Source organism: Lipophrys pholis, assembly GCF_963383615.2.
Source record: "Lipophrys pholis genome assembly, chromosome: 10".
In the NCBI taxonomy this organism is placed as follows: domain Eukaryota; kingdom Metazoa; phylum Chordata; class Actinopteri; order Blenniiformes; family Blenniidae; genus Lipophrys; species Lipophrys pholis.
Genome location: NC_137640.1, coordinates 5,099,751 through 5,171,839, shown reverse-complemented (window position 1 = coordinate 5,171,839; position 72,089 = coordinate 5,099,751). Strand labels below are relative to the sequence as shown.

General features: G+C 39.0%; 1 protein-coding gene across 1 annotated transcript; it reads left to right on the top strand.

The window, feature by feature from the left end:
- Positions 1-16,632: 16,632 nt before the first annotated feature.
- LOC308116073 (BMP/retinoic acid-inducible neural-specific protein 3-like) lies at positions 16,633-63,093 on the top strand (the record flags this gene model as incomplete). Its single annotated transcript, XM_080474049.1, has 8 exons — positions 16,633-16,853; positions 35,007-35,197; positions 38,840-39,030; positions 47,381-47,486; positions 47,742-47,978; positions 52,446-52,668; positions 61,156-61,498; positions 62,323-63,093. 8 exons carry the CDS (start codon positions 16,633-16,635, stop codon positions 63,091-63,093), a joined length of 2,283 nt encoding a protein of 760 aa, XP_080330175.1.
- Between the last annotated feature and the right edge of the window lie 8,996 nt (positions 63,094-72,089).

Below are 72,089 nucleotides of genomic sequence, written 5' to 3'. Positions count from 1 at the left end.
GATTTTTTTTTTTCTCCTTGTATCAGTCACCTGCACCATGAAACACAGAGACGTGAACAGCTCAACATACTTTTATCTTATTCTTTTAATTTACTACTGCTCTGATGTGTGTTTTCTATCTCAATGTTGACTTCTGTTTGAGCTTCTGTGAAAGTTGCCTGCTTGTCAAGGTGCAGCAATCGGGCATGTAGTTGAGGGGAGACAAATTGAGCTTGAAAAACGCCTCTTATAGGACGACTGTGGCTGAGCAGGTCACCGCTTTCAGGCTTCCACACCGATGCCAACAGCAGAAATGACATGCCTGAGAGGGCTCCTTGTTCTTACAGTTTAGTGTACGGTGGATGATACGACTCGATGCAGAGTTATTCGGCGCTGCGATGGCTGAGGAGAAAGGAGAGGAAGGATAAGGGAAACAAACAAACAAAAAAGAGAAATCTGCCATCCTCGTTCAACAGCTCCTGTGAGCACCAGAACTGAATGAAAAGACCCCTCGGAGTGAACGCAGCTATGCAAAATGATTAGTTATTTTTGAGTAGACGGGTGGATGTGTGGAGTGCTAACAAGTGTCTAACTTAATGATTAGGAAGCCACACTGAGTGAAAGACCACTGCAGCTTATTTGATCATAATTGGTTTTTGCTTGGTGGAGTCAGTGGGACAGGGGAGGTAATAAAAAAAAAAAAAGAATGAAATTGAAAGATAATGATGAGAAAGAAAGAAATGAGTTGGATGAAAGGACTAAAAAAAAGACTGACAGAGCAGGTTTTGTTGGTATTTCGAGGTCAAGTTTTGACTGAGCTCTACTTCATATCCTGAGCCCATTATTTTATGAAAATGAGCAAGCGTACAAGTTTTACTTGGAATCCGAAATGATTGCAAAAGTGCGGCTGTAAGGACAGAGCAGAGGAGTGACAGGAAAGTGGAGAAAACCACAAAAAAGAGGGGAAGAAAACAGTCTCATTGAGGGATTTGAGACCGACTTGGACGCTAATATAGAAAGCCTCAGATTAAGACTGACTGGGGTATTAAGGCAAAATCTCTCTGAAGGCAAGTGGTAATTGAATGTTCAGTTTGAGCATATTTTGTTGAAGCTCACAATAGATAGACCCGAGCCTACTGAAAATGCTCAAATTCTCTGTATTATTTAGAAAAAACGCATTTAGTTTGAAAGCACTGGAAACTGGAAACTGGAAAGATAATTAAAATAAACCTAGGTATGATATTATGTTTCTTTAATTGTACCATAATGAATAAATTTACATACCACATTACAGTATTGTGCACAATTCTCTGGCAGAAGTGTAAGTGTGTGTGTGTGTGTGGGGGGTGTGTGTGTGTGTGTGTGGGGGGGGGGGGGGGGGGGTGTTGCTGAAGAATGCATCCAATTATAAAAGTGTTTCTTTTCATCTACATACAAATTGAAATGAAATAAAATAAATCAGGGACTTGGTGTGACCACCATTTCCCTCCACAACAGCATCAATCCATCTCAGCACACTTAAACTCAGTGGTTCTTTTTAGAGAAAACCAACGCAGGAACTTCAGGGGCTTATTTCCACCACATTTCAACCAGAAATCGTATCTGTACAAGCGCCCGTTCATATTTTACCGTCTCTTTTTGTAATGCCAGACTGCCTTCCTGTGGTTGACATTAGAGCCTGTTGCTCTTCTTTATGTCTTGGGGTAGCTCTTAATGACTGTACGCAGAATTTAGAGCCAGTCAGACACCCAGCTGAGGTTATTTAATGGTCGATAAGACACTTTTTCTTTCCACACCTGCCTTAAACTTTTCCGGAGCATATATATCTCCGCTGGGTTTTCCCTAATATTACCCACATCTTATAGTCAGACTTCAAATGATCTTGGAGGCTGTATTTGTATTTTCATCCAGCCAAGCGATTCTAAAGTGGGAGCGAGGATCGTGGGGATTGTCGAAAATAATGCCTCATTTATTCTATTTGTGGATATTTGAGTAGCCAGCGTAGCAGTAAAAAAACAACAACAGACGGGCAGTGAAAATGACTGAAATATGAGAAAACTGAGAAAGGAGTGAGACAAGAATCTGTCTCTTTAATTTAAGAGCAACCTTTGTCCCGGTTTGCACAAGGCCACCAGAGGAAGAGGTCTATTTGTGTTTTACTGTGATTTATAGAAGCTTCTCTCGCTATATGTTCTCGGGCGCTCAGTGATATGCAGCCATATAAACTCATGAAAGTGAGAAGTTTACAGTCTGAGTAACAATCATTAAGTTGACGTTTCCCCTGTTTGCTTTCAACTAGAAGTTTATGTACACTGGATTCAAGTGATTTACAACACAACTCAGGGATTGAAATGAGCATGCTTGGCTTTAAAATGCTTAAATCTACACTCGCACAGACAGAGAGCGAGAGAGAGAGAGAGCGAGAGAGAGAGAGAGAGAGAGAGAGAGAGAGAGAGAGAGAGAGAGAGAGGGGAAGAAGAAAGTTTTAAACCACCCTAACAATTAATTTATGTTCCAAAGAGCAAAACAAATTCAGCTCAATGGAGACTGCATTAATTTTACTTTGGTAATTGCAGACATTTGATTTTATTTACCTGCATTGAAACGTTTGAGAAGATATTTCTTTGTTCAAAGATGAACTTATTTTCTGAAACAATACAGATGAAAAGGTTTAGACATTGATTTGAAATGTTTGTTTACTCATATTTCTTAGTAGAAAAGTGGATCTAAATTGTTTACTTGTGAAAGATATATATACTCTATATACCCCACATTACTCCAGTGATGTGAGTACTTGTTACTTGTATCCCTGATGCACATACACACACACACACACACACACAAATAGACATATCATTCAAAACCAGTTTGATATATCACAGCTATTTCATTTTAAACTATATAATAACAATTACTGAAAACATTTCTACTAACATTTGCTTTGTTGGAGCTAAAATTACCTCTTCAAGGACCTAAAACGGTTCCTGTGCTTATTCTGCTACTTTCGAAAGTCATGGGATTGTTATGTCCATCGGACTGAGGATGTAGAAAGAAGTAATTAATGCATTCTCGTTTAACTGACTGTGGACAGACATAAGGGTAAACTTGTGCTGTTTTTCATGGTCCCTTATTATTATGGTACACTTGTTCATGGAGATAACTTTAGAAAGGAGACCAGAATTCAAAACAATAGAAATGCTCAAATCCTTCATTTGCTCAAAGAACAGTGGTCAGCTCAGTTTGTAGTTTATGTCTTTAAATATGGTGGTTGTAGTACAATATGGCGAGTTGGCCTCCAATTATAATTTTTTTTTAAACTGTAGACAACACCCCCAAAGTTTATGAACATTTTTTAAAGTAATACTTCGTGACCATGGACTTTTAAGGTTTCAAAAATGACTCCAGAACAAAATCAAGACCGTTGCGCTTTATAACAGCGGGAACAAAGTTCCAGTGATGATTCGTAGTACTTGAGGAAAATCGCTATGGTTTAAAACACAGCTATACTGCTGTATTGGTGGGGCCCCCTCCTGCACAAAAATGCTCTTGAGTAACATTTTGTTCTATTTATTGCAACGCTTCAGTGATTACATAGATTTTTGTTTTTCTTTTACGTTTCTTTTCACATATGTACACACAGGCTATGATTTGCTGGAGTGACATTAGAAGATAAACCCTTACAGTGGTCGAAAGTCAAAATAAATAAGTATGCTATAACAGTGAAGCCGGTAGCTATCATGGACAGAAGATCAATGAACTTTGTCTTTTAAGTAGAACGTTTGGTCGAGGGTCAAACTTTGCATTAAAAGCAGAGATAGTCTTTATTTATTGTTGTGATCCTGGCACACTTGTTACACTGATGGTTTTTCACGTTATATTTTGCACTTTCAGTCTGTTCTCATTGTATTTACATAATGAATACCCTCCGACACAATCAAATCCATAGTCAGCCCTCTGAACTAAAGTAAGCTTTAACAGTAGTTTATTTCTATATATTAATTTGATGTAAAACGTGACTGTCATGGGCTGAAGTGACTGGGCACATTGCGCTCCCTCTTTCATTATGAATTATGACTGTAATAAATTAAGGGGCTTGTTTTTCTTCTCAGTTTATGCCTTTCTTGAGCCAAATCTTTCCCCCTGCTTTTGCGGCGAGGGAGGATTTGTCAGGCTGATCTGTTTCCAGAAGTCTGCTGTGGATTTTTTTCTTGCTTTAATAAGTTACTGCCTCATAGTCATCGACAGATTAAATTGGATTGTTTCTTTTTTTGGAGCAAATACAGATTTTCCATGCGGTTCATGCTTTCTTAAACAGAATATGCTGTGTCACCACTAAGCCCCACAGTGAATTTGTGCCAACGACACCGGCCGGTTTATTAGTTTATCTGCTGTCTGAGTCCAATGCTGATCAGACGACTTCATCTCGTACGAGGAACAAAAGAGTCTTTGTTGTGTTGTGACTGTCAGGACAGTAACGACCATGCTGAGCAAACAGATTGTCAGCCGATGACATGTCTTGCAGAAATGTGGCTGCAACTTTCATTTTACAAGCAATACTTAACACCAGGGAAATGATCACAAACGGTTACTTTTGACAATTTAACCTGGAATCTCTATATTTCCAAATTTCACAGACTCTTGACATAAATGCACAATTAAAGTTAAAGTTTTGGTTGCAGAGAACTGATGTTGCTGATCCCAACTAACTTTGAACAAAATTGTATTAGTCTAACTTAAATTGTTACTTTGGTTTTACTGTTGTTATGATGCAGAGAGAACATGCAACCACACTGTATAGTACGATCATAGGAACACGCTAACAACGTTCCAAGTGACAACGCTTTGTTTTTGCGCTTTTGTCTCAGAAATGTTTTGCATTTACACGGCAACATCGGAATAATGATGATCCGAGTCCATGAAAACAATGTATCTAGCATGGCAGGCCATGAGTGGGTTGACTGTGGACACAGAGCATTTTCAAAAAGTTCTACCCTGGCAGCCAGTTTCAAAAATGTGTTCTTTCAGTGACTCCAAGCAGTTGTTGCGTAAACGGACGCCCAAAACACAATCAAAGTTTTTCTTTTTCACTTGAAACCGTGTTTACGGTCGTGTAAACAGGGCCTCAATGTGGGGACATTATTGTGTTTGAAACTAGCTGATAATTGACTGAGCAGGATGGGCAATTTAGAGAACCGAGATTATTATCATAACTCGGCCGATGAAAAACTTTCAGAGCTCAAGGGTTTTGATAAAGTGGAAAAGATCAAGATTGTTATAAATAGGTGTACTTCTCTTTGTTTGCTTGTTTCTCATAATGTAATGGTAACCTTCGGCAAACAGGCACCTACTCAACCTTCATCAATGGCAAGAAGTATCTATCTATCTATCTATCTATCTATCTATCTATCTATCTATCTATCTATCTATCTATCTATCTATCTGTCTGTCTATCTGTCTGTCTGTCTGTCTGTCTGTCTGTCTGTCTGTCTAGCTATCTATCTATCACTGTTAAAATCATTTTCTATTCAGATAGAATCTTTTGTGACTGTCAATGTTAATTAGATCCACAAGCACAAACGTAAGTGCGGTGGTTTCCTGCATACTAGATTGACATTGCAGAATTAAAAAAGAAATGCACCTGAACACGTCGACTCTGCTCACACGTTCATTTGACCTTCCCCAGAGCCGCCAACTCTCTGGTGTTTATGTGTTATAGCTTTTGAGTTTTCGTGTCTAACGCTTCTAAATGCATGTTTGAAGATCTGTAGAAATGTGTGTGTTCATCACAGGGCATGTAAGAGCTTTCATAGTGACGTTTTTTGTTGTCTTTGATGTCTTCCTCCTAGGACACCATGGGAGCTCATCCTTTGTATTTGTTTGTAAGACAGCCGGATGAGTGCAACTGGCAGTCATATTATTATTTCACAAAGGCTGTGTTTTTACCCCCGGCAGTAGTATGAGAGGTATTGTTGACAGTTGTAGTAGAGAAGATAACTGGTTTAATTAAGGCCAAAAACCTCATTAGTCAGCACGGAGGGAAAGATGTAAAGTTTATCAGTTCCTGCTTCCCTACTTTGAGGATGGTTTTAGGGTTGGCTCGCAGACACGTTACAAAGTGGATCCCGTTGAAGAAATCTTAATGAAATGTTTTAATCTACACCCCTGACACACACACACACATGCACGCACACACATATACACAAAAGCCTTCCTTCAATTTTTTTTCCACCATTGTTTTCCTTCACACATGTTCAAAGTCTGAGAAATTACAAATAGAGACTCGCCATTTACATATTTTCTGTGCCAACAAAGAGGATCTGCTTTCGCCAGTGTTCCAGTCATACAAACATGGCACAATTTGAAGGAAAAAAAAAACCACACACACACACAACACACATCTACAGAGACGCACATACACATGCACACACAAGGCTCAGGTAGGTGACCATTATAGCTCTGGCATCCCGCAATGGGCAAGCAGATGTTTGGGGGCCGGATGCTCCGTTTTGTCCCCATCTCCAATGAAAACGGCTGCTGAAATTTGCAAAAAAGATTAGGCCTGAGAGTTCCCACATCTCATCAAGCTGACTGTGTCCTCCAAAAGACAGGGTGAGAGTCAAGATCCAACATTGCAGTCGGTAGCCAGGCCAAAAATCTCTGGGGGAAATGTGTAATCCTGGCTGTTACACAAAGTTACCAGAGGTGTTGCAGTGCAGCCTGAAAGATGTGCGTGAACGTTTTCAGGAGAAAGATGAATAGAATCATTACAGATGTAGCAGATGGGTAAAAGAGGCCTATGAATGAGCTGTTGAGGATGTTCTCATTGATCAAAATCAATGGAGTTATTAACTCAAAGTGGCAACACTGGCAATTTTGTTAATTTAGCTCAAGAAGTGTGTGAATCAATCAGACGCTTGCAAACCAAGTATCAAATATTTCCAAGAATGACAGCTTTCACGGTTTCTATTATACAGTTTGTTTTACCAAATGACTGTTTATTTATTTCCCTCAAGGCTGTTGATAACAAATTTCAAATGTGAGATGATTTGGAAAACTTCAGACAGTTTTAATCGAATCCTTTTTTTTTTTGATTATTGAAGAATGGGTGAAGAATGGGGGTAGGACTTGATTAGCCAAGGCTTCTTCCTATCCCCTTTTGAACGAGTCAAACTGTATTATATCAAAATGGGCTTTTTTATTTATTTTCGAATTATTTTTTCCTTTTCTTTCATTTCCATTTGTTTCATCTAATTTTAAATTGTTCATTCGTTCGAAATAAATAAATAAATTATTCAATTAAAAAAAAGACAGACAAAAGCTTTGTTTCTCCCACATATGTCGGGATAAAAAAGGAAACATGTTGGAATCAAACAGTACACATGACATTTAAAAGAAGGTGTGTATTTCTGTGTTGTTTAGTGGTTCGCTCTCTCGTCTCATAGCAAGAATATTCCCTGGGTTTGAGGTCGTGTTGGTTTGTCTGTGGTGGGTCCAAGTTCTACCCATGCGTGTAGGATTTTCTCCAGGTACTCTGGTTTCCTCACACATCATTAAGAATATTGTTGAAAGGTTATTATTGACTTTAGATTAATTTGAGATATATATATATATATATATATATATATTACATATATCCATTAGTTAATGAAAAATAATTAAATAATTAACTGCACAATTTTATTTTATTAATTGCGATTAATTGCATTGTTTTTCGACTGAAGCTTGTAATAGATATTTAATCTGGGAAAACCACGGGAAATTAATGTCGACTCAACACGCAGGGACTATATTTAAATTCAAAGACAATTTTTATAACGCTTTGCATGAATGCTGTTTCTCTCTAAAATTTGCAAAATAATAAAAACATAAATAAATTAATCAATAAACATCTAACATAAGTCTAGGTATTGTTAGAGTGCAGGTCCACCACTTTGAGAAATTTAGTATTTCTAGAAACGAAGTTGTGAACTTATTACATGAACAAAGTGTCAATAATATACAGTAATATCCACACAGGAGCGACGGAGAGAGAGAGAGAGAGAGAGGGAGAGAGAGAGAGAGAGAGAGAGAGAGAGAGAGAGAGAGAGTAACACTATGTTGGGAAAAGAAAGTTTTCTGAGTTTACTGTGCAAGTTTCACTCTCAATGCATGAGTGGTGACAGCTCAGCTCATCTCCAATTAAACCGTATCCATAACCGCAAATCACGAAATTCAGCAGAAAAAGCAATACATAGACGGAGGGGGGTGTGAGTATCTATGCTAAATCCCTACTGGCTTAATCACTCTGATAATAATAACATTTATTTATATCGCACTTATCAAGATTTGTTTTACAAAGTGCTGTGCCAGAAACATGTGAAACACAGCAAGAACCAATGGAGGGGTATTCAATGTAGTTTATTTGAAATTAATCACACAACTTTGTTCTTTCATTATCATGAATTGGCAGGATGCTGCCCCCCTCCTTTTGTTCAAAGGCTCAGGAGATCAATGACGCACCAAACTGAAAAACATGAACACAATGTGATGAAAAGGATTTAACTACTCTCAAAGCAACGTTGACATTTACCACTTCAGATCAACAACAAGGGACTGTACTCTCTGAATTAATGTGGGTATGGACGTAAAATTATATAAAAAATATTATTAAAAAATAAATACATATACATATATATTAGAGAGCATTTCCTTCAAATTATTAAAGATATATATCATGAATAAACATGCTATAAACAAGCATATTTTATTAAAACTCAATTAAGACAGATTCATATTACAAGATAAGCAAGTGGCAGCCATAGGCGGTCGGGTGGTGGATTTGCATCTTCTCCCATGTGTGCATGCGTTGGTTTCCTCACACAGCTCTGCAAACATGCATATGAGGTTCATTGGTGTTTTTAAAATTTCCCATTGGAGTGAATGTGTTTGACTTTGTGCCCTGTGATGGACGTGGGTTGGCTCTATAACGCTGAGTCGGAAAGAGCTGTATCGGAGCTATCGCTATAGCGCAAAACCATGAGTGAATATCCACAATCTGTGAACCTGTTACACAGTAGTGCCAGTCAATATATCGTTGTTTTTGTCTGTGGATCCCACAAGTCATTGGTATTAATGTGTTTTGATTGTAAATGTATTAAAATAAGCATTATTACTTGATGTGACACAAAAGCACTACCCATGGATATTCTGCAAGGCTATAAACCAACATTCTTTCTTCCCTCTTCGGATCTGCCATGACCCCCGTAATCATAATAATAATACACTTGTACATATTTAACTGACTTTATTACTGGTGGCATGCTGCATCTGGCTCAGTTATACTAATGATACCTGGTGGAATAAACACAAACCTGGTGTGGTCACGATCACTGTTCAACCTGTCAATATATTTGCCCTCTGGCAATGACAGGTCTTCATGAAATGTTGCTCGTTGTGCTTGGTGGTAAGAAAATAGGGGGTGAGAACTGAGAATGAAAGCAAACTCCAGTAAAATGTGATTGTTTTGTTGAAGCACAGGTTCATACTGTATAACTATTGGTCAGGTCCCCCAAGTTTGTATCCCTCCAGACTTGATGGGTGGACTCTCTCTTTTGACCTGACAAGACAAAGGGAAAAAAGAAACCCCCTCCACAATAGGACTTGTCTTCCCTGCAGAAATAAATTGGATGCTGTCGTATGTGTCATTTTCGGGATAAATTGCAATCTGCGTTATTGCTCTATGCTCAGAGAAACATTTTTCCTCCACGTGTGGGACATATTGTCTTTTAAGCATATGGGAGGGAGGGGGGGAAAAAAACGGCCTGTCATATGACAAGGCTAAGGTGATTGTGCACGTGTACACATGCTGACTGTCAATCCCACCAGAGAGATGTTTTGGACCTTGAGGGCCTCATAGCAGATGTTTCCAACACTGAAAAACAAGCCAATACTGTCTGATTCTTCTTCTTGTCTTCTGCTTCAATTATGATTACCTTGGTGCCCAGTGAGTAAGCCTGACAGCGTCTTCACAATCTGCAAAGCGATTATGAAAACATTACGAAACAACAGACACTTGATGGCTCAAACAAACACGGGGAATCAGTAACGGGCCGCGTACGTTATGCGATGTCACATCTCGCCTTTCACCGATATTATTCTTGGCATTTGCCTATTCAGGGGAAGCAGATCTTCATTATATTCATGTGTGGGAAAATCTATTCCCCCCCCATCATTTGCAATCTCGTCACAATTCCATTGAGAGGACCTCACAGGAACAAACAGAGCTTTCATTTCATACAGAGGTTCCAAACGGCCTCGGGGTAGTTGCTGGCCCACGTTGTGTAAAATCATATTTTGAGTGAATCTACTGGAACTCTGCTGCTTGTCGACGGCTTCAAATTAAAAAATCCCTTCCTGTTGTATCAAACATTAAATGTACGAAAAAATTATTATATGAAAGCCTCCTGCCTCCAGGATCAGCATTTTTACCAACGAGTGATAAAAAGAAGAGATTTGCATGAGGGTGGAAATGTGATATGATGCCCCTATAAGGTGAAAGCCATATATGTTTTTCTTATACAGGCAGCTGAAAGCGCTGGTTCATTGCATGGATTTGTTTGGTTGGTAATGTGATTATCAGGCTTACAAAAACTGCTTTAAAGAAAAAAATACAGACAAAACCATCATAGAAGAGCTGTGACCTACTGTGGATGTGATCTAAAACAAGATCTCGGGCCCCGTTTTCAAGATGGATAATATTTCTTGCATTTTGTGTGTCTCTCTGTTCGCACGACAACTGACCAACTAAAAATGCTTTTCTGAAATGCTACTACTGTGTAATGCACACCGCGACTGTAGTAAATAGTTCTTCTGCACGTCCACAAGAAGATGGACAATGACAACCCTGTTTGCCTCCAAAGTGTCATGACTCCCAGTCCATATTGTCCTGGGACTGAGTTTTATAGTCAGTATAGTTGTCTGTCTATAAGAATGTCTTTAGACTTGCCCGTGTTAATGATAAGAGCGTATTGCTCCCTGCATGCATGTGTGGTTTAACTACAAAAAACAAACAACAGCACCCACTAGTGGTCTGGCATACTAACTTAAGTCCTTTCAGTGTTTGTTTAAAACATTTCTGTCTTAACATGAAACTTTTCTGAAACTAAAAGGCAAAAATTCTAAGCTTTCACTTCATACATTGTCCTGTAATGGTCCAGGATTGTAAACTCGGATGAGAGTGGCGTAGATGACAAAACACGGCATATGATGTGAAGGATAAAAAAAAGGAAAAAAGAAAAAGAAATGAGGAAGCGTGGCAGAGAGGAAATCTGTGGTTCTCCTGCATCAGCATTTTGGACAGCTGCCTGTCAGTTGATGGGATTAAAGAGTCTTTTAATGTGACCTCTGTGTTGTGTTTTAATATTAACACTCCACATGCTACCCCCTCTGAGCAAGGTCACTGTATACACAACACGCTCCATGTAAAGCAAGGCAGGATTTCACATAACGTATTTAGTCTTTTCAGAGTTGATGCTGGAGGTAGTTCTGGGTTCAGCCAACAAGCCTGTCTGCATCTGTGGTTTGTATCGAGACCCGTTCCTTAAAGCGGCTGAAGCACGTTTTCACACAGCAACTAACAGTGCTCTCCAACCTTCTTCTTTTTTTTTTTCTTTTTGGAGATAGTAACCCATAACTCTCGTGTCAAGTTTTGACAAATCACACAATAAATGTGGCTGCGCTCGCAGTGTGGCTGCTCAAGAAATACGGACGGACACAGAAAAGCAAAGCACTCAAACAGAGAACATGGTAGACAATAACACAAACGCTACGGAGACCGAGGGCTTGCCGTTTCACTGCGAATACACTATTCAGAGCTGCCTGAATGAGAACCAACATTTGAGATCTCTCTCTCTCTCTCGGTTTAACTGCATCAACAACAAAAGCAGCGAAGGGAGAATGGTGGAGATTTTAGCATTGGGTAACATCATCCCTACCTCTGTTTTATTTGTAGCAGAGCTGTGCAGAATTGTCGCACATTTGGCCAATTCACTACTTTGTGCTTTACAAGGAATCAAGTGCAACGGCAGACTTGAGTGGAGAAAGCAACTTCTGTATTTATCTGTTTAGAAAATGTCTGACTGGATCCGTAATAGTTAGCATGGCCTTCTGATCTTTTTTGTTTTGGGGGGGGGGGTTGTTGTTCCCAATAAGACAATAAGATGCTGAAACAATACTCAGCATATATACGGACCAAGACAAAGAGCCCGGCTTACTCGGGTCGTGGATAAAGCATTTTAAATTGGATGCACATGAAAATAGATTGCCCTTTCAGTCTATGTGCATTTGGCATACAATCCAACTAAGAATAACACCATGACTGGCATCAGTATTCAGATGAGGATTTTGTGTGCATTACGTCTCGAAACTGAATTTTTTTTCGCTGTTATTGTTTTTTTTTTTGTTTTTCTTTGCTTTTTGCCATGCAGTGATTGGCTGGAGAACTGAGTTCCTACAAACACAGAATTAAATATGATTCCATAAAGCTAGATGTGTTAGTGGAGGGAGCATTACATCAAATAAATCTGAATATGGCGAGAGAGAGAGAGAGAGAGAGAGAGAGAGAGAGAGAGAGAGAGAGAGTGAGAGAGAGAAATCTGCCACAAAGAAAACTAATGGGAGAAAAGAGCAACAGAAGAGCCTCAGAAAAGATTGTAGAGATGGGTGAAAAAGCTGTGACTGTCCATCAGCCTTTAAAAGCTCAGATTCTCCCTCAATGGTTCCCTGAAGTCATTTGAAAAGACTTGGCAACCTTTGTTAAATCATATTGAGGCTTTGACATCCCCGCCTGATTGTGATGATCGAGTGCCCCAAAATATAAGATTCTTATTCTTACCCTCTTTTTTAATTTATGTGGGACGAGACTGGAGGGATAAAAAAATAGAATTTTCATTTTTTTATTTTTTTATTTTTTAACTTGTTGATTCCGACAAATAAAGAAAACCAAAAATAAAATATTGTTGGACAACAGAAAATATCTTCTAATAATGGATGTCTTGGGGAAGGGGGATGTCTCTCACCACAATAACAGCACCTCTATTTCAATACAATCGTATCACAAACATTGTAAATAACATTATGTGTTGTATCTGTCAGCGTAGACTCGGCCCAGGTTATTGATCAGGAACGGATGCCTGATACTTTATATTGGTGCCACATTATACACACCTTCAGTAGTTCTGGCCTAAAGTGGTTCTTTAATTGAAGCAATGCCTATTAAGCTTTGAGTGGATATAGTGTTAGTGGTATTCATGATCACGTTTCCATTGACTGCCATGGTTCAGCAAATTTAATTAAGTAAATAAGCAAGGAAGCTGATATCTAAAGTAAATAATTGGAACGGTAAGATCATTTTAAATGTGGTCTCCTGTCTTCATATTAAAAAGAGATTTCAGGCAATATGGCCATCTTAGATATAATAGTTTAACCTCAATGTGGAGTTAATTATCATGTTGAAGAATCAGCCTACTCCCTTCTGGTTTTGCTTTGATGGAAAGTCTTTATATTTTTCTTGTTTGTTCATTTCTGTTGGCTTTATTATTGATACAATTTGTTCCCTTTTGAGGGATTTGAGACTTGCATACTTTGACTTTAGACACTTAAAAACCCCAACATTTTGGAATTTGGAGCAAAAAATGAGAATATAATTCTGAACAGGGTTGAATCATCTCAGATTTGAAAAATGTATTTGAGACCTATTGTGATGGATTTAAAATGTTGCATTCAAGTTTGAAATGTCGGGAAGGAAAATAACAAAAGACCCCAAAGGAAATGTTTAAATGAGACAAACATATAAAATGAGTGCGCATACACATTACACATGTCCCAGCAAGCTTGAGTCTCGGGAGCGATGACAACAGAGACGTCAACCTGAAATCAGTTTCCAAAGAGCCAGCTCGTCTCATCTCATCTCATTGGATCGACTAAATTAAAGTCCTCCCGTGTGTTTATCTTTTAATAATTAACCCTCATGTCCTTCACTTTCTGAGAATGGAAATATCATACACTTTGGTGTCACACGTGAAACCTGGTTTTTATGTTTCATCTGTCCACCCCCAGCTGTTGAGTGTTATCCCTGAGCTGTCGTCCGTGTTATCCAAGAGTAGTGATTTTTCAAAAACCCACACACCCACACATGGTCATATGGCTGAGTTAACTTGACAGATTGTCATCAAAATACTGTAATGGGACTCAAACACCCCCACCACCTTCCATCCATACCAGATACACACACACACACACACGCACACAGACGCACAATAAAGAAAAAGTGTCTCGCTGTGGGGGAGATGATTGACAGGACTCAAAATGATGGGAGAGACTAATACGAACTGAGGACAACTCTCTGAACAGCAGGTAGACTGATAAATCACAACAAGGAATGTGTGTGTGTGTGTGTGTGTGTGTGTGTGTGTGTGTGTGTGTGTGTGTGTGTGTGGCCCACGCATGACTATATTTATTCCTACTTCCTTAATTTGCATCTTGGTCCAACTTTTAATCGTACTGTTGGGCTTTTACGGTGAAGTTTTCTGTGGACATGCATATAATTTAGGGAAGAAATTTGAAAAAAAATTTATAAAAAAAAAAGCAGCAAAGCAATTATTTGTGAGGATAAAAGAATGGAGTTGCAATTAATAGCATAACCTCTTCCAGTTTGAAGGCCTTTTCTGCGTGCAAAACTTTGTCATATAACTAATAAAGTATGCATAACTTTTTCTTGCCTGTAAATATTACGTTTTTGCTTACTGCACAAGTGTCTCTCGCCTCCAGGAGGTTTCCAATGGATCATTAGGAGGCTACAGATTAGTGTCGTGGTTCACACTCTTAAAGAATAGCGATAAATCTATGGGTCGAGCGCAGGGGATCTTTCTGTGTGGAATTTGCACAGGTTTTTTCTGTGTACGCCAGTGTAATCCTACAACCTGAAATCATGGGTTTGACGTTTATTGGTGCTTTTAAGATGTTCTGTAGGTGTAAATTTGAGTTCGAGTGATTTTGTATTTGCCCTATGATGGACTTTTGGCCCATCGTTGTGTAACCCGAACTCTGTTGCTGTTTGCGTGATAAAGTGGATAAAGTAGTACAGAACAGGGACGTTGTATTGCACATTTATGGTCTATTTAACAAAGTTGCAGCGAGTAATGCAACATTACAGTCCTACTGAAAACCTATATCTTCCTTTTATTTGTTAATCACCTATTGTCACCTAAAAAGGCATTTAATTTCACAAAATTAAAGGAATAATTAGAATTGATATTGAGTACAAAGATGTAATAATTCTACCTTTTTCTTCTGACATTTTAATAAATTGTCACAAGGGCCACAGTGAAGGCAGACTGAGGCCACGTTTAGCCCACGGGCCACAAGTTACCTATGTCTGGTAAAGAGAATGGATGGATTATTAGGATCATTAAACACTCTGCTTGAGAGGGGGGGAAATCTGCAAAGGGCACTATAATGTACCATGAATATGAATCTGTCTTTCTATAAAGACAGCAATCTATAATATTTTTTAATCTATTTTTTATAACGTCTATGGCAGGGGTGTCAAACATAAAAGCCCGTGGGCCAAAACCAGCCTGCAAGCGGCGCCAGTCCAGCCCACCGCCACACCAGCCCACCGCCACACCAGCCCACCGCCACACCAGCCCACCGCCACACCACCAAGCACATTTTAAAAGGTTCAAAGGAAGAATTAATTTGTTAAACAAATGTCTTATGTAGCTGGACACGATACAACACTGAGACCCGGGCTGAGATATATTGGCATGAAAGCTCACTACCTCATTGCTGTCCAACTGGTAATAGCCTCAAAGCCATCCTGTCAGGGTGAGTTTGTAAAAAAAAAAAAACCTATAATGCAACAGCTATAGGAGACATTTTTGCACATTTCACAGCATTTTAACCAGAAGGTTTCATTAAAATTGGCTTTATGCTGAGATTTCCAGAAGTAATTGTTTCATTTTGTAAAAAAAAAAATCTAGACATTTTTATCATATATATATATAAATATATATTAGACAACAAGAAAGAAACAATAGTTTTAAGGCCTTGTTTAATTTAGTTTAAATCTAAAGGTTATTATAGCGCTATTGTTCTGGTCCCATCCACTCAAGGTGACGTTGCGGACGTGGCCCCTGAACTAAAACGTGTTTGACACAGATTAACTTGCATGTAACGATGGTATTATTATTTATCTTTTCTGCAATTGAGCTTTTGTATTAATCACAGGATGATTTCTTTTTCCTCTTTTTTGTTATGTTTAGGAAATGAAATCACAATGAGTAGGTGAAGTTCTCAGTGTTTTGTATATTCTAAAACGTCCATACTGCATCTTCCTATCACAAAAAGCCACTTCAAACATTTTTTTTTTTCTCACCTCCTTATTTTCATGTTTCCCGCTGGACTGCTGCTATCTGTTTCCATCATTAACTGTGTGTTTGTTTACCTTTGTAGGTGTTTGGGGGTCGTTGAGGTGATGCAGGTCCCCCGGTCATCCCAGTGGAGGAGCCAGCTAATGACAAGTGTCTTTGGCTGCTGAACACCCCCCCCCCCCCCCCCTTCCCACCCTCCACCCCACCACCACCCTCATCCCTTTCCCCCCTCCCTCCATCACTGATGGCTCTATGGGGCGTCGTCAGCCTCAGCCTTCATTGCTGGGTGTGTTTACGGATCGCTGTGGCGGCAACAGCAGCGACAGCGAGCCTCCCCAATGACAAACCCGGCGGACCACTGGACTGGCTCTTGTCCGATAAGGGGCCCTTTCACCACTCCCCAGAGTACATCGACTTTGTGGAGAAGAACCGGCAAGGCTTCTCCACCCGATACAAGATATACAGGTGAGTCGTGACTGCGGGATGAAGTGGCAATTTATGCTAATTACTGCTGCCAAATCACTGCTCCATTGCTATTATGTTCATGGAAAATCCCCCGGCAGTCACTTTAAGTAGTCTCCACAGTCAACCTTTGAAAGCTCAGCTCCATGTATAAATAAAGACAAGGTAATATCAATATGTTAATGTGTTTACACAGTTAGATTAGTTTAACTCTGTCATAACATTGAGTTAAAAAAAATAAAGCCACACCGACGTGTACGCCTTCTTAAAAGCCACTTAAGAAGCCATTTCTATCAATATATTTATTTACTACTAGAGTATTAAACCAAAATGTTCACTTTTTAAATGTTTTTTTTAATGAATGAAACCTTTATAAAGCACTCTTTTTAATGAATATGGCATTTGAAATGATGGGCGGAAGTGATGGTTGATGAAGTTGTTTGATGGATGAAGCCAATGTCAAAGACACTTTTCAGCATGAAAATAAGAATTAATAGCTGTTTTTGTCTTCAAAATGTTTCCATTTTTATTATTTGATCCACAAATTATGATATGAACAATTAAGCAAAAGGAAACAACCCACCCATATGCAGCCCTGGTAGAAGGCCATCAAAGGTATTGAAGGAATCAAAACCAACCTAATTTGACATTTTTATCCCAAAGAGTAAAGTCAGCGTGTTGTCCCGTCCAACCAAAACACTGCTCTCCTTAATTTAATGTCGTATCCAACATAAACCACAATAATATTGTCTTACAAGACATATTGTGTGTAACTTTATAAATGGACATAACATCATGTCAGAAGTTTGATTTGCACAGTCCACACAATCAAATATGGTGTCAGAATTGTTTAACCTTTTCATTTTCTTTTTCTTTTTTTTAAATTTACTTTGAAAGCATCAATCAGGTGGACAGCCTGGAAGGCAAAGCAAAGAGCCGAAGAACTAGTATTGCCTTATTCTCGAAAGTGTAAAACAAAAATGTTGTGTTGTGACTTAAAAAAAATCAAACATAAGCAAAATCTATCTTGTGGTTAGATCCACTTATAATCAGAGATGGCAAATGTACTCAGTTGGTTGAGTGTGTCATCTCGCCAGTCCAATTGTTGGCAGTTCTATCATCGATGTGACTCTGTCCATATGTCAAAGTGGCCTTGGGCAAGACACTGAAACCCGGATTGCTCCTCATGAAGGTCGAGCACTTGGCCGTTGTCACCATTGCTGTGTGAATGAATAAGTGAAGTTTGAAGAGCATTGGGACTGTATACATGAAGTCAATACGGATTCACCACTCATATTTAAGGCTCCAATTAAACAACCGTTTTAAGTGAAAACGAAAAACTCTCATGTGTGCCTTAGTGGTCCGTTTACACGACAGTGGTGCTTGGAGCCACTGAAAACAGTTCTGAAAGTGGAACTTTTTGAAAATGCTCCGACTGCTCCGCGCATGTGTGTGGTTTCATAAAGACAACCCACAGCGCCAACTCATGGCCAAGCATGGTAACTACATTGTTTTCAGCCATTTATGTGTAAATGGCAGAAACGTACATTGTTTTCAAGACATTGCCGTGTAAACACAAAACATTTCTGAAACGAAAACACAAAAACGATGCATTTTCACTTGAAATGTTGTGTAAACGGGGTGTGAGTTAAGAAAAGTAAAAAAAAAAAAAAAAAAAAAAAAGTCAGAACATGCCAGCTTGAAATTGTTCTCAAGTACTTTTTAAATTATTGATTTGTTTTTCTTTTTGTAACAATGGGGGTTGGTGATGCAAAAATCCCACATAGATCATAATCAAACTTAGTTTTGAGCAAATCTGAAGTAATAAGAAAAGCACAAAAGTGTTTTTAAATAGTTTTAGAATTGTTCAAATTGATTGTTATACGTTAAGCTTCATATCATAAATGCAATGAGGCATTTTAAGAGCTATATTGAAAACACTATGATGTGAAACAGTAACTCCGAGCAATCTCAATAAATACAGACTTTCCAATATTTTCAAAGCCTTCTATTGTCTCCTGTTACGGAAACTGCCCTTTTTCCTTGTGGCATTTCCTACTCCTTTCCAAAAATCTATTCTGAATTAATCAGACGAGGGGGCATGAAAGCCAAGGGAAGTAATTAGGAGTGAGATTTTGGTGATGAGCTTGGTTGTGTCGTGTTCTGATTTTTGGTAAAATGTGTCGTTGATCATCACTAAACTGGAATCAGTGTCTATGTTTTGAGATTTTTTGTTTTGTTGGTGGCTTGGGTGTATTTTTTTGACCTATATAAAATCTATCTAATCGGTCCCTTATCAATTGTCTTTTTGTCATACTTCCGTCTCTGGTTTACCCTTTTTTTATCAACTCCCACCTCAAATAATCTCCTTAGCATCTGTTCGTAATAACAAAGACACCCTCGAGATTTCTAATCCCAGTTTAATTCAGTCTTCCATTCATGATGCTCTTTGGCTGTTGTTTTTCTTTTGTTTGTTTAATTTTTTTTACAAACCATACACTCACTGGACTTGATAGTTTCTTTGCTTTGACACTTTTCTTTTGTTAAATTCTATTAGGTAAAGTCTTCTGTAGAGGTCAAAATGATCAAGGAGCCAGTTTTAAAAATTCAAGGAATAGAAAATACACAAAGGACGTTCTAGTAAAAAGTCATATAAACTAATACTCAAACAATCTACTGAAGTACAGGATATAATGCATAATTGCATAAACACAATATAATAATGTCAGAAGAAACAAGAAGAAAGGGACCAAATGAGGCAGTTTACCCATAAAAAAGGTTTGAAAATTTATTCTCTCAAAGAATTATTGTCCCTGCGTTTTGTTATATCTCCTGTGGTGCACAGGTTACAGAACAGATTAAAGTTGAGGAGAAGGTTATTCTGAGGACATTTCATTCTAAAATCAAGGCTATTTGAACACTTGTGTAACAGTAGTGGTCACAGCTGCATTTCAAGAAGGCTTTTATCAGTATTTCAATGCCTTTTTTTTTTCCGAGCTTCCTTTGTCATTGTAAAATGACGATGCATCTGATATTAGAGTGCACAGTGGACAATATGCTTTATTAAAAAAAAAAAAAAAGTCCCATTCATTGCTATTTATTAAGCAGACAGTATTATTTGGCTTGTGTTGTCATGCAGAAAAGGTCCCTCACGGCCAGCTTTCACAAGACACCCGACATGCCGAGACAGAATCGTGATGTATTGCCTTTGCGCGTGTTGCTATCAGCCGGCTGTATATCACTTTCCAAACCCTTGGGGAGTCACCTGATCATGTGTGTGGATGAGATATGTTGATTAGCATTGAAAAAAAAAAAAGAAAATGGAAAGAAATAAGACGATTTGTCACGGCAGAAACACAGTCTGAGGTATCGGCATGTGACCAAATTAGTTCAGATTGTGTCATGAATCATATCCGTCCGGGTTCAGGGAAACGCAGTCCACACTTCTGGAAATGGACAGACAGGGTTCTTGACATCTATGGATCGGTGCAAGGATGCTTTATGGCCTCTGTGATCGGTAGCCGTGTTAGAGCTTTTTAATATTTCCTTCTCTGGCAAAAGGCAGTGGTCCATTGGAGCTGAGCTGCATGGGCGGCGAGATTAATAGTCTTATCATGTGGCCAAGTGATTAGTGAGCTCTTAGTACTTATTACTCTGCATTATCACAGAATCCCCTGAGAGGCTTCTGTCAGCTGCAAGGTTGTGTTTGAGGCCCTCTAGATTACCACAATGCGGCATTGATTAATAGTGATGATATTAAAAGGAAAAACTAACCTAAAAAGTAAATAGCCTGTAAATCTTCTTAAATTGAATTTACTTGGATGCGATCCCATTCGATTTTCAAATGCCGAAGCAGACAGAAGGGATACAGCTGTGTGTTTCTTTTTTTCTTTTTTTTTTCCCCCCCTTTCTGTTTTTGGCAAATAAATGCTATTCACCGCTGCTTTTGGTCGAATGAAATGCGGTCATCATTTTGGCAGCTAACACCTGGAGGTGTGTGTAAAAAAAAAAAGATCTGCAGGATTGTGTTATTAGAGAAAGTGGACCCACTGTAATATTCTCCAAAGGCGGACCAAACTTCATTGCCGTGGCCCTGGTGTGCAACAAAGGTCCTTACATTTTCAGATCATCCTCTTTGCTGTCGTACAAGAACAGGCAGTGATGCGCTGTGGCAGTAATACCTGACCTTTCTGTCTCGTAAAAGGCAAAGTAATATCTACTTGCCACGCCTCACCACCTGAGGTACGGCACACTGAGCTGTGAGCACATCTTTGAAGACGAGCTGTTGTGTACGAATTGTATCAGCCTACACAAGCATGGTTTTATGTGTACTTTACATCAATGGTTTCCAACTTCAGATGTGTGGCCCTTTGGTGGGGCACTAGGGATCAAGGGGGGCTGAGGCATTGTTGTTAAAATTGGATTTGCACCCCCCCCCCAAAAAAAATCTAGAAACTTGTGCACGGCTGTAAAAATCTGCTTATTGTTTTTATTTCAAAAGATCCTGCTACTGTACGTGTTAGCATGTTTGTAAGCATTTGGCTTTACTGTACTACGTCCTCAGTTTGCAGCATGTGGCTTGATAAGTGTGAACTCATTGACCCCTTTATTAGGTACACTTACAGCTCTTCCATACCTTCTGCATTGTGCGTCTTTAGAACACTTTGACACTCTGTTTCATTTATACTGCATTTCAGGGTTCACGTTGGTACGTGGTCCATAACGTAACATAACAAGCCTGAAAATATTTCCACTTCTGGTGGCCGGCGTTCTCCTCCTTTCTTAAAGTTTTTGATATTTTATGAGGACATATGAGCCATCTGGCTTTCTTTATGTTCTTTTAAATTAGAATTTTACAGATGGAGATACCGGCGGGTCTCCTCCGGGTCCATTGTTGTTCTTGACCTGCACACAGTTGATCGCAGAGGGGCATGCATTGGCCTTCACGCGCAGGGGTGGATGACGATATTTATGCCACAAGGACCAATCAACGTGTAACCTGTCGACACGCGGATGCTGAAAGTAGGAATTGGCCTTGCTATGCTGTGAGTTGCAGTTCAGTGGAGCAACTCTATCATATCTTTTTTTACAAACTACTATTATTTCAAATTATGTAGCTAACAAACTGGTACAGTTTCTCCCAACCTGGGGTTCAAACTTAAGCCCTGTTTTCACAACATGTTCAAGTGAAAACTGAAAACTTTTGTTTTTGCATTGTGGAGGTTGGTTTACACAACAATGGCGCTCGGAGTCTCCATGTAAACAGAGAAAATGCAACTTTTCTGAAACTCTGCTACTGCCCAGGCACACTACAGCCAGAGTAAATACTTTTTCTGCACATGCACGAGTTGATGGACAATAACTACTATGTTTCCTCCAGAGTGTCATGACTCCCAGTCCATATTCTCTTGGGACTTTGCTGTTACTTTCTTAAAAGACAATGTTAAGAATAACATGTCCACAAGAAGGGCCCCGACATTTTATTCCCAGTCTATCTTTGAAAGTGGAAGTATCCAAACACAGTCAATGGCTTATTAAAAGGTTAGTTGCATACACACACAAAAAAACAAACAAACTTGAAGACATATACAGATTTACCCCAAATTTACAAATAATAAGGGATACATAGAAACAATAGGAAAATAAACAGAGAAAAAAGGACAGAATATTAGTGTGGTGATAGAAGCTATATAATAAGTAAGCTATAAATACGATATAAATAGATGCGGATGATTCGTTGATGTTTTGAACTTGCTGCTGAAGTTTTGATGAACAAAGCGATAAAAAGTTCTGTTTTTAATCTCAAATAAAGCACACTAAATCAAAACTACAGCTAAAGGAGCCCTTGAGGCTTTGCCAAGGAGGAATGTATAAATGTGTGTGTCAGTGAGCAAGGCTTTGCTAATAAGGAATTAAAACAATTGGGCTTCTATAATTATCTGTGATTAATGTATTATGTCAACCTGAGCACGTACAGCACCCCCTCCCAAACACTTTGAATTGAACCTGATCAAAAGCAAGCAGCTTTTACTGTTTGATAGGGGCGGCATTTCAAGTGTGATGAACAGCAGCAGATTTTCCAAACCACAGGGGAGTCTGCAGGTGCTCTGAAGAGGGTTGAGGTGAGTGTTTTAGAGCAGACTCCCCCAGCGCTGCTTCTCAGCATCCCACTGCTTCATTCGCACTGATGTTCTGTGTCTTATCTTGTCTCCTGAAATTCCCTCAGAGGTTTCAGCAAACTTGGTTTCCCCTTGTTGTAAATAAATGAGAGAGAGAGAGAGAGAGAGAGAGAGAGAGAGAGAGAGGGGGGGGGGGGGGGAATTGTAGATTTTCAGCTTTAAACAACTGTAACAATTATTTAAAATATCTGATCTCACGGATCTGGATGTCATAAGAGGAATGACGTGAGTCGGTTTAACTCCATTAATTGATCTGCGTTTTTCACGTTACCCCTCAATGGTGTGCAATTTTAATGCTGCCTACTTAATTTCAGCAAATAAAACTAACACCGTAGAAAAAGGCGATTTTGCTGTGAATGATGAAGTCTCTTTTTTTCTCTATTGCTTTTCATGGTTGTTTCAACCAGATTCTCTCACACAATGCCAAATGAGACTTGTATGTCTCATTATCCACAGGCAAGGTGTGACCCGTGAAGAAACCACATTTTCTTAAAAGAATCATAGTTTATATTTTGTAAAACATGCATATTTCAAATCAAATCAAATCTATTGAACAGGATGAACCACTGTGCAAAACCTTTCATGTCACAGTCATTGCAGTTACAGGGTGTTTCTAAAGACATTACAATTTCAAACCCATGTAGCTCTAACACATCAGCAATTTATTTTAGAATCACAACATTGGCGTCACACATAAACAACTATATCAGTATCCAAACAACTTTTTCACTGTGTCCCCGAGAGTCATAAAAATTTAAATATATGCAATTCTGTGTGGCAGTTTCTTTCTTTCTTTCTTTCTTTCTTTCTTTCTTTCTTTCTTTCTTTCTTTCTCTCTTTCTTTCTCTCTTTCTCTCTCTCGTTAGTATTATTCAAATTTTTGTATTTTTTTATTGCAAACAAAATGATAAGGTTGCCCTGGGTGTTGGTGTGTTGGACCCCTGCATCATAAGCTCAAAGCTTTTTAAAGTGTCCTTTTTTGCCCCACAATGTTCACATATTCATGCACAAGTCATAATCCCTGATTGTATGTGTGAAATAGTATGTTAGATGTGTCTAGAGTCAGTCAATATTCAGATCCACAATGCAGAATTGCACACATAATATCTGTGTATACTATATAATGGCACAAAGGACCAGGGCCTCATTTATAAAACATTGCGTAGGATTCCTTCTGAAAATGTGCGTGCGCCCAAAAGCTGAAAATGGCGTGTGCCAAAAGAAACTCGGATCAGCAAAACCTTGTGTACGCACATCTGCACGCACTTTCATTTTATAGCTTACAGTCTGTGTTTTCACAGTCACGGTTTTTGCATCTCAATCAGCCCGTTGATCGCCGGCATTTGACGCTAAATCCTGACAGAAAAGACGAAGAAAAGGAATTTTACTAAGAGTGAAACAGTCATGGAGGAGGTGGAGGTCAGGAGAAGATAATATTTGGTGGTCACGTTGTGGAATCACTATTAAAAGAAAAAAAACAAGCGATCAGCAGCGTGTCATCACTGCTGTAAATAGTGTGAGAGCCACAAAGAGATGTGTGACTGCAGAGGTGGAGAAGAAGAGTCTGCTCTGAAGGCGGAGGCCAGAGGAGACTGACATCATGGAGGCCAGGCAGCACCTGAGCACACTGGACATCAAAACAGCCGCCATGGTTGTGACGGCCACCGTGTGTCAGAGTGTCAGGGAGGAACGGAGACATATTTGGTGGAGACACAGCGGACCGATAAAGTACAGTTTTATATGTTTATTAAATGTGTGAATTAAATATTTGAACAAGGACTTGTGAAAAGGCTCAGTGGACTTTATGTTTTGTCCTCAGTCACTCCAGAGTTGGAAGCAGTGGGTGACACGGAGCTCATCTGTCTGCAGCAGTGGCGGTGCAGAGCATGCACACTGCAGCTTTACGCACGGCTGTCACCGCGCTATTTATGCGTTTACTCTGAAATTAGACTGATTGTTACACACTTTGTCACAATTGATAATTAATCAGTTCTATCCAACGCTCTGTATCATTTGAAGATGAACGTTTGACATATGATTCAGTAGTAATGTTCCACTAAAGAAGCACATCTATACCACTGCACATTGGCTGGTTATGATTCCGTGGATCTAGAAGTCTAAAATTTGAAGCTATTAAATGTATGAGTGCAACTTGGTCATCTGTCCATATGAATGGTCATGTATTCATTGTTGTTAAAGCTTATAGCCTTTTCTACCCTATGAGCACGTGTGTGTGGTTGCATTACAAAAACAACAAACAGTAGCAACTCATGGCCTGGCATGCTACTGTAACTAGATTATTTTCAGCATTTCTGCTATTTCCGTGAAAATGGACATTGTTTTCAAAACGTTCCCATGTAAACGGAAACTTTTCTGAAGTGAGAATGCAAAAACGTTGCGTTTTCACTTGAACTTAAATGGGTTCTAAGGATTGTGTCTGATAGATGAGTGCAATAACACACCATCCCTTTAATGCATTTGTCTTCAAAAACATGGAATATTGGGTGTCTCACAGATCATGCAAAATACTGAGATTATGCAACTAGATTTTTATGCGATGTCATTTCGGCAACTACTTGTGTTCAACCTTCTGTAGATATGCTGCTCTTCTTATGGGGAGATCCATTTCCTCTACTGGTAGACGAACACACAAACAATGAGTATATTAGGCAGTAGCCTTGCTTTATTTAAAATACACATGTCCAGTTTGCTCGTGAAGTAGCATTAATCACTAAGGGGATGGAATAGATTATATCCCCCTTGTGATGAAGATAATTCATTAGTCTTGCACTCTGGCTAAAAGATGGATTTACCTAAAACTGTGTTGAAACATTGAAACAGCTAATTACAGTATATGACCTACTATGACCTGAACAATTTTAGTGTGAGCGAAATCTTAAATGCTTAATTCGCATCCAGTTTTCATGAAGATTTTGTGAATTGTTCATATTGGAGTGGCATTTTGAGAGGATATGAACAGCATTTTACCCTCCTCTTCCAATAATGGGCAAACGTCTTATAGTAGTAAATGAATAATAAATAATTTCAATAGTAGCGCTGCCTCATCTGCCATCACTTCATATTCTCTCTGAAAAACAACTCAATTTTTCTTGTTGATGTTTTTCCATTATGTTAATTCAGAGGAACTATTTCTGGTCATATTATGTATGAGGGGCCTTCGTTTCAGCGAAGTGCACATATATGTTTGTGTGCTTACGTGGAGCATAAATGAGCTTCAAACTGTCTTTCACTGCCTGACAAAAATGAGTAATTAAATATTTTCATATTTAAGTGATTTGTGTGACATTCACTGCAATGGACTCTGGAGCTTATTGCTGTTGTACAATGATTTGATGCATTATTGTCTGTTTTGTTTATACAATAATGAAAAACACTCATTTTGGCTTTCTGCTAACCAACGTGCATGGATTTTTCTTAACTGCTACCATGAAAGACTGTACTTTAAAGGGTACTTTAAGCCAATTATTTATTCATTTTAGGAAATAAATGGACTCCCAGGTTTGCTTTGGGGTATGTCTTATAATGATTGCACATTATACATGGGTCACAAAACATTGCTGCAGAACTGATCATATGTGTATTATTGATTTTCTATGAAATACCAGTTTTCATGAAAGCAGTGTGCATTTACATATGTGTTAATAATCACGCAAGCTGCTAAATGTCTGAAACATAAACAAGGATATGGCACCTTTCACATCTGAAATCTGAGAAATTAGCTGAATTACTTTCTCTGTTGGTTACTATCAGTATGGTTCTTAAAATCAAATCAGCCAACACCAAAGTGTCACTGATCATTTTGCGAAGACTTGTAAATCTTGCTTGATCTTGTGATTGTTTGAAATGATCCATCTTGACAGTTTGGTTGTGGTTGAAAGGCACATCGCTGGGTTCAGAACACAGCTGCAGAGGTGATTGAAAGTGACAATATTATTTTCTGGTTTGGTCTTCCTCGCGTGCAGTTCAGATCGCTGCTAAATCCTAATAAATGCTCAATGACAGGAGAAGATGAATTACCAGAATTGGTGCGCGAACTAGCAGCGTTTGAGCTACCTCAGCAGTGACGGAGTAATGGATTCACACCACATTATGCCTCTGCTCAATTTCCTACTTTTCCCACTGATTGAATTTGAAAGATTTTTTAACAAGTCCTCAGAAGGAAATGAATGAGCGTGTGTGTGTGTGTGTGTGTGTGTGTGTGTGTGTGTGTGTGTGTGTGTGTGTGTGTGTGTGTGGATTCAGTGGAGAGCATCATCGTAGCTTCCAAAGCAAACACAATGTGGGCCTTCCGCCTTGGCCACCTGTTCACTGTAAAGATTGCCAAGGGAAAGCTGCCATATTCACCAGGGTGAAGGTAGGAGTGTTGACATGCATTTGGCCTCGTTCTGAACATATTGCATTAGGATAATGAATGTGATTAATTTTTATGAGATAGGATTTCATTTTAAATAATGTCTAACTGTGGAAGATTTCACCGCGCTGATTAAATGTTATCAAACGGTTTCATTATTAGGGCCACATGCCAGCAAATAAACGTGGGTGTACAAATGATCAGAACCACAGTGGCTGAAGATCTATTTACATCCTCTACATAAAATGTTGACAGTAATAATTCCACTCTGATACAAATTTAAGTGACTTAAAGTTCGCCAGACGTGTAAACTTTAATGTGGTTTAAAAAAAATAGAAATAAAAATGGTACTTTTAATCTACCTGTTGTATATTTTTTAATACTAGCAAGGTACTCAAAAATATTACACACCTCACATTTACCCTTACTGTCGTTCTTTATAGTGCAAAATTTCAGTGTTTTACCTGTCCCTGTTGTCTTTTTCAATTAATTCCTACAACTGTATTTATACTAAATGGTACTTCTATGACAATCAGCAATAACTGAAAAAGAAAGAATTGCATGAAATGAAATACAATGAAAGTTACAATGTACACCAAACAGGCTCATGTCAGATACTGCAAATAAATGATATTTTGGGAATCAGAACAACCAACAATAATGTTTGTTTTGTGCTATGTTTTCATAACTGTTTTTATGTGCATACTGCTGTCCATATATATGTTTTCTGGGAATACAATCGATGTAATCGCTAAAGTTTTATTACGTCTGGTAGCTTTGTGGCAATGAAAGTACATGTTTTATGATGTTTATAGCACACTTCCAACTATAACTTGGTAAAAGATTTTTCTTGCTACAAAAAAAACCCAAACATTCTTTAATTTAAAATGTTTAGTATTAGCGCTTTACCCTCATGGTTGAAATGGCAAAATCATGAACACTTAATCACTTATATGGGATACCATCTTAAGTTTAAATAAAGGTGCCACTAATATTCACTCCCAGATTAGTTTTAAAATGTACTAATAGATGTAGCACAAACAGTGTCGCTGTAATTATTTCTTTATTTGATTGTGTATTGGCATCTCAATAGTTAAGAATTTTCCTTTTCTCTTCACTCCGCCACCAAATCTCACTCCTACTAGTAGCTGAAAGTTTGCAACCGTGATGCAACTGATGTAGCCCTGTGAAAAGGAGCAATGAAATTGATAATAATAATGACTTAGCTGGTTGTGGGAAGGAGTGCAACCTTCTAAATTCAACTCTGTGGTGAAACCCATTTCATTTCATCCGTTCCCTGCAGGATGAACCATTTGGCCTATCGGGAGTTTAAGATAAGACAGGGCTAGCTTATCACCGTCAACGATAACTGAAGAAACGAACGACAGCAGGGATTTGCGAATACTTTTTCGGAACCTGTCCTCCAAAGCTCGCCCGCTCCCTCCCTCTTCCCCTCTCTTTCTGTGTATGCCCCCCCCCCCCCCCCCCCCCCCAAACCCCTCCCCCACCGCCTTTCCCCTCCCGCAGAATGTGCAGTAGCTTTGAACTACTGCTTTCTCGCTGCAAAGTGGAACTCAAGAGACATAGTGTCCCATTTGAAGAGGTCATTTATTTGTATGGCGTGAAATGAGGTGAAGATTAATGGCTATACTAGATATATCTGAGGCAAAGATTAGTCAAAAGGCTTTGTGTGAGTACTACAGAGTCAGCAAAAAGGTCAGCAGGTACCACGTATCCATTTAACATTGTTATGTTTACTTCCAACCGTGCCCACAGTTTCTGCCTAATATTGTGCGAATCAGTCTCCCGCTTCATGATTACGTAACAGAAAATGATGCACTTTGCAAATCTTTGGCATCAGCTTGTTCTAACTTCTGCTTTCAGCGGTCTGCGTGCCAGGCAGTTTATGCTTTGTATCATTTAAACATCTGTGTGTTCAAGCTTTCCTCATTACTCCTGCTTTAATGTGATATATACCCTTTTCAAAAGGCCACGCTCCCTTCATCCATCATCTGCAGCCAAGGTTGTTCAACCCATTCTGATTACAGAACTCAGGGGTTTTATTTTTTCCTTTTACACCAAACAGAGAAACGCAAACATTTGACTGGTTCAACAGTGCAGTGCATATGCATTTACTAATTATTTGTTGTTTCATGTCTCACGTTATATCATATGAATGTCAGTATTTCTCTTTTGTGCTTTTGAAGTTCACACAGCATTAAAAAATAGGTTCTTTGAGAAACTACCACCCCCCTTATTTTATTTTTTTTCTCACCCAAGCAGGAGTACATTGGGGGCAGAGCCAAAATTGGTGCTGCACACTCTCATTCCCGACCAGAGAAGTTTCAAAGCAATCACAGTCGATCTGTTATAATTACAGCTGCAATATCTGACTGTGACTTCATAACTGTCATATTTAGAAAAATCCATTGCCATGCAGAGTTGAAAGAGATATTGTAGTCTAAAGTAGTAATATTGATAATAATGGGATGTATTATCTTTAGCTATTAACATGACTCTTGATTATGAAAAAAATACACACAACATTAAAACAAATGAAAGCCTTTGCCTAAACAATAGTTAATAAATGATTGATACATATACTCATGTAAAATGAGGCCAAAAACTGATCGCTGTTATTTCAGTATTTTTCTCAGTTTTGTGATGAAAACAAGCAAAAATTATTCATAATAAGTGATGCTTTGTGAAAATGCATTGAAAAGAATCATAAAAAAAAATAATAATACTTGACAAAATGTAAAACTTCCCACATCCAGGAAGTGGGGAGACAATGAGGCACAACTGACAAAACTTAAGGGTAATAAGGATAAGACATATGATGGACGGTGTCAGATTAATGGAAAATATCGAAAGAGAAATTGTGCATGGTGACACACCACAGAAATATGAAGCTGATTAAGCAGAAACAATTTAGGCAAGACATTAATAAAGATAAACATGACCACAAACGTAAATGTAAATGTTTTAACTGAACTCACAAAAACATTAACATTAAAAAAAGAACAAAAAACAGTACATTAACATGACTAGGAGAGTGAAATACATTAATACTGATAGGAAATGATACAAAACACTCAAACCAGACCAGCAAAATAATCGCAACAACAAGACAAGACATGAAACTCAATGAGCGAGAGAAAGGTGGGGCAAACAAACGGGCAAAACAAATCCATGAAAATCATGGAATTGGACAGAATAGAACATTTTACACCGGGGCTGTAAAAGCACTCCCCCTACAGGAATGAAAGTTTATAAAACAGTCAATCAAATCAGGTGGGAGAATGAATGAAAGTGCCCCCAAAAAATTATCTACCAACCAAAACATGAAATGTTTACAGAAAGGCATACATCAGGCAGGACCGGTGTCCCAGGCAGGGCCGGAGCTACCAGTGAGGTATTTTTTCCGATGTGCATGTAGTTAAAAATAGTTAAAACAATACATTGGAACTGGGTGGTTTTATGAGTAGATTCACACACACACACATATTCACAACATATATAGAAATCACTTGTTTTAAATGTTTTAATTTAAAATAAAAGTTTGGTCTTCATTTCGGTCGCTACTTGGAATAATTAGTGGTGGACCTCAGTATCTGTGAACCTCTGGTCCCAGGGCAGGGACGCGAACAGATGAGGCTGTTCTTACAACAGCAACAGTCATAAAAAAGACAAGCCAGATCTTCATGGTCCCCCTCAGAAACTGTTTCCTGACAGCTTTCCAATTGTGGGTGTTGTGCCCTTTGTGTGTACTGTGTGTGTACTTTGTGTGTTCTCCCTGAGTGTGACGAGGTTTCCCATGTGAACACTGGCATCTTCCAACAATCCAACGACATGGATGTGAGGTTCAATAGCGCTTCTAAGTTCCCTGTAGGTGCGTGCGTGTGAGTGTATTTGCCCTGTGATGGCCTGGAGACTTGTTCGAAGTCCAAAATGTACCCCGGCTCCACCCACATTCTTTTAAATATAGAGTTACATATTAAGAACTCCTGAGCTCGCTACTTAGATTTCAGAGTATCTTTTTTTCTTTCTTTCAGTAAAGCAACCTGTTTTGACCTCACATTTTTTTGATCTTCTGCTGCTTTAGTCATATGGAGTTTTGCCATTGGTTCCCTATTTTCAATTTGTTTTGACAGCAGGTTAGCAGTGGCCAGAGTGCAACTTGTAGCCTGGACTGCTTGGGGCCAAGTGGCAACTCTTTCATCAAAATGAGTCGAATTTTCTTTGGGAGGCACTGAGCTAAATGACCTGGCACGGCTGCCAATATGCTGGGTTTATATTTTTACAAACACTGGAAACTGTATGTGTTTGTGAGAAAGTGTGTAGCTACAGAGTACTGCATGGGTTTCATATCAAACATTCAAAACTAAGCTTTACACATGCTTTCTTAGTTATGCCTTTCACTTAAGATGGTATACACGATTATATATTTACACCCACATATCCAGAAAGTTGACACATTTTGTTGCCTAAATAACACAACATGATTAATAAAGACAGAATGTGTGTAAATGTAATAAACCTATATTTAATTAAGCAATACAACAATCTCAGACGTTCAGAGCGGAATATTCTGTCAGTGTAATTCAATGTCACACGTTGACTATCTTATTTAGTCATCTTAATATCTTATGAGTTGTTTTCCATTCGGACTTTTACACTGTGCCACGCTGTCTTTTTCATTTTAATATTTTATCCTATTTATTTGTACTTTTGCTTTCATTTTCACTGTTAATTACTATTGGTGTTGATATTTGTTCCATTTTATTATTGTCTTGCATTCAATGATTCCTTGCCGTCAATTGTTTCACTGTATTATCATTTTTTGTTGGCATTAACCTGTATGGAAAGCTGGCTTGATAGGTCCTGCCTTAAATGGATTTTACACAATGAAAGGCTGTGCATACAGTATATCATTTTAGTTAACAGTTGTGGTCTTCGCAGAGTTTTATCTCTGCTTATTGTTGTTTTTTCTTTCATGTTATGAATGATTCACTTTCTACTATCAGTTTAAATTAATCTAACGCTATCTTGATGACCCAAACAAAAGAGAATATTGGGTGACTTTTAAGTTTATTTGATCAGAATCTAAATAGGACAATGTTTTAAACATCACTGTGACTATTTCAATCAACACACTTTTAACAATATGGGCAAATTCTATCCATCCGTCTCTTATGTTTTTATCTTTTAATTATTTTACACTGCCACCTCCAAGTGCTAAACATATTGTCATTGTGCTGATTCAGTTATATCGACACTTTGTCTAACTTGCAGGTTGCAGAGATCATTGCCAGTGCTGAGTGAGTCAAAAGGGCACATCCCTGGACATGAAAGCTTGTATATAGAGAGACGCATTCAGATATACCAACACTCACACTAATAGGAAATTAAAGCCTCTTTTATGCTTGACATTAATTAACCACACCGATATGGAAATAGTCATTTTGCACAGATTCTGTTCCTATTTCTAAACATCTCCTGGAAGATAAAAGACCAAATGTTGCAGTACCACCAGGACACGTGGGGGGCAGTGTTTAATGGCGAATAACATAAATTCTGAAATGTTTCCGAGAGTGGCTGTGTGACACCTAGAAATGTTAAAAAGCCTCACAGGCCGTTGTTGCCTGCCTCCAATTGCAACCCCTCAATATCAACATCAGTGCCTACTTGTATAAGTCTTCTTCTCACTTCCAAGTGGCACAGCTTTCCTTTTTGTAAAAATGCATGACCATAAAAAGGTAGTTATTATTGCACCATTTCAAAGTAGTTATTTGTATACATGTGTATGTTAGACATAATCAAGCATTTAGAGTTTGAATATAACACATATCTTTGACTTGAGGGAGAAAGCTGGAGAAAAGCCTCACATGCACCAAGACAACAAACAAAATCCACACAAAAGCAGCCATGAGCACTATCACACTGAGTACATCTTGATGTCAGCCAAGACTGGTGCCGTAAAATGTAGCTATAGAAAAAAAAGAAAAAGAAAAAAGCCTTTCAGTTGAGAGATGAACACATTCAAACTTTACACAAAGCATTCATTTTAATTGTCGAATTTTCCTTGTCATTCAAATAATATGTACGAAGGACGTTTTTCATGGAAATACCTCTTGAACGTCTTGATGCTAGTAGGATAACTTTGTTTCCAGTCAAAGCTCTACCAAGCAAAATATCAGTTGAAAGAGCTGCGCCTCCGGCAAATATTCAACAAAAAAAACACTAGACCGGAATGCAAGCAGGGTGCCAGGTTTGGCCTTTATTGATGGAACATCAATCATTTCCTTTGTCTCCTTGAGTTTTGCTACACTTTTGCAAAGCATGACACTTTTGAAACTGTGTTTATTCCACCCCTGCGTTATATTTTTACATGACAGTGGAAAAGCAGCTTGAAAGCTGTACGATTTTTTCCTACATTTGTTGAACTGTTAGATTCCATCATATACTGTATGAACATTGGCAGTTATTATGCAATCACTCAAAGCTATCAAAGGCAGAATATATAGGCTATAGTAGTTGAGGTCAGGAAAATGTTTCAAAGGGAATTCAACACCCAAGAAACTAACTTCATCAATGCCTCATTCACCATTTTTTGTGGGATTCGTGCTGCTACTTTGTGTTCTCTGTCATTACGTTTTGTATTTCAGCATTGGGGCTTTTTTTTTCTTAATCCACCTAGTGCTCTATTTATTTTGATGTGTTATGTTACAATGGAGCTATTAATGAAAACATCAGCCAGCTGAGTGGCGAGAGCACATTTCCATCTCATGTGGCAATCATGGTTTCAATCCATATTTCACCTGTATTGTCATGCTCAGTGTGTATTTTAAATGTCCCCTCGCTCTTTTTATTTCACTTTTTGTTGTGTTATATTTTGAATCAGGCTGTGTTGGCTTTGACAGATTTCTAACATTACCAAAGCAGCCTGACATAGCAAATTGAATTTGCCACTCTGGTTCTCTCATGAATTTTCTACTCTCAATCTCGAGACATTTCATCTTGTTTTACTAACTAAAATTTAGATGAGTACATACAGTACATGTAGGCTATCAATCAATGTTTAGGGATACACATATTATAAACTCCTTGTCGGGCTTCTATAAATATTGAAATGATGACATCAGTTTTTGGTCATATAATAACCCTTGTTTTTTTTTTTTCTTCTTAGTTGTTGTTATGTTTAATCTACACTGACAATAATAGTTTTTGATATTTGAAAAAGTGGATAAAGGGTTTTTTGGTAGATTAATAAAACCTGCAATTTAGCTTGTATGAACTTTTCTCAAAGCAAAACCTTGTGGACAAACAATCACTCATCATTTATTGATTTACAAATAAGTATACAACAAAAGCAGATGATACAGTATAAAAATAAATTTTATTTTATTTTCCATATGATGTATATATGAATACAGTAGAAAATAAATTAAACAAGAAAATCCTAGTGTACCCTGCTTGGAAAAGCAGTAGAAGGAAATATACACTACCTCAGTAATCCTTGAAATGTTTTTTGATCAGTTTTGCTCATAGAATGCATGTTAACCTCTCGTGATTTTTTCCTTTCCTTTCCCAAAACCTTTCTAGGGAGTTTGGGAGATGGAAAGTGAACAACCTGGCAGTGGAAAGACGAGATTTCCTGGAGTCTCCATTACCTCTGACTCCCGAGTTCATCAGGAACATTCGACTCTTGGGCCGGCGGCCCACCACCCAGATGATAACTGACAATCTCATCAGGAAGTATGGAACACACTTCCTGTTGTCAGCTACACTGGGAGGTAAAGAGAAACTCAAACTCTTTATTTTGTATTTTATTATTGTGATAAGCATTTGTTTTTAATATCATTCTATAGGGTCACAGGTGGTGGGATTCATTGCAGCTGATGCTGTGTGTGATTCAGATTACACCATGGACTGGTTGCCAAGTTACCACAAGGCTTCCATAAGAAGTCAGACAACCACCCACACACTCAATCACATTTTCAGATGATGGAGATACCCAATTAACCTATCATACATGGATTTCTTCTATTAGAACACAAAGGATATAAATCAAAGTACAACCTCCACACAGAGCCACGCATGTCCTACAAGTTAAAACTCTACTCGACCTTTGGACTCAAAGAATACTTCACTGCCATGCTACCTGTTACAACCTTGTCTAATCAAATTAGTTTGTTTACCTGACAGCAGTGTAGAAAACCCCTGACCGGGACAAGCAATGACAAAGTTGCTTTGCAAATCACTGTGGTGCAGGCTCACGTGTAGAGAAAATGGCTGTATCGACGGATTTAATCCACACTTAAGTATGTAGGTATTTAGGTATGTTTGTATGTGCATGTTGGAGAGTTTAAAGAAAATTATAAGTGATCTTAAGTGCACTTAAATTCTGTATAAACAATATCAATTTTTTTTTTAACATTTTATCAAACTTTTTGCCGGTCTTGTTTGTGGCATGTGTGGGGAGTCAAATTTGGGTTCATTGCAACAAACAGTACACAGCATAAGTTATACAACTTCCCCATACAGATTACAGCAAAAGGAGAAGGATATTGTTTAAAACCTGCTGGGTTGGTGCTATTTCAACTGGTGCAGCTCTTCTGTTTCCTAACACAGGACTATATTGGCTGAGGAAACATGCAGACCAATCACATGCGTATTAGTCGCCCCACATGATACCCCTCGGGTGATAAATACAGCAACTCCAAAGCCCAGACATACAGATATGACTTTATATAGAAATATAAGGTCAGTGAAAGAATACATTTTTAGATGAAATAATAGAAATAAAAAATAATAATGATACAATGGTACAAAACAAAAAGAGAGATACAAATGACTGAGCAGGTGAAAGTTGAGAAAAATATGGAGCACACTGCACTTTCCCAAAAAGAAAAATTGCCAGTGAAAATAGAGAATATATTTCAGAATGGACTGACTAATTTCAGTTTGTACTGAACCAGTGTGTCTCATTTGTTCAGAAACAATGATGCTTATGAAAAGTGCCAACTTGAAACACCAATATGAGAAAAAAAAAAGTGTTTAATAGACAGAACCTTTCAAATCTGAAGTGAGATCACGTAAATCGAGTCGCTACCTAACATGACCAGTTCACCTGAATCCTGAGCCACACATTCAACATGATTATCAACCACCTGGAGAGCAGCTCACGATTTTCTCTTTCTCTTTCTTTCTTTCAGTAATTTCATCCTAAATTAGAAATCCCTAACACAACATATGTTATTAAAAAAAATACAGAAGCAAAATGATACACAACCCCATCAGCATTCTTTTCCGTTAATAATTCATGTAGAAAATAGGAACTGAAGGTGCAGTCTTTTCCTTCGATGTCAGCCTAATAGTACTTGTTGGTGCATGTATTACAGTACAAGAGGGGATATGCCTTTTAAGGAATGACTTCCTTCCTAGATTATATGGGCTTTAGTAAAGTATACAATTTGTGATGATAAAAGCTTTTAGAATTTGTTCCCATAGCCGTTCCATATGGAAAACAGATGGACATGGCACAATACACCAATTCAGTCCGACTAACTGAATAACACACCACAACCAAATTATATGCTACTGGCAGCACAAAAATTGGTCTTCAGAGATGTATGAATGTGAAAGCCTGTGTACTGTACAACTGCCACTCCCACTTCTAATCTAAGTCACCCCATTCTGGGGTTTCTTACACTCTGATGAATGAACATGCACTAATGGTCCTCTTATGCAAGAAAAAAGGAGGAGGAGGAGGAGGAGGAGGAGGAGGAGGAGGAGGAGGAGGAAGGAAAAAAAAAATCTAATTTAAAATGGCAAAGAGGCCCAGGCGAGTCTTGAAAAGCAGATCTGCCTTTACAGAGCAACACTTGTCAATTACTTCAGACCGAACTCCTGGCTTTGAAAAGGTCGCTGTTGTGAGCGGCTGCTTTCTATAATACAACCGTCGCAGCTGCCTGAGCTGATGCAGCCCCTCACTCTGGCTCCTGGCCAGCAGTTGGAGGTACGAAGAGAGGAGAATGAGGAGTTTGCCTTGGCTCTGTGCCAGAGATATGCCTCTGCAGTTCTGAATAGATTGCCTCTGTGTTCGGAAACATATGGACTTAATGAAATTAATAAATAGATTGTGATATTAAGAGTGTGCCCTTCAGCGGCCGAGTAAGAAAGGCAGTGGGCAGAAAAATGCCCCCAAAGCATTACCACTGCATTATGATGAGAAATATGACGTGCAGTGTCTTGGGAACTCTCGGGCAAAGAGAGAGTGAGCCGTACCGTGACCCCTGGACTTATGAAGAGCTGATTGCTTTGATCAGTAGCTGCAGATAGAGAGTGATGCGGCTCATCCACATTGCGGTCAAGTGTCCTGATGCATCAGAGACGCTCGCGTTTACTGCCGCCGTGCTCGTAAACACCTGGACGCTTTATGTGTGTGTCCCTCCTGGAGGAGAACAGGTGGTTTGAAAAGCTGCCGGTGTTTAACTGTGGATTCATTGGGAAGCCAGATAATTATATAAAAATAAACGTGAAAAGGCATCATGCGCTGTGTTCTACTAGGAAGACGGTGAGCACCGAGGAAGTCTGACCAGCTCGGTGATTGACAGTTGGCTTGTGGGGGAGTGCAGTGTACAAACACCTCACAGATAAGTGCTCAGCAATGGCGACTGAAAGAAATAGAAAAGATATCAACACATTAATCATCGACTTCTTGTTATTCTTCCAAGAGGCTTAATGTGCGATTGTGCTTTAGAAACCTAAATAAACATAGTTCGAGAGGGCCAGACATCTGCCTTACTTTAAACAATATATATGTACCCCAATAGATATTTAGAAGATACTATGCATTTTGTACTAACTTCAATAACCCCCCAAAAAACTTGATTGAATTAAATCCACAAAAAATGCTTTTGCACATTAATATCTGGTTGTTGTTGTTTTTTAATTATTGTTATCGTGTGTTCACTTGCTGCTGCAACAATGCAAATGTACCTGTTATGGGACAAACAAACGATCATCTTATCTCATCTTACATTTCCCCCCCAAAATTTTTTTATCTATTTTTACTGTGAAGCACTTTGTGACTGTGTCTGTGAAAAGCGCTGTACAGATAAATTTATTTACTTACTTAAACATTATATCCATCCCTTTATGTCTTTTAAAATAGTTTGGTCAATTTAAAAAAATGAAAATGTAACCTATGGATCAATACATTTGTGTCAGATAGATAACAGCTGATCCACTCTAAGTTATTTATTGAACATACCTTTTATATTTTGATTTATGCAACTTGACCCTCACCAAAACAAATCATGTCGAGGACATTTTTTCATTTATATTTTTTTCATTTATTTTGTTCTCTCTCTCAATAATAAAACTCAATTGCCACACTTTTAACAAATGCATTTTCTTCTCTCTCTGTGCAGGAGAAGAGGCCTTAACAATATTTGTGGACAAAAGGAAACTGAGTAAGAAAACAGAGGTGAGCGACTACTCTGGTAACTCCTCCACTGTGACTCTGGAAGCTCTGCACCAGCTGGCTGCCTCCTACTTCATCGACAGGGAGAGCACTCTGCGGAAGCTGCACCACATCCAGATTGCCTCCACTGCCATCAAGGTAATAACACTTATTTCTTTTTTCTACGCTGGGTTCTTGCAGCGCTTTCAAATGTAGCAATATTAGAGACTCAATCTACTTTGATCTTTGGGTCTGTCATCAATCACATAAAGCTCATTACACTCCAACAATAAACTGAATTTCTTACATGGCTTGAAGCTAAAACGGCAGTCATCTCTGTCTCTTTTTTCGTCACTTGCCAACTTTCGTACTCCTCCGAAAGCCGACTGTTACTTCTGTACGCCATACAAATACCAACAGTGTGCTTCTGCGATGTTTTGCAGATTATTACACAAGGGCCAGGAAAACCGACCAGTTCAGAAAACTCCCCAAAAGTATATAAGAGAAATTTTGCTCAATTTACATGACTTGTCAAGTGTAAACATTTTTGCATTTTTGTTTCAGAAAAGATTTGCATTCAAACATGACGTTTTGAAAAAAAGTGTCCGTTTACACAGAAACAATAGGAATCCTGAAAAAGATGTAGTTCGCATGTTTGGCCATGAGTTAGCGCTGTTGGTTGCTTCTGTAATAAAACCCCACACACACAAGTGTGCAGGGAATTACACTATAATATAATACACTATAAACATTAATAGTAAATAGAAATGAACTTTCGCATAAACAACAAAGTTGATTGCTATAACACAACTATAAAACCCCCAAGTCTCAGGAGAATTTGGACCGGGAGTCATGACACACTGGACATTGTTGTAACTGTGCAGAAGAATTATGTACTTACGGCCGTGTTGCACATGCGTGGTGGCAAGGATTCAAAGCTTGCATTTCCCCGTTTCGAATGAGAGCGCTTTAGCCTTTTTCAAAAAATTGCATTATTAGTGGCTCCGAGCAGCGTCGTCATCCAAAAAGCGATGGAAGTTTTTTGTTTTCACTTGAAAATGTTGTTGTGTAGTGTGTGTCTTAGTCAAGTGAACTTGTTATACTGTCTTTATACCTTTGTCTAGTTACTCATCTCATTGGCACTGGTGTCTAATTATCAAGTGAGACCTACAAGCAGCATTTCAAAGGCACCATTAGCCTTCACACACTTAATATTGACCGCACACACCACTGCAAGCAGCCCGAATTCACAGATGCATGATCCTGTGCTGCTTGTGCGTTGCCCTCTCTCTTTGTTGTAAATCATTAGACTTGTTCAGATGGAATATTTCACCATGGGCTTCAGGAATATATTTTCTAGAGCCAAGATGTCTCACTCATCGTAGCTCAGGTACAACGTACAGATTGATAACTTTATACTTCAAATCATCGCTCTGTTTTGTGGATGCACAATGCCTGCAGTATATCTCGGAAGCTTCAACATCACAATCAGTACTGCTTCTGTCTATTGTTCCGGTCTGGGTCTCTGGTATTGTCATTTTTTGGGATCCTGAAAGGACAGATTTAGCCTACAGACAATAGTTTATACACTTCTGATTCTTAGATGTAGATGGTTTTCAGTATTGGTGAAAACTTAATAAGCACAATGAGGAGTTATTACCGGGAATAAAATTGAATACATATTTAAAAAAACAACAAAGGTGTCAAAAACATGAACAAATAAATGGTTTCAGATAATAGTTAAATTTCTTTTATTAGGTAATTTCTGAAATACACCAATTAAGATTAGGTAAAAAAAAAACGCAATACCCATGAAGGCCAACTATATTCAAAATAGATTTTAAATATTACAAGGGATTTTAGTCCTTCCTGACATTCATCTCATGGTAAACCGAGTGAAAATATGATTCGAATTAAGTTGAATCACTGTGCAATCCATGCCAAATCTTCATCATGCAAAATCTAGAGACCAACAAAATGTATGCACCTTTAGACCAGTACATACCTTCTACTGGAAATACTTCTATGTAGAAACAGAATCTTGGCATCAAATCTTGTTATGAAATGCTTCCATGAGCTTTTCATGCACAACATTTTTACTGTAAAAACAAAAACAAAAAAAAAGGAACCAAAACAATGGTTAACCAGGTAGCACAGGCTTCATATGTCACAGATTTCAAGACAGTTCACGTGGTCGTAGGTACAATTTTTATTGTTACCAATTTCCTTGTTAAATTACCACCGGTGGAAATAAGGTAGAATATTACCCTTTTTATCTGCCTTCTTGGGATGAGATATGATCTGCAGCTGCCGTAAGCAGAGACAGTCTGGAGGAAGCTCCGTGATGAGCACATATGGTGAGGGGAAGATAAATGAGTCTTGTGAAACATGGCTGGTGACAGGCTTCATGCCTCCGGTTGTCACCTTCAGGTAGCGTGGGGTTAATAGGGTGACGGAGGGGAGGATGACCCTCCTTTCTACCTTTTTCATTTCTCAGAACACAGTGGTAGACGTCTTGAGAAGTGTGACTTTCTCTGCTGTAGTAGAGCATGCATTAGACTCCCTGTGCTTATATCAAAGCTCTGTCCTCACACTGCAATGTGTTCAGACTGGATTGAGCATTTTTCTTTTTTTTTTTTACATTTAAAGGTGGCCACATCTGAGCTGTGGAGGCAGATGCTTTTGTCTGTTTCATTTCTTGGGAATTAGTTTTTTTCTTTTCTTTTTTCCCCTGCCACACAGAGGAAGAGAAGACAAGTTAGTGTGCTTTCATGCTCCAAAGGTAGTCATCAGGCGTAACTGACAGGTGGGAAGTGGGAAGACAGGAGAGACTCACCCCCATCAGGGGTGGAAAGAGAGTCAAAGGCGCGACAGATTCTCCCACACATGTGCTTCATTTCCGCAGGGCGTTGACCCGAACCGTAGCAGAAGAGCTACAACTAAGCACTTCTTTGCATGAATTTGAAATTGAAAAGTTTGAGAAGCGAATGAAATGAGGGCTGGTGAGTCAACGTCCATCCTCCCCTGCTGTCTCAATGCGAGGAGGAAATTGAAGCCCATTTTACAAGAAAAGCGTGTTACGCACACTTTTTATTTTTTTTAAGAACAAGTCACGGCACTGAGCGCAGTCTGTGATTGGACCAGCTTGTTTGTACAATGACTAATGGCTCCAGTTGTTGGGGAGCGAACGAGAGCATTTCTGTTACAATTTTAGAATTTCCTAGACTGAATCGATGGCGGTATCCCCACCTGACTCAGCCCATATTTGCCAGTTTGTCTTCACACAGTGATGAACAAGGCGGCAGGCTTGAACGAGGAAACAGCAGGATCCTCTGGTTTCATATTTTTATTCTCTCATGGGCAGTCTCTTGATTTATTTTCACTCTTTTTATAGCGGAGCAAGACATACACAAAACACAATACACAAGCATACACAATAATACAACGGAATCAGTTGGGTTTTCATACAGTCGCCAGACAACTACTGTGATCCCCTGTAATCACACTTAACTTTATTTGTGCTGTGTAGTTCTGGCACAAAGTATATCAAATAGAGAAGTAAAGTAATACAGAGCTGCTAAAAAAAACAAGGATAATGTACACATCAGAATAAACGCTGCTTTTATGTTGTTGTTTTTTGTTTTGTTGTTTTTACAGCACATTTCTGCTGCCATCGGTTCTACTTCCAGTTGTGAGAACAATTTTGCCAAACAAACTGATAAGCAGACGTTTTCGAGCACAAAACTGCAAACAAGAAAATCAGTAGCTGGCAAAGAAAATACAATCTAAAGTAGGAGATTGTTTTAAAGGAGTGAAAGACAGCAAACCAGAGCCAACATGAAAGTGACTAGTGGAATTATTGTGACCAGCCTTGTCAAGGTAACTGATGAAGACACTTAGACTTAGACCTTAGACCCTTTTTGTATTTATTTATTTGTTTATTTATTATTTAACGATGTATTCTAATGCATTCTGCACTACTGAATACTACATTGTGACATGTGAATTGTGCTTCGTAACCATAACATCTTTCCTTTTCTTCCTGACATTTTTGCTGATGCTTCCTATATCCTTTCTTATGTTATTTAAATGTTGCCTTTTTTCATTTAAGGTAATTCATTTAACTGAATATTACATGCCTATTAGTTATCTGCATGCTACTGATAGCTCAGTCCCAAGGCCTTAGAATGTCACAGTCACACTTTCAAGCATGATTGTCAATACTTATATCAAAATCTAAATTTTTACAGCAAAGAATATTTTATTCTTAAATGAAAACCATGAATGATGTACGGAATTAAACATGTGTCAACATTTTGGAAATGAAAAATTATTTGGATCATAGGTCCTTAGAATTAGTCCTACCTGTGTGGATTCTGCAGATATAATTCCTCAGCAAATTCGTCCTCTCTGCTTCAGCATTTGAACGCATCAGGATGAGTAAGAGAATTACTAATCAATCAGAGGCCACCTTTCAAAAATATATTTACCACATGGTAGGAATTGACCATTCACGTTGCTCATTACTGGGCGTAATACAAACCCCGAAGTCAGTTGCAGGTTGTGTACTCGAGACGATAATTCGCTATATTTCAGTGAAAAAAGATGGATTTAGACAAAATTAGACAGTGACAAGCTGGGGAACCATTCCAAATCCTCATCGTATATTAGATCTCACCAAGGTGTAGGGAACACACCAAGAGACAGTACTAACACGAGCACCTCCCACGTAAATTCGCAATTACAGAAAGATTCAGCAAAATTAATTGACTTGGAACAAATATCTTGATTAGGGGTGCAACGGTACAAGTAGCTTGTAGTTCGGTTTGAAACTTGGTTATTGGGCCACGTTTTTAGTAGGTGTTTTTTCGCTGGTGTTAACTTCTCAGGTCTTCAACTGTCACACAGCGTTACATAGGGGTGCTTACTAACGATGGACAAATGAAGCTTCATGAACCACTGTCTTTATTTTCTGTGTGTCAGTTTGGAGGAGAATGGAGGAGCAGGCCGGTTCTGTTCAGTCATAAAACGGCTTCACAGACAATTTAAAAGTTGTCTTGGAGAAGTAACTTAAATCTGATTACTGGTTTGTAATAGTAACGCATTACTCGTTACTTAAAAAAGTAGTCATATGAGAGTAACGCATTACCGGTATGACTGACTCAAAGTTAGGCTATTCATTAAAATTCTAACTTAATTTTAAACCTAGTAAATTATGAAATACTGGGCTGAAACAAAAAGAAAATCCAAGTGTGAGTGGTCCATTATGTCAAAAAACTCAATTGTTGTTAGTTTTGTCAAAAACTGAGGCAGACTTTGCAACATAAATAGACTGAAGGCTGATTACAACTGCAGTTTGCCTACTTAAACAGTGATTAATTACTACCTCCCAAGCTCATTTGGTAGCTATGAGTAACACACACACACACACACACACACACACACACACACACACACACACACACACACACACACACACACACACACACACACACACACACACACACACACACACACACACACACACACACACACACACACACACACACAGTTTGTTTTCATTATGATTATATCAATGGATGCACAAATGAAAGCATATTTGTTGAAGGGTCAAACTGCTGCTCAGATAAGTGGCTATAGACATTTCTTTTTTCCAATAATACAATATAACAATGTCTGCACTGCCTTCTGGTGACTACATGCTGCTTTGAAAAATTGTTCTACAGTGCAATGTATTTATACTTTCTCATCATTTGCTTTTTTTGTCTGACTGAGCACATTGGGGCTATGCCATTTGCATTGTACAACCTGGACTTTTAACATCCATGAAAATACAAAACAAATCATCCACAGAATGAAATCCTTTGCTTCTCTGCCTCATACAGTGATGTGCTAAGATACAGGTGGCCAATAATGTCCTATTAAGTATTTTGTAATATACCAGAATGTATCTACAGTGAATAGCAGCTGCTCTGCAAAGCGGAAATTGAATGCTCTGCTCATCAGTCATTGTTTTGCCATATGGCATATCATATGGCATATCAAATAATTCCTTATATGGATACAATATCCATGTGGTTCAAAACCTCGGGTTGTATCTCACTTCCCACATTCATATCAGCATTAAATCCCCCATAAGGAAAACAAAGGCTTTATGTTATGTAAATGTTATAGCGGTAGAATTTCACATGAATTGTCCTCATTTCCCTTTTTTCCATCGGTGGAGGATATGTATTCTTGCTCTCAACCCTCTCCTCTGGATTAGACTTTTGATTAAAGAGCCCCATATTGAGTGTTCACTCCCCTGCAGCTCAGGGTTCATATGAGCTCTCGAGCCCTTTAGCCCTCGATGATGGTGTTACTGATCGACTGACCCTCATTGTCTCGCCTCATCCATCTGTCACTTTGCACCAACTGTCCTCTGACAAGCCTGACCAGGACAAATCGCTGAACAAAATATGGTGTGCCACAACCACAAAGGGAGAAAAATGGGAACAGCTCAGGTGCTCCCTGCTATGTCACAGCAAGAAAAAGCGGAGCCCAGAAATAAGATCTCGTTTTGCAAATGAAGTGAAAAAGGTGCTTTGTCGGAGCTGCTTTGTGGCAAAGGTCAATCGAAACGTCTTCAATCAGTTGCAAGACAAAACAGAAAAAAGGAGAGAGAAAAAATGCAGCTGGCTTAAAAAAAAAAAAGATTTGGAGCAAAACTCCCTTACAAAGCCAAGAAGTGCCGTGTTTTTCTGTTCTTCTTCACACTCAAAAGTACAATCGATTAGGTAGACATTCGCTTAAAAAGAAAGATCAGCCACAAAATTATGGCCACCTGCCTGGTATTGTGCAGGTTCCTCTTTTGCTGCGAAAAGGTCCTGCTGGGACATGGACTCCCCTGGACCTCTGATGGTCTTCTGTGGTATCTGGCACCAAGATGTTAGCAGCAGATCCTTTGAATTTCACAAGTTGTGATGTGGGCTTTTCATGGATCGGATTTTGTGCAGCACATCCCACTCGATGCTCGACTGGAGTAAGAGCTGAGTAATGTGGAGGCCAAGTTTACACTTCAAAGGAGTTGTTTTGTTCATTGACCCATTCCTGAACCGGTATTGCTTTGTGTCAGGGCGTAGTATCCTGCTGAAAGAGCCCACCTCCATATGGGAATGGTATCTACATAAAAGGGTTGACATGGTTGGTCGCAGAGTTTATGTAGGTGTTACATATCAAAGTAACCTCCCACATGGATGCCAGGACACAAACTTCCCCTGTAGAACACTAACCAATAAAGCATCATGTAACTTCCTCTGGCTTGTCTTCTTCACATAGTGCATCCTATGTGTTTTACAGTGAGCGACACACACGCACTACCATCCACATGACTTGATTAGTGACTGAAGGACTTAAATCTCACTGACAATGGGTCGTGACTGTGGGACCGTGAGCAAAGCTCTCAACCCCCGAATGCTCCTCAGGCTCCTTGGAGATGGGGACAACACAGAGGTCAAATTTCACAGCACTGTGAATTTATTTGGACGTTGGTCTCCTCCTAAAGCCGTGAGGCTCCATTCTCCATGACACAGCTTGCAACCTTTTTTCATTCCCAACAACAGCGTCTGGCTGCTGCTGAATCTCCTCCTCTACCAGGGTGCTCTGTAATGCACCGACATTTCAATAAGCAAAACAACCAGAGCGCACAAAGCAATGCATGTAAACAACAACGGGAGGGTTTACGGCAGAGGAGCTATTTAAATATTGCTGCTTGTCAAGAGTGACGATCGTCACTTCCAATCAGCAGACGGCTGAGTTGTTGGTCGTCCTTATGGGACCTGCTCTGTTGTTCTAAGTATGTTAGGGGAGGGTTGACGAAAAATCGTACCATCCACAACTTTTTTTTAGTGGGAACACGCGAAAATCTGTCCCGGCTTACACTGGCGGCCGTGTTTAAATACGCCCTGATCCGGATTTGGTGCTCATGTACCCATTGTTGGGACTTTCAATATTAAACGAGAGTCAGCATGGAAACTTTGACTAGTCTCCAGCCAGGGGACTCCATACATAACCAGTTCTGTCACACCAGCAGTTTGATCAACAGTAGCTCATCTTTTGGATTGAACCTCGCAGTACACCAATTGGCTGATCATAAGCCTTTCATTGGTTTACTAGATTTTTATTTATTTTAACACTTCTGATAGATACTGACCACTAGAGTCCACGTACTTGTCAAACTTGCTCAGATCCTCACGCTTACCTATTTTTCGTATTTTAACACATCACCTTTTTGGACAAAAGGTTCACTCTCTGGCTGATGTGTCCCACCTCCTAAAATGTGACATGATAACCTGTGTTATTGACTGCTGCTTCAAGTGGTCATAATTTAACGTCTGATTGTTGTGTTGCAGAATTCCCTTTTTGTATTAGATTATATGAAATACCTGTTGTGTAAAGAGGCCTAATTTAACTGTGTGCTTGCCCCAAAATTGTGAAATTTATAAATAAGCTGTTTCTTTTTGTTGTGCAGGTGACGGAGACCCGCACAGGTCCTCTTGGATGCAGCAATTACGATAACCTAGACTCTGTCAGCTCTGTGCTTGTTCAAAGCCCAGAAAATAAAGTTCAACTGCAAGGTTTGTGTCTTTTTCTTTTTCAGTTTTTGTGACAGTCGTAGAACCTTCTTTTTTGGGGAGGATCAAGCCTTCCCTTGCAAAATTTAAGCACATGAAGCAAACAGCAGTAACTCTTTGGAATACAAATATACAGATTTATGGATTTTATTGAGTAATTTATAAGCTCAGCCACTGCTATGCTGCCACTACACTTTCACTGTCACTCCCCCAAGTTCACACTTTGATGGCAGCACTAAACCCAGGTTGGTTTTACAGGCTTGCAAGTGATCCTTCCAGACTACTTGAGAGAAAGTTTTGTGCAGGCTGCTCTCAGCTACATTGCCTGCAATGGAGAGGGTGACTTTGTGTGCCACGGGAATGACTGCTGGTGCAGCTGTGACCCAAAGTTCCCGGAGTGCAACTGTCCCTACATGGACATCCAAGCCATGGAGGAGAGCTTGGACAGGATCACGGAGACATGGGGGTTGCTCTATAAAGAATTTGAAGAATCAGGTGAGGAAACACCCATGAAAAATAATAGATTTCTGCTTTCCCTTCTCATCACAAGGCTTATCTTAAATGCAAGAAAAGCTTGGATTTTTTAATATAAATCATTTATATGAGGGGAGGTGGGGATGAATTCGAGTGTTTTATCTCCACCATTAAATCTGAGTGGGAATCCTATATGTATGTCCCTCCCTATTTTATGATTTATGGTTGAACTGTAATAGCTGGTTGAGAATCCTGGATCTGTGCACACTATCTGCATACAGCAAATTAACAACGCAGCATGACCAGATGAAAAAAAAAAAAAAAAAAAAATCAACAGCTCTCAGCTCAGGTAGTTTACAATATGTCTGGAGCAGATTAATCAGCTATAAAAACCCATTTATTTCCAGTCCAGCTTTTCATATCACCGGGGAAACAGAGTTTGAATGGAAGCTCTTAGCATAATGTTTGGTTATTATTGCTGTGCTCGGTCACCCTGCCTTGGCGATTATTACTCAGGTGAAATCAAAATGGATGTCCATTTTTTTTTTTCCTACTCTTCAGATTTGCTTGAAATATCCGTAAGTGCAATTACTTTCAAAGTTTATGTTTTAATAGCTGGCTGTGAGGCAAGGCCAGGAGCGTGCCCAGAATACAGACACACCTCAAGTGTCGTAAACTTGTCCTTCAGTGAGCGATATCACAGACTTCTAACCTGCTGTTTTATCACCGTAAGAAGATGCCAGAAGGTTCATCCGCTGCTTCGGAGAGGAGACGGGAAAAGTGACTCCTATTGTTAACTTTGATGGATACACTAGGCTCATATGAACCGTGGTGTCTTGCGTGGCTGATGCACTCAGATCAAGTCATGCGTGCATTGAATAGCTTTAAGCCTGATTTGAACCCATTTTTAGCCCGATTTGAATCACATCATTGGGATGATTGTGCTTTGCTCTTGTGTCGTTACCTGTGCTGTACCCAGCCAATAGAGGGCAAAGATAAATGTGCTGCTTCAACAAGAAGCCAGGAGTCTTATTACCACTGTGGAATTGGTGACAAGATGACAAAGTGGTCAAGGACTCTGAGGATGACTTTATTTCTATTAAATTGTGAAATTCATTTCAAATCAGCAATACGTAGATGTAAAAAAAAAAAAAGTATTCAAATATATATGTTTAGAACCTAAAGGAAAATCTAAATGATTGAAATTATACAATAGTCTATGGGCCCAAATCAGCGTAGCAGTAGGAGTCCAAAGAATACACAACAAACACACCCTCTCCCCAAACCACTAATACCACCAACCGATAACACAATGCACAAGAGAATTGTAAATTGGACATCATGACTAAAAGCAAGCTGATCAACACAGAGGAATTTCCCATTACTACAAATTAAAAACATGAGTCGGTTGTTTATAAACTCACGAATGGATGCCAAATGGATTTTCACTTCAGCAGTGATCTCCTCGGCTTCAACACTACCTAAAATCAACTTGCAGCCCAAATACCTCCCAACTTCCAGTGTAGTGTCTGGCGCAAGGATGTTTGACACATGGACCGGTGGAAGTGGGGGACAGAACCTGCAATTGAGCTTAAACAACTGAGCCACAGCTGGAATATAACAAAGTCCTGAAACAAGGAAAAAAAACATTAAAAAATGTTTTACATTCTTATGGAGGGTCTGCAAAGATTTGAGGGGACGGTATATTTGACTCAGCCTTCTCTGCATAGCACACCTTGTCTGTGATTAATCCGATTGGGTTGAATGGTGAAAACCTTTGTTGTTTGTCCTGCAGCTCATGAACAGATAAGAGGGACACAATTTGTCTTTTCCATTAAAATAGTTGCCATAATTAAAAAAAACAAACCCAGTGGCAGATTGTCTCGATCGCAATTTGGCCCTCTGGTAGTGATGATACATTTTTTTGTGGCCTTCACAATGATCCCTGTCATAATGTCACACTTAACTGCATATTTTAGCCAGAGGTGTGAATTAACAAAGTAACCATACTGTTCATTTTCTGTACAAAAGATCATATTTAATAACTTTTATTGCTGTCATTTAACACCAACTGATAAGTTCATAAAAGTGGAGCTGGACATCAGTGTTACTTGTGCAGGAATTTAAGAAGATAGAAGAATTAAAAAAAATAGTGGACACTTCTGTTGAGCTCTTATTATAAAATGAATATTTTGTCTTGGTCCTGTGACACCATGTTTTGTTGTGCATATATAAAAACAGTGAATGCAACTTTTTGAAAATGAACCGGCTCTGTGCAAATACAGGAAGTTTGCAACTCTTCTGAAATGCATGCAAATCATGTTCACAAATGAGGGGAAAACGCAACTTTTGGAAAATGCTCCATCTACATGTAAATGGAGGAATATTGCAACTTTTCTGAAATCCAACTTTGTCGTCTTTCTATTCAAATATGTGTGTGTGGGTGTTATTCCCAAAACAACCACCAGCTCCAACTTATGGCCTGAAATGCTAACTACGTCGCCTTCAAAACATTGCCATGTAATCGCAGAATTTTTTTGAAACAAAAAGGCAAAGATTATTGCTTTTTCACTTGAAATGCTGTTGTGTAAACGACGCCTTAATGTCAAAGTTCCATTCAAACAAAGACATAAAAATTATGGTTGAATAATATGCAAAAATATACTGAAACAAATGAATCATGGCGTCGTGAGCACATGTAATTGGACAGTGGTAATGTCCTGGAGGTATAAAAGGCATCAAACAAATTCATCTCATCTATAGAGCAATCAGCGGGGCGAATCTGGAAAATACAAGGAGGGGCAATCAGGACGAGTTCATTCAGATGTAGCTCATCCTCAATCCTGACACACTTTGGTCCTTCCTAATTCTAGGTCCTATACAACGAGCCGCAAAGAGTGTGGGGATTCGTCACTAACAAAATCCAATGTCAAACTACATGATTAAATGCAGGGTTTTTTTCATTTTCTGATAAAGCCTATTGCTATATTAATTTATCTTAGATAACAGCAGTGGCAGCCCACACCTGTGTTAATGAAGTGCTTCAAAATGTCTCCAGGACAAATGTGCAGCTTTCTGCTCTGACCTCTGTGTTGCATTTCCATCAACTTTGTGTTACACAGTTTTGTTCTTTAAGCTCTTAAAACAGTCTGGTTATGTTCAACGGTCAAGGGTTGCAGCAACCAGTAATGTACAAATTGCCAATACCATAATAATGTTGGCCATTTTAAATTGTATTTAAATTGTTGGCTGCAGTAATGGCATTTTTAATTGATTTTGTAATGCTATTTCCATGATGCACGACGCAGCCAATATTGTAATCCAATTGTTATGTTATTGGCAGGTGATATTAGCTAATGGCAATGTTTAAACTTCCTTCTTGTAGAGCATTTGCACACAACTCCAGTCGCTTTAAAAGATTATTGGGTGAAGCCAGAATTTCTTTCTCTCCTAATGCATTTTCCACAAAATGTGCCTCTCATTGCTGTTTAGTGCCTCATAGTTACATTAGATTATTTTGTATTTTTGTGAAAATAGTGTGCCTGAGATCATAAATGAAGGTGCGTGTTTGTGTTTCATCCAGGAATTCACAGCAAAGCAGCTATTTACTGCTAACAATCCTTGACATTGTAACAGCATGCTGATGTTTTTTGGGTTTTTTTTAGGATCAAACAACAGATCACATAAACAACAATGCAAACAACAACACAGTAACATTTGAGCAGTACAGTACTGACAAAGCAAAAGTGCTCAAATTGTAAATAAATAAATAAATAAATAAAAAATGTTGGGCATGACAAGTACTAAACAATGCAAAAAATTACAATTAGGAAATCAATAAAATTATTCACAAAACAAATGTAATATTATAGTTTTTCACTTTGCTACTTGATATTTCACAAAGGCACTGAAGATTCTCTGAGAAGTCCAGTTCTTGTCCATATTTTTTAAAAAGCGGATCCCGAATCTTATTGGATTTTTATTAAGAACCCATTCTTTATGTGTGGTTTTCCAAATTGACACACTTCAGGATTTGTCTTAATCAAACTGTATGCGATGGGGCTATTGAAGCTTTTCAATTAAACGTGAGGCATGTAAGGTGACAAAAGAAACAAAAGAGGAGGGTGGCATCGTCGATAACAATACACCAACTATTGTAGTAAAAGCTTTATTTTATCAGTAACGAGCACTGATCCAAAGAATTGTTCCAATAGGACAGCAAAACAGCGGAATTTATGAACACGTATCACATGCAAGGTGCACGTCTTTATAGACACACAGTTGAAAAGCCCTAACCCTAACCCTAACCCTAACCCCCATTTAGCTTTTGAGAGAGCTTAACCTCTGTGAGAAAGGTGCAATGCTCAACTTTGTACTTGAATCAATCAGTGTTTCATGCCGTTCCTCCCAGAGTTCCTCCTTGATGGCCTCTCGGCGATCTGTCTCGACTGCCTGATTTCACCCATGTCCTTTCTGTGTGGTTTACAGATGAATTCAAGGCCTTCTATGGGAGGCTGCCTCAGAACTATTTCCTGAACGTGTCAACTATACAACACTTGTGGTCACTGGACAGCCTGTTTCAGTGGCGTTACGAACAGCTGGAGAACAGCATGCGGCTCCTCTCCAGACGAGCCCAGAGAGTCATCTTCAAGCTCTTCAGCCTCAGTAAAAGATGTCACAGACAGCCCCAAGTCCGCATACCCAGAGAACGGTGAGCGAGCAACTACACTTTCTAATTGAATTCAATGCAATTTGTATTTTTCATTCAATAGCACCAAATACAACGCAGTCATTTCAAAGCAGTTTCATAGCAGAAAATCTCAGCAATCCCACATGAACAAGCAGAGCAGACGGTGGGAAGGAAAATTGTCCGTTTTAAGAGGAAGAAACCTACAGAACCAGGCTCAGAGGTACAGATTTTTTAATAGAACCAGGCTCACAGTAAATAGACTTTTTTGCTGTTCCAGTTGGGCTTAATGGATAAAAGAAGAGAAAAAGATAGAACTAAGACAGCTCACTGGGTGTGATACAATTCTGGTTCAGGTAGTGACCTACATTGCTTTGTGCCATCTATTTATTCGTTTTTGTTTTTGTATTACTCAGCGATTATTGCAAATTTCTAAAGCTTTCATGTGTTTCCTAATTAAGAACTTTGAATCCCTCATCCTCACCTGATTGTGGCACTTTTGGGACATTTTATCTAACCTTTTATAGATTTATTTTTGGCCCTTCTCCCCTCAGAGTCTGTTGCTTATCCCAGAGGAGTGAAGCATAAAGGTTAAGTTATTGCGTAGATTCACACAATGGGATGGTTCTTTGTATTTCAAAGGTTACGTTAATATAGAGAACCATGCAACTGAGTGTCTTTAGTTCAGGTATTTGCAATTCACCTATAATATATTGAAATTAAAGAAGTAATTCTTTAGGAACTTTTTTTAAATGATAAAAATTCAGGTGGGCTTTCATCAACGTTTTTCACCCAGAATACTTTCTACTACCTGCTCCAATAGTGATCTTCAACAGGAGTCCACAAATCTATGTTTCAATCAATATTTATAACGCTTCATCCAACTTTGATGAATCATAAAATCTTGATTTTATTTCACTGGACTTGATCTCCCATGAAATCTCCTGAAATGTCTCCACACCTAGGTTTATGGCTGCAATAAAAAAAAAAAAGAGTTGTTATAAGAAATTCCACAATTTGATAAGTCCGATTTGAGTTGGGAGAAGGACAAAAAAATTTTTTTTTTTAATAATTTCCCAATTTGTGGCTCCATTTCAAGTCAGCCAATCAAATTGATAGATCATTACACAGCGATTTCACACTCTTTGTGGAGCTTAAACTAAATGATTGGGTTCTTTTCCTCTGAAGTCTCTATGGTACAATCGATTTCAACACTGAATCATAGATTTGTTCTCTTGTCTATATCATTTCTTTGCAGATTTTCTCAGAATGACCAGCAGGTTTGTCTTAGTTTCCCTGAGACAAACATTTTCATTTGTACATTTTCTGAAGTCTGACTTTTTTATCCTAGCCTCGATTTATCAGCAGAACAAAAACTTGTTTAGCCATGGATTACCTTTACTCTGAATCCAGTTTTGTTTTGGAATGAATTTGAATGAATGAATGAATGCTGAAAAAAGCATCTCCCTGACCCCAAGTCTTTCCTGCTCTTCACCTGCAAGAGGTCATTGAATGTTCTAAGAACCATTCCTGGAGCGTTTGTGACAAACCAACACTCACAGCAACCTTCTGTTTTATAATTTAAGGGGGGGGGGGGGCAGTGTTACTCAAGAAGTGGACTCAAAGGGAGCCACCACAGAGAAAAGAAGATTCAATTGTCAAATCATTGCTCTTTACCCACTGTGCAGACACTTAAAAGACAGTCTGGCAGCAGCAGAGTCCCAGAAAGTCGTTTCAAGGTCAAATATGAGGAGGAAAAGAAAGGCTGCAAAGCTCAAGTGACAAAAAACGGAGACAGTCTGGCAGCATGGAGGTAGAAAGCAGGACTTTAAATACATGAGTGGCTGAATAATGAACGAAGAACAGGTGGCAGTGGAAATTGGAGGGGAAACCAACTCAAAAAGGAAGTACACACTAAATGCAACAAAAAACAACACACAGCCAAGAATAGAGAAAAACTGAGGGCTCACACTGCTGACTTTCTATACATTAATCAGTCTTTGTATTAAACGAGGTGAAATGTATTATATAAATAATTCAAAGTGCTTAACAGACAGAAGGTGATTGAGGGAAAACAACTCTGGCTGAGAAAACAGTAAGTACGAGACAAGAATAAAAGGCATTAAAAAAAAAAGGCTCAATAAGAATAAATAGTACAATGAAGTGCAATAACACTAATATACAAATAAATTATTAAAATGCTATATATAAAAATGGCCATGCAAAGCTGGTCTTATACAAGAAGTAAAAGTCAATTTTCAGGACAAATATAGAATAAAAAATGAAATGATTAAAAGTTACTAGGACAAATAAAGCACTGAAATAGCTCATTTACTTAGAAGAAGTCTGTTTTAAGTTTTATTCAAATGTTTTAACACTTGCAGTTGCACTCAGGAAGTCCTTGAATCTTGGAGCGTAGCCTCACTAAAGGTCCGGTTGTGACATTTTGAAACTGTTAGCCGAGGGTCTGAGGGAACAACCTGGCTCAAACACTGTGACCATGTGGATTAAATGTCCTGAAAGGCGAGGGAGTGCTTTAAATCTGAAGATTTTAGAATACGAAAACTTCCTAAAACTCCCTGGAGATAACAATTTAGAGTTTTTAAACTGGTTGTAGTTGGGTTCATTTCTTATGATATATACAGTATATATATCATATATAGATATAGATATAGATATAGATAGATATAGAGATATAGATATATATACAGTATACAGATAGATAGATAGATAGATAGATAGATAGATAGATAGATAGATAGATAGATAGATAGATAGATAGATAGATAGATAGATAGATAGATAGATAGTCATTTTTCACATTTAAAGGTTGTCAAAATTAAAAAAAGAAAAAAGAAAACACTTTTATTTCAATCAGATTTTGAGTATCCCAATATTTGAATTCTCTTAATGTTGTTAGCATTTCAAATATGTCCCTATGTTGTCTGTTCGCATAGTTAGAGAAAAAAAAAAACTTATTTTTAGGCCAACTGAAAATACATCCTTTCTGTTTTCGTTACAGAAAAGTTGCACGCTTGCATGGCAACATGTTGAAAGCGACATCTGTTAATTAAGAGATGCATTGAAAACATTGTAGTGCTCATGTAGGGCCTCCAGTTGGAGCTGTTGGTCATTGTAATAAAACCACACACAAAAGAGAACAATTTGCCATAAACATTACCAGCGGCGAGTAGACAGACATCCCTATGGACAGACGACCATTGTTGTTATTGTCCGTCTACTTGCGCATGTGCAGAAGAATTATTTACCATGACCACGGTTGCCATGCACAGTAGCAGCATTTCAGAAAAGCAACTTTTTCTCTCGTTTCAACAGAGAAGGAGTCGGAGCGATTTTAAAAAGTTGGGTTTTCAATGGACACCCAAAACACTATGACAGTTTTCACCTTTCACTTGAATACGCAGTGTAAATGGAGTGCAAGTCTTTGTAGTTAATGAATTACTTATTGATTGTTTTTAATCATGCCAATCAATAGATTGGCCATTTCAGTTGTTTGATGTGTTTTCCGATAAAGACCATTTTCAGATCTCGTAGTTTTTGAAAAGACTGACTAAAATATTACCTCTGGAAATCTTTATCCTCCAGAAAGGGTGATTTGCAAAGGTGATGAATCCCACTGTCACTGTCAGTCACACGGCGCTCGCTTCGGCTCAGGAGCGGCAGCAGTAATGGTGGCAACAGTGCATAAGTCACATGTCAGATTAATCTATACAGTGCACTCTGTTTAATGTCCCTCGTCCTTTTCTTCTGTGTTACACCTCCTTCCTGTTCCGTGTCTCTAAAGCCCCCGTTGTTCTTATTCTCTTCACTTTGACAAAACATACATTAATCATTGATCTATGCGGCTGCTAGTTCTACCCTCTTCCCAGAGAGCGTCGTCGCCCTCATCCCACCGTGTTTATCTATGTTATTACTGCCGTTATTATCAGCTGCGGAGCTTTTTGTTTTCTCTCATCATAGGAATCTCCAAAGGAAAGAGATTGGGAATGCTGTGTTTGTCAGTTTGCCTACAAGAGAGAAGCGGAAGCTCTTGAGTAAAAAAAAAAAAACCTTCACCCTCTCTTTAACATCCTGTTTGTGGCACTTCAGATAGATGAGAGATGCGCGATGCATTCTGCATCCCGGGGGCTACTTTTTCCACCGCGCTGACAATTATGAACAGTGGAAACGGCTCTCAGCTTAGCTTTTGTTTGGCGGGTAATGATAAGACAGCACAGTACACTTTGTGCTGAAACTTTTGCTATTAGGTATAATGATGCACATTGTCATTCCAGTGATGTTTTCAGTCCTGCTTTAATCAGCTTAGAAAATGCCTTTCTTCTGCATAGTCTCTCAGAAAAAGGTGCTTTTTTTTTTTTTTTTTTCTTTCTTCTTTTTTCTCTCCACACCTACATCAAAGTTGTGAGCGCTGAGCTGGAGAAGTCCTCTCATCTTTGTCTGACAAATTATAGAGTGCAATTAAGATTAGGCTCTAAAGGTGTTGAATAGCTCTTTAATGGCCCTTTCAAGGCATTCTATAGATTTTACCAATTTTGTCCCCACAGCTTCTCTGTTTTAATCACATCTATTGGTACGGTGGGGGAGTTTAAAAGTATAATTGGTGCACCTCATACGTTTGGCCTTTTCTTTTGTCACATCCTTCATATTGATTACTTTTTGCTGCCTGCTTTAGTATTGACTGACTAGTTGACTTGGCTGAGGAAAAAATGCCAATAATAGCATGATAACACTTTATAGCAGTGGTTAATAACGAGTAAATCGGTAGTTAACTGCACCTTGGACAATGGATATTTTATCTTTAACAAGCAATCAAAGTTAAAGGTTATTGCCAATTATTAAAAATGCTTTAATTGTCTTTTGGTCCAATGTAAAGACACCACTCAGTGTGTCGAGTGCTAATTACAGAGGCTACATCAAACAGTAATTCAGAATTCATCAAACTATATCAAAGTATCTCCTGTTTTTCTTTCTTGTTATTATTTTTTTTTTTAGATTTATTCCTAGAAACAAAATATTGCTATAGTTGCAGGTCAATTATTATTTTTTTTTTTAAGTATATGTATTTCAAATCATGATTGATGGCAATTCATATACAGAAACTTCCCCTATCTGGATGGTTTTTGTATTTGCAGTTCTTGCATTCTTCTATAGATATATATTTTTAGAGTTTTTCTTTAGAGTTTTTGTTGCATGCTTGGAGACAAGACACAAGAGTCTCACTCCATAGTGTGTGAACCGCTGTGCATATCAGCCGTGCACATGACAGTAAATGTCTTGAATCTTCCTCTCAAAGACAAGTGATATCAAAATTGCTCCCAGCATTCATGTTGTCTTGTTATTAATATGTCATAATACAACACATTTATCCTGCCAATACTTTATTATTACATTTTAGACAATTATATCGTGAGAAATATTGTGCAATTAAAATGTTTAACAATGACTAATCACAATCTTACATACAAATTGAATTATGAATTTAAAAGTATTGAGTGCAGCACCTTAAGCCCACCAAATATACCCCTGTTGGTTGAGACGTATCGTGACACCGATCTCATGGCAGTACTGGGAAACTTACTGCAGGCGCAAGTTCTCTGGACTGCTCAAAACCTCTGTGCTTGACACTACCCAGCACCCCTTTCATGTGAGCTAGAACAATGGATTGGGGGCATTATCGCTCAACGTTATTTTTTCTGAACCTCAGTAAGGTTCTTTTTCTGACTTAAATGGAGCAAATCCCTACAGTCATGTTGCAAACTATGCTTCCTTTTACACAAGCGTGGAGCTTTTTTAAAGTCACACAATGAGAAATGGGCTGCATCGTCGCATGTCTTCTTCCTTTGAAAAGAACATTTCTGAATTCACAAATGGATAAAGAACTAACTGAAGTGAAATTGGTATTGATTTTGTTAGAATGCTCTTTAAAGACGGGCTTTAATGCAATTGTCATGAAGACAAAAAAAAAAGTAATGACAGGGGGTAAAACCACGAGTGTATTAAATGTGATTGTTGCAGACTTCAAATAGTCACAATGACTTTCAAGATAAGAACTTTTGAGCACACCTCAATGATGTTTTGTGTTAGCTGCTTTTTTCAGAGAAGACTTCCACAGGCTTGTTTTGACCCATTATTAAAATGCAGCACAAGCTCTGGTTATTACATAGCTTTAATTACAGAAAAAAATTTAGATAGATATTATATATTTTATTCCTTTCTCGAAGTCAAGAATAACTAAACAGAAGTTAGGGATACATGGACCACAGAGTCAGTACATCCATTTGCATTTGCAAAAACTACTTTTACTAACACACAGAAGTAGAAAACTTCCAAATGACAGACGAAACATGAGAAGTGCCCATTTGAGGTCTCAAGCACCCGGCATGTATTATCGAAAATATTAGTTTTGGTTTTTTTTTCAATAGTGTATAATTTACAAATGGAAACTTATTTCAGGGTGGATCTAGGGAAGACTTATGCTTCATTTTTATCTTGGACCTTATTGACAATGTTAAAAGTGGACAAGTTAAACGAAGGGAGCAGAATGTGGAGAAAAGGTTTGTTGCCGTTGAGACGCAAAGCAGCTGGAAACAGTTCATCTTCCTCGTGATTCTGCTCCTCTTCCACCTCCTCCTCCCTTCCCTCTTTCTGCTTTTCCTCCTCTTCCTCCTCTCCTACCTCCTCCTACTCATCCTTCTCTTTCTCCTCTTCTTCATCCCCCTTATCCTCCTCCTCCTGCTGTGTGCCAGTGATAAAGCCCCCACAACCAATCATCCAGCAGGTGTCGTGGACCAATCAGTGAATTACATTTACACTGCCGTCATCTGCTTGTGAGTTGGGGAGAGACTCACACAAAGACAAAAAAAACTCTCCAACAGAATGTGACCACAGTCTTCACAGCGTATTTCCTCAAGCCTGCTCAACCTCTAGAAAGTTCCTCAGTGTGTATTTCTTCACCCTGTGCCAATCTGCTTTTATCAATACGCACCCTCCCCACACCACCAGATCCAACAACAACTTGATTACAGACTCAAGGGCGTCGTTTTTTTTTTTGTTTGTTTGTTTTTTTAATCAGAATCCACACCTCTATATTTCCTTTATTATTATCAAAGCTCTGCGCTCCTTGCACTCCAGGAGTGAGAAGACACACAGATTTACAGCGGTGGTTCGGAGGGAGAGTGGTGGGGAGCAGCGGGACTATACGGAATCACCCCGGGACGCTAACACTGCAGTCTTGTCTTGGCGACTGCTTTGCTCTGCTGAAGCTGCTGGAGGTGAAACGCTTTACCCACAGGTAGCGAGTGATGGAAAGGAAGAGTGCCTTTTGGTTCATTTCCCATGACCGCTTTTCCCATTAGAGGGTTTTGATATTCAAATGAACGATTTTGTGAACTTAAGCTTGGTTCCCCACTGCCGTACACAATGAGATTGTGATATAGTGGAAAATGCCCCAAATGTAATCCAGCAAACATTTTCAGATTTCCATAAAGTTGTTGTTTTTTTTTTTAACCTTGGTACACCCTCATCAAAGAAGATTTTTTTTTTTTCTCTTAAAGAAAATCCAGCAGCATATGCTGCACATTTCTTCTCCTTAGCAAGCAAAGCGGATAAGAGGCATAAAGGGATCACAGTAGAGGAAGTGCTACAGACGGGAATCAAGCTGCATTCCACATGAGGGAATTGTATTTGTGTCTGTAAGTCACCCTACGGCTGCAGTTTCACTTCGAATATTTATGTCAAAAACTGATCAAAGCCTGTATTCTCTGTTTCGTTTCTATCACTCACTTTCTCTGACTTATTTTTTTAAACATTCCTTGTGCTGATATTCTTTTCATGTGCAGCCAACTTTAATAGAGCACAGTGGGGTGATAAACACGCACAAACACACACACACACACACACACACACACACACACACACACACACACACACACACACACACAGACACACACACACACACACACACACACACACACACACACACACACACACACACACACACACACACACACACACACACACACACACAAGACTTCCATAAAGATCTTAAGCCGGAGTGACTACATGAGCTCAGGGAATTACTTTCAGTTAATTCTAATGATGCTCTCAGACTGCGAAGTCTTGTTGATAACCAAGAAATAGTAGTTGTTTGAAATAAAACTCTCAATGCATAAAATCCATGCAGGACAGCCGTTTTTGATTTGAAATCTCACCTCTTTGGTGATAAATAACATTTTGAAGCAACATTGTTTTCCAATTTAACTTTAACAATGCTCAAATGCAGGTTTTTTGACACACAAATGGCATAAACCACGTTTACTGAAATGATCTCAAGACACTGTGTCTTATATTTTTAACAAGCAAGCTGTCTGCCAACCAGACAGGTGTCCAAGGCTCAGTAAAGTGTTTCCCTATTAAACCAGCACATCTTTAAAAACCTGCTCATTAACTATTCCCACTTGCTTCCCTCTTCTCTTTCCTGTTTCGTTGCAGGCCTCAGTCATACTGGCTGAGTCACTTCCAGTCTCTGCTGTATTGCTCGGAGAACAACCAGCTTGGTGCATTCTCAGAGGAGCTCCACAGCTGTAGCTGCCGATACGAGCACAGCCCCTGTCAGCTGCCTCCACCCTGCTCCGTTGGCGAGGGCTCGGCCTGCGCGGCGTGTGCGCCAGACAACCACACCCGCTGCGGGAGCTGCAACCCAGGTTTTGCTCTGTTGCAAGGGGCCTGCAGGCCAATGGTGGCAGACTCAACGGAAAACTACCTTGGATTTGAGACGGACCTCCAGGACTTGGAGCTGGGCTACCTGCTGCAGAGGGCCGACCGCAGGCTCGAGGTATTTTAATCTGTTCGCCCTCTGATTAATCACGAGATGATCACATTCATAGCAGGAACTCATGCAGTGGAGTAATTCAGCACTATTGCCTGTTATGAAATGTGTGTTTTTAGTCACCATTTCATTTTAACTTATTGTAATGCTTGGAAAATATATATATTTTTTTCTTTTTATAAGATGACAAATGTGCCAAGCTTTGGTTGACTTGCCTCAATATTGGTAGTCATGTAGAGCTATTGAAACTAAACTGAGAGAGTTTCACCATTGCGACTAATAATACAGTGAAATTTATCAAACTTACATTTATCAAATTATGGTGATGCACTGGTTAAAGGTGGAGGGGCTATAGTCTCTATAAACATCACTGTCTTTATTATCTGGGTGTAGGATAGAACAACATTGACAAAATTGAGAAATATTTTGAAAATAACAAAATGAAAAAAAAGTTAGATTTTGAGTGATTTGTAACGATAAAACGATGTAATGGGGTAGGATTAAAAAAAGTATACTTCGGCTTACCCTCTTTTCGAACATGTAACACAGTCTGTGTCGAGGATCTCTGGATTACTCATTTGATTGAGTGTCTCTTTTTTTTATTCACTCTGTTTGTTTCTCTTGTTACTTGTTTAATTGTTGTACACGTTTAGAAATTAATTACTTAAAAGGACATTTTGACCCCTGGATTATTGCCCAATTGTCATAGCTCATACTATGACCCCTATTTGCTTGATTGCAAACCTTTAGAACAATGCAACCAAATAATCCATCTTATTAAATCTGTTTATTTTAGGCAAAAGAAATGATTGTGTGTTTCCATCTGACAGGTTCATGCAATCTTCATCAGCAATGACATGCGACTCAACAGCTGGTTCGACCCGTCATGGAGGAAGCGAATGCTTTTGACACTGAAGAGTAATAAGTATAAGTCCAACATGGTCCATATGCTGCTGGGAATATCCCTTCAGATCTGCCTTACAAAGAATAGCACCTTGGAGCCTGTCCTTACTCTCTACATCAACCCCTTTGGAGGGAGCCACTCAGAAAGCTGGTATATCCCTGCCAATGAGAACGGCTTTCCAGACTGGCAGGCCACCAAGCTTGACCTCCCCTTTGAATGTTATAACTGGACTCTGACATTAGGGAACAAGTGGAAGACGTTCTTCGAAACAATCCACATCTACCTTCGGAGCAGAATAAAGACTCAGGATGGAGTGAATGACAGTGTTTATTACGAGCCTTTAGAAATGACTGATCCCGCCCGGAACCTGGGCTACATGAAAATCAACAGCATCCAAGTGTTTGGCTACAGCATGCACTTTGATCCAGAGGCGATCCGGGACCTGATTCTGCAGCTGGATTATCCATACACCCAAGGTTCACAGGACACAGCCATGCTGCAGCTCTTGGAAATACGGGACCGGGTGAACCGGCTGTCCCCTCCGGGTCAACAGAGGTTGGACCTCTTTGCCTGTCTTCTCAGGCACAGACTCAAACTGACTGCCAGCGAAGTGGTTCGCATCCATGCATCCTTACAGGCCTTCAGTTCACGTCTGCCCAATTCTGTGGATTATGAGACCACCAAGCTGTGCAGTTAACAGCTGCTCGGAGGGACTGCTGGACTGCAAATGACCACAAGGAGAATTCTTGGACATATGAATTGTGCCCTTTGTGGTGCTTACATTTGTGCTTGGTCTCTATGGATTAACGGACTGTAGTTAATCACGAGACCACCAGCTGTGGACAGCTGAAGAATGTACTCATCTGGTTGGGGTTGGTTTTTTTTGTTTGTTTTTCTGTGCCAATTACCTTCAGTGCTATATTATAAAGAATGGGCCAGCCCAGAGAATTTTGAGGAATTGCACAACAGTTTCTCCACAGCAAACTGTTAAAACAATCCTAAGGTAGAAGTACAGATACAACTACATAAAACTGAGTCACCCTGTTTCAATATGACTGCTCATTTATACTTGTAAGTACCAATGTCAAATGAATGGACATTTTATGGGGGAAAAAAGGTTTAGTCTGTTCGTTTGTAATTTTTATATGTTCCTTTGCTTTAGTGACAGTGCACTTTCCATAAAGACCAGAATACAGTGGTGTCAGTTAAGATTTTGTAGATAAATTGATATTAAAACATCATGTTATAACACATTACTGGTGTTTGAAACATTTTTCAATGGTGGAAGTTTCAAGTTATTGCCTAAATGATTGCATTGCATAGTTATATCCATCCATCTTCTGTTCCGCTTGATCCAAATTTGGGTCACCGTGTGCTGGATCTGATCCCAGCTGACTATGAGCCAAGGCAGGGTTCACCCTGGACAGGGTGCCAGTCCATCATCGGGCAAAGGCAGAGTGAGATAGGCAACATCAAGCAAGTTGTGTTCATACCTATGGGTAATTTCAACAAGAGCACTGTTTGCACTTTGTTTGAGGGTGTTTTTCATGTACTTTCTGAAGAATAACACCATAAACACACCTGAGTGATTAGATGAAGTGCTATGCCACCAAATGGAAAATTGCTACCATGTAGTTGGGGAAAATACGAATTTAAAAATTGAAAATGATCTATATCAACATCAAAGACGATGCACAAAATAAATGTTATTGTAAAGTCAGCCAAAAAAAAAAAGTCATGGGCATCCATCTGAGGAAATGCCTCTTGCCGTAATAACACTTGCATTTCTTCAAAGGCTGAGCTGATTTTCATCTCCTTCTCAAATGCATTCGATACCAAGCAATCATATACAACACAAATGATTGCAGATGTAAATCCTATGGGTGTTGCACTTGAACTGATTGGCATGAACTCCTCCAAAGTATTTTGTATGATCTGGAACAAATTTCCGATATCCTCTTTTCATGAAGCCAAACACAGTAGTGTGTGTAATTTTATGTATCAGTGTGCACCATTCCAAAAGTTTGTGCACTCAATTGCACTTATTTCCATAAGCGCAAAGCTTTAGCAGGTCAGTGTGGACTCATGGTTGGTATAGTCTGCTGCAGCTTGGACCTCCTGAGCTAAACTCTTACCCCCTGCCTCAGTGGTAAATGGATTTTTTATTTATATAGCGCTTTTCCACCGCTTGAGTCGTCCCAAAGCACTTTAAACAGTTAATCACATTCAGCCATTGCCATCCAAGGTGCTCAATCCATCCATTGAGAGTGAACTGGGGTTGTTGTCTTGCTCAAGGACACTTTGACATGCAGACAGATAGGGAATCAAACCCGCAACCTTCCAATTGAAAGACGACCCACTCTACCAATCAAGGCACTGTGGGTTTGATTACAGTGACAGTGCACACAGTTAATTCTGACAAATTATTGAATTATTTGCGATCAAATACACCAATAAAAGTACGTTGATCGTATCACAAAAGTCTTATTTACAAAAGCTTTTTCTATATATTAATCTATGTTGGCAATTTCAATTGTAGTTAAATATTTCACTCACTAATCATAAGCGGTGAACATAAGCGTGCATGCTCGTCGGACAATATTTGACTCAGTTGTGAGGAAACCTTTTATATTTCCCTTCTCTAAAAGAAGTGAAGTAAATTAAAAGTTAGCTGAGGCAAGCCAGTGTGAAATTAAAACTATAGAGTTCAAACTGAAGAACGTCATTGTGGGTTTGTGGTAATTTTGAACGTTTTTCTGACAAAGCTGAGAGCTGAGTACGCGGCAGAACAAGTCGAGTCTCAACTTACAGGTAAGTAAAGAGCAAAAGTCTCTGTCAGTACTCAAATATAAGTGCTTCGTGCAGATTTCAGCTCATTCAGCAGGTTCAGGTACCAATCGTTTCAAATAATTTATTCTCTCACTTTTATTAAAAAAATTTTACATAACAAAAACACTGACACTGATTAGTTAAGCCCTTTCACCTTAAAAGTGTGATGGAAAAGATACAATACATTTCAAACCAGGACTGTCAAACTCATTTTAGTTCGGGGTCCACAAATAACCTAATTCGATCTCAGTTGGGTCAGAAAAGTAAAATTATATGAAATGGTAACTTCACGTTTTATTTTTGTTTTAGTAACATAGCGTATGATAACACCCTATACATTCATTTAAATTTTAATTCAGAAATGTGTCATAATCTTAGGCCAAAATAATTGAAATTCTATTCCAACAAAATTCTTAAGGTTAGGCGAGACGACGCCACACTGAAACCAAAGCTGAGATATCAGTGATGCTGCCGTGAAAGCTTGTTACCTCCTCGCATTCAAACTATCCTGCCAGGGTGGGTTTGTAAAAAATATGCACAGTACAACAGCTCCCGCATAGAAGAAGGGTTTTTTGGGGGGGAAATTAAATTTTATTAAAATTGGTTTTATATTGCGATTGTAGTCATTTTCCGTACTAGTTGTTTGGCTTTGTGAAAATATGGACATTTTCATCACATACATTCTGCACCACAACAAAGAAAAACTTTAACTCTGTCACTATTTTAACGGTCTGACCCCCTGAAGATTAAATCGGGCTGCATGTGGTCCCCTGGACTAAAATGTTTTTGACACCACTGCTCTTGTGGCTTGGTTTTTGGCACGTTTGAACAAAGCAACCTGCTGAAGGAGACGTGTACTGCCTGGTGCCCCATACGAGTTTACTAATGCAACAGGCCTGCAGTCTTTCACAGCACTTGCCGTTTTCTCATGCACATCGGTTCTTTCTGTATTGGCCCGAGAGCTCTCTTCGGCTGTTCGTAAGAACACAGCAGTGAACGGATAGAGTGTAGACACTGACAGGGGACAGCAGCTGCTGCTATTGTGCTGCCGTCATGCCGCTTCCGCTGTGCGGCCAGTTTAGACAAGGTGATGGGACCAAATACCAATTAGCTCAGGCAGCACACAGCGCTTTTTGTTCAACTCAAGCAAGCCAACAGTAAACTGCGCCTGCAAGAAATGTCTTTGTGTGGTTGTGTCAGCATGTCAAGGCTGCGGAGAAGAGGGAACACACAAAAGTTTTACATTAAACATCAACGGCCATCACTGAAAGACAGTGAACAGTGACCTTGCGTCATTTAGACGCGTTCTGGAGTAATCACTGGCTCAGGGGCACTGTCACAAATATTTGACTTTGAAATCCCCATATTCATTCAGTTCTAGGGATTCAGGGAGGTGCTGGGTGGAAAAGATATGTCAGCACTCATGCCAACTCAAAAAAAGATGTCAGAAAAAAAAAAAGAAAAATAATATGATGGTGTGCCGAAAAGCTGTGGTAGGTACACTCTGGCCTGAACATGTAATAGCTACAGAATTATGGTAGCTGCATTTGAAAGTACACCACAGTTTGTACAATTTTTATTTTTTTTTGCCTTTTTAAGTAGATACCTTGCTGGCTGGTTGGCAGTTTTGGGTTGTGCATTAAGAAATTGGCTGTAAATGGTCACAAATGGCAACTATGACCACCAGACCAGATATTTTTTGAGACACTTATGATGCCGCTCCAAGGTCCAGACTGAAGCTGGGAGAAGTCTTCACTCTACTCGATTTTTGAGATTAATCACATCGGCAGTTTTAAGAGTCCCGGACACATGCTATTCTGCCGTAGAAGTGCTATACATGCTGGGACATGACATCCATCAGAAACATAACTAACAAGTCACATACAGCTTGCAAATTATGTGGTGTCAAATTTCACTGCTGAGCACAGCAAATACTAGTTGCAGGAATGAGGCACATATGAAGCCTGTCACCTCCTCTGCTTTGGCCAATCTGAGAAATTCAGTCCATTTTGAATTCAGGCTTGAATCATCGTGCAGTCCACTTGTTTGGTCTTCACCAGAGGTTGAGAAAAAAAAAACAAGAGAGAATTAAAAGAATTATATAGCTGTGCTCACACTTTCACAAATAGAATCCACTTGCGACAAAAGTTTGGGATAACAATATTGATTTTATTCAAATAGTTGGCTTTAGAGCTGTTATTACATCAAGGGCTTAATAAAATTATCGGCGTATATTTATCTGTTTGTCTGTATGTCTGTTAGCAAGATTACATCAAAACTACTGCACAGACTTTGTCAAAATTTTCACCACGGATAGGATAAATATTCAGCTGTGGAAGATTCTATTGAATCTTGGAAGTGATCCGGATCCAGATCCGGATTCTGGATCAGAAATTAATTTTATCTGCATTTTAAGGATTATATCAAAACTACAACTACACTTCTTTTTTGACTCTTGATTTTTTTGAATGTGGTGACAAAAACCTATTTCATCCTGAAAATACAGTACATCCAGGTGTCAGACAAAATGTCATGCTTTCAAATGTGGCAAACCGTGTATAATATGAATGAACTTCTGAAATTACTTTAACCATCATGAGAGGGCATTTTTAACCCTCGGAGCGATGGAAATAATTGAACAGTAGCAGGGTATGTAGATCCAGAGGGGTTGTGTACCCAACAAAGTCTCATTCTGATATTCTTTTGTTGTTGTATCTTTCACAAATATTACTTAACCTCCCCATTAATGGAAGCTTATTTATCTTTTAAAGGCTCCTTAAAGTCTTTCCTTGGCAGACTCAAAGAGTAACACATGCAAAAGTGTCTTTTAAATACTGTTTGTATGTATTCAATCTCACTGGCTTTCTGAGTTGTTGGACAGCAACAGGCTCAAAGACCAAAAGTGGATCTTTGCTCTTAGAGCAAATTGCAAGCTCTCACAATAACATGCAATTTAGTGGGGTCTAGAAGCACAGAAGTATCACGTTTTTCCCCATCGAGTGATATTTCCCCCAAGTGCACCTGAAGATGTCGTGAAAGTGGTGGTATCTTTTCAAGTTGAGGAACGAAGGGGTGAAGAAATGAGGTCGTGCATGGTCCATCTGATGCTAGAGCACGCAATTTGTTTTAGTTTTTTTAAATCAGGCCCAAAATCAACAATGGCATCCATGTTTTTTTTATTGGGACCAAACTCGGACCAGATGAGACAAACACTGCTACCAGGCTTTACAAAAGCACAGTAAAAGCTTCATGCTGATCACACCCTGAATGAACCAAAGCTCCTGGTTGTGAGCATGCACGCTAAAACATTTTAGTACATAGAGTATAACCTGTATGGTTACATGAAACTACTACAGAGACAAGATCAGCTGATTCAATTTTTCCTGGCATGGGATTAACTTCTTTTTTTATTGGTTGGGTTAATGTCTCTATTAACTCTTTTATTTGAGTCCTGTTGCTGCTGACAGAATTTGGCATGCGAGTTCCTCCTGACCATCACTTTAAGGGCCCGTTTACCCAAGAACAATCTGCTTGAAACGAGGTCATTTTTTCCCATTTTTGTTGCTACATTTTTACAGTGATCGTTGTCTACACAGGTCTATACAAGCAATGTTGAAAAACCCACCATAGTCATTGGGTTGTGTTTTTTTGTAATTGTGTTTTTGTAAGTGGCTCTCGACTGAGCTACATGATTTTGCAGTAAATGTCAGTAAATGTACACTTTGTGCTGCTCACCCTTTGGACTTTAAAAGTGCTTCTCCAACAAACATCGTGGACTCCTCCATTGCTATTGTTGTCGATCTCCTTGCAGGTATGCAGAAATACTTAACACTGCAACTGTAGTGCAAATTGAGTTTTCCATGTTTAGCTGGAGACATGGGGCATTTCTAAAACGTTTCACTCTGAAACAGAATACTGATCCATTGGAACTGTATGACTCTGTAGCTTATCAATTTCTCTTTTTAACTCTTCCTAATCATCTGTACTTTTTCGGTGTTGATGTGACACTACTGTGTGGCTGGATTTCTACTCAAGCAGAAAGACGTGTTTGCATTTACATTGGAAGATAATTTCATAGTTTGCAATCAGTTTTGAGTCATAACCTGCAAGGAACACAATCAATATGCTTATTTAATATTTTATGAATTGAATAGGACCCACAGTGCAGCAATCCAGACTTTGACACAAAAGGCCTAAACGTTTAACAAATATTTGATGGAAGAATCCAAGTAAAAATGTTCATCAAACAAAAATGTAGAAATGATGGGGAAGAGATTTGACAAGCCAAAACGTCTGGGTTTCCTCCAAAAAACTAATCTTCATAGATGAGGGATTGGCAAAGCAGCGGAAGCTGGTTTATTTTTGAAGATGTGACCTGAAGCACGGGAGCGTTCCGGAATAATCCTGAGAAAAATGCATATACAGGCAACAGAATTACTGTCTCTTTCAAGGTCTCGAAAGAGGAAGGCATTTTTAATGTCAGAGTGTTTGGCCCTGCATTTAAGGTGTCTGTTTACACAAATACAGTGATTGGAGCTACTGAAAACGCAAGTTTTTGATAATGCACCATCTCAGTGGAAACAGGAAAATGAAACCTTTTGAAAACATTGCTACAGCGCATGCCCACCGTTGAGTAAATAGTTATTTGGCACATGTGTAGATAGACAATAACAAGAATAGCGGCCTCCAGTGTCACGACTCCCAGTCCACATTCTCTTGGGAATTGGTAGTTTTATCATTTAGAATCACCCGTAATACCAATCCAACTAGTCCATCTGTCGATTGGTGGTGTGCATGTGCAGTAGCAGCATTTCTGAAAAGTTGCATTTTCCCCTTTTACATGGAGTTGAAATTTTTTCGAAAAGTTCCACCTCGGGAGCCGTTGTCAAAAATTTCAATTTTAACTGACTCCGAACACTGTTGTCCTGTCAAAGGACCACCAAAATGAGTGAAAGTTTTACATTTTTACTTGAAAACATCGTGTAAACGGAGCCTTAGTCACGACGATTCAAACACCGACGTGGGCAGCTCGATTGTGGGGTTCAGTGTCTAAAGACACAATTTATGGACAGACGACAGATTTAATCTCCAAACTTCTGGTTGCGAGATGACCTGCTCTACTAACTGAGCCAAAGCCGCCTCATATCATGTCCACAAAATTCAACAACTGCCCGAAATCCAATAAACAGTGCTTGATTGTCGTTAAGTTGGCCCCAAGACTTCTGCATTATGACTGTCTAATCATCATCGAGATTCACCAGCACATCTGTAGAATGATTTACTCAGTATTGCCGGACACACACTATAACATAGGAAGATTTTAGAGATTTTAGAAATTGAAATGGCTGCAAAATAAAAAGAACGGCAGGCATCCTCGTCACAACAAAGTTCAAACAGTTATTGATCGGTGTTGAGGCGATACATAAACTTTCGGAAACACTTGACTTTTGTTAATGTCACTGCTCCAGCACTGTTGTTTTCCTGTATTGTCGGTGAAGTATTAGTGGCGTTATTAATGTCAGGAACAAGATGTCATCTCCTGTCATGTAGGCCACATGTCACAGTGACACGATGGACCAAAGGGAAGCCAAGCATCTGTGAAGGTTAACAGTCATCACCTCAATTTGTCTGATCTTGCCATCAAGTCATGTCAAAAGCTCCGTTGGATGAGGGCTGCACATGGATGAGTAGTGTTTGATGAGTGGTTTTGTGAGGGGTGGAATGCATTACCAAATGTCAGCACGTCTTTGTCTGGCTGCGGCGGTGTCAGTTACACGGAGGAGAGGGGTGCTGCAGCGTAGCATGAAAGTAGCAGCAAGGTAAGAGTGAAAGACATCGCTTCTGGATGTTTGCGAGTTGGTTCTGACTTTGTTTCAACTTTGAGCTCATAAAAGCAATCTCCCATCTGGGTAGCAAGTCCCAAGGTCATCGAACATAAATGACCTTGGAGGGAAAGGCATTGCATAAAAGTTCTCACAGCCTCGTGTACATTATAAAATAATTCTTAATTAATGCAAAGCATATTTAAACATGTACAGAGCCAGAGTAATTAGCGATATGAAGGGTGTTTGCAATGGAAAAATGGAAATCGAGGACTAAAAAAATTGATCTTCCCTCCCCGCAGTATTTGTTCCTCCACCAGCAAAATAAAATAAGATCCTAAGGTAGTGTAGGGATAATTATGGTGTTTAACAGTACTCTGCTCATTGTGCAATTACCAGACTGGATTCTAAAAACCCTTTCTGCAAAGACAGCGAGTCATAATTCATTACTGCAAGCTTGTAAAGAGCTCTTTTTTTTTTTATAGCACCAGTGCCTCCAGCCTCCCTTGTGACAATGTTAGTGGGTGGCGTGAAGGGAGCTTTGATTAGAAAAACCGACCTTTCCTTGTCTGTCAATCAAAGGTATCACAGACATGTAAAAGCCAGTCCAGTTCATTGTAAATCTGCCTAATTAAATTCACTGCTTGAGATTTACTGAATTTCTTCCTGTCTTTTTTTTTGTTTGTTTTTTGTGATTATTCAGTTTCAACTGAACCTGAAGAGAAACTTTACCAGAGACTGAATATTTACACTGCTGCTGACCTTGGATATCTTAAATCAACATCTAGGACAACAACTCTTTCTCAAATCTGAAAAGCAGAGACGTGCATTTGTTCAACTCTTTTGTACAGCCGACTGTAAACAACTGAACGCAGTTTGAATTTGAATCCCGAAACTAATATTATTTTTCATGTAGGTGCATCATTAAGTTATATTATTTCTGAGAACACATTTTAGATTAGTGTCAAGATCTGGTGGGTCAGATTTGTTTCAGAACATGTCCAAAAACCAGGAGTGAAGAACACCATGAATTTTTATATTG